Genomic DNA, 70,733 nt, shown 5'->3' with positions numbered 1-70,733 from the left:
TAGAGATCCGGTTAGGGTTACGATTGGGCCTAGGGTTAGGGTTATGTTGAGGGCTAGGGTTAGAGATCCAGTTAGGGTTACGACTGGACCTAGGGTTAGGGTTATGTTGAGGGATATGTTTAAAGAGACGGTTAGGGTACGATTGGACCTAGGGTTAGGGTTATGTTGAGGGCTAGGGTTAGAGTTCCAATTAGGGTTACGATTGTACCTAGGGTTAGGGTTTTGTTGGGTGCTAGGGTTAGAGATCCGGTTAGGGTTACGATTGGACCTAGGGTTAGGGTTATGTTGAGGACTAGGGTTAGAGATCCGGTTAGGGTTACGATTGGACCTAGGGTTAGGGTTATGTTGAGGGCTAGGGTTAGAGATCCAGTTAGCGTTACGATTGCACCTAGGGTTAGGGTTTTGTTGGGTGCTAGGGTTAGAGATCCGCTTAGGGTTACGATTGGACCTAGGGTTAGGGTTATGTTGAGGACTAGGTTTAGAGATCCGGTTAGGGTTACGATTGGACCTAGGGTTCGGGTTATGTTGAGGGCTAGGGTTAGAGATCCGGTTAGGGTTACGATTGGATCTAGGGTTAGGTTTATGTTGAGGGCTAGGGATAGAGGTCCGGTTAGGGTTACGATTGGACCTAGGGTTAGGGTTATGTTGAGGGCTAGTGTTAGAGATCCGGTTAGGGTTACGATTGGATCTACGGTTAGGTTTATGTTGAGGGCTAGGGATAGAGGTCCGGTTAGGGTTACGATTGGACCTAGGGTTAGGGTTATGTTGAGGGCTAGTGTTAGAGATCCGGTTAGGGTTACGACTGGACCTAGGGTTAGGGTTATGTTGAGGGCTATGTTTAGAGATCCGGTTAGGGTTACGATTGGACCTAGGGTTAGGGTTAGGTTGAGGGCTAGGGTTAGAGGTCCGGTTAGGGTTACGATTGGACCTAGGGTTAGGGTTATGTTGAGGGTAGGGTTAGAGGTCCGGTTAGGGTTACGATTGGACCTACGGTTAGGGTTATGTTGAGGACTAAGGTTAGAGATCCGTTTAGGGTTACGATTGGACCTAGGGTTAGGTTTATGTTGAGGGCTAGGGTTAGAGATCCGGTTACGGTTACGATTGGACCTAGGGTTAGGGTTATGTTGAGGGCTAGGGTTAGAGGTCCGGTTAGGGTTACGATTGGACCTAGGGTTAGGGATATGTTGAGGACTAGGTTTAGAGATCCGGTTAGGGTTACGATTGGACCTAGGGTTAGGGTTATGTTGAGGACTAGGGTTAGAGATCCGGTTAGGGTTACGATTGGACCTAGTGTTAGGGTTATGTTGAGGAGTAGGGTTAGAGATCTTGTTAGGGTTACGATTGGACCTAGGGTTAGGGTTAGGTTGAGGGTTAAGGTAGGAGATCCGGTTAGGGTTACGATTGGACCTAGGGTTAGGGTTATGTTGAGGGCTAGGGTTAGAGATCCGGTTACGGTTACGATTGGACCTAGGGTTAGGGTTATGTTGAGGCCTAGGGTTAGAGATCCGGTTAGGGTTACGATTGGACCTAGGGTTAGGGTTATGTTGAGGACTAGGGTTAGAGATCCGGTTAGGGTTACGATTGGACCTAGGGTTAGGGTTATGTTGAGGGCTAGGGTTAGAGATCCAGTTAGGGTTACGATTGTACCTAGGGTTAGGGTTTTGTTGGGTGCTAGGGTTAGAGATCCGGTTAGGGTTACGATTGGACCTAGGGTTAGGGTTATGTTGAGGACTAGGGTTAGAGATCCGGTTAGGGTTACGATTGGACCTAGGGTTAGGTTTATGTTGAGGGCTAGGGATAGAGGTCCGGTTAGGGTTACGATTGGACCTAGGGTTAGGGTTATGTTGAGGGCTAGTGTTAGAGATCCGGTTAGGGCTACGATTAGACCTAGGGTTAGGGTTATGTTGAGGGCTAGCGTTAGAGATCCGGTTACGGTTACGATTGGACCTAGGGTTAGGGTTATGTTGAGGGCTAGCGTTAGAGATCCGGTTACGGTTACGATTGGACCTAGGCTTAGGGTTATGTTGAGGCCTAGGGTTAGAGATCCGGTTAGGGTTACGATTGGACCTAGGGTTAGGGTTATGTTGAGGACTAGGGTTAGAGATCCGGTTAGGGTTACGATTGGACCTAGGGTTAGGGTTATGTTGAGGGCTAGGGTTAGAGATCCAGTTAGGGTTACGATTGTACCTAGGGTTAGGGTTTTGTTGGGTGCTAGGGTTAGAGATCCGGTTAGGGTTACGATTGGACCTAGGGTTAGGGTTATGTTGAGGACTAGGGTTATAGATCCGGTTAGGGTTACGATTGGACCTGGGGTTAGGGTTAGGTTGAGGACTAGGGTTAGAGATCCGGTTAGGGCTACGATTAGACCTAGGGTTAGGGTTATGTTGAGGGCTAGCGTTAGAGATCCGGTTACGGTTACGATTGGACCTAGGGTTAGGGTTATGTTGAGGGCTAGGGTTAGAGGTCCGGTTAGGGTTACGATTGGACCTAGGCTTAGGGTTATGTTGAGGCCTAGGTTTAGAGATCCGGTTAGGGTTACGATTGGACCTAGGGTTAGGGTTATGTTGAGGACTAGGGTTAGAGATCCGGTTAGGGTTACGATTGGACCTAGGGTTAGGGTTATGTTGAGGGCTAGGGTTAGAGATCCAGTTAGGGTTACGATTGTACCTAGGGTTAGGGTTTTGTTGGGTGCTAGGGTTAGAGATCCGGTTAGGGTTACGATTGGACCTAGGGTTAGGGTTATGTTGAGGACTAGGGTTAGAGATCCGGTTAGGGTTACGATTGGACCTATGGTTCGGGTTATGTTGAGGGCTACGGTTAGAGATCCGGTTAGGGTTACGATTGGATCTAGGGTTAGGTTTATGTTGAGGGCTAGGGATAGAGGTCCGGTTAGGGTTACGATTGGACCTAGGGTTAGGGTTATGTTGAGGGCTAGTGTTAGAGATCCGGTTAGGGTTACGATTGGATCTAGGGTTAGGGTTATGTTGAGGGCTAGGGTTAGAGATCCGGTTACGGTTACGATTGGACCTAGGGTTAGGGTTATGTTGAGGGCTAGGGTTAGAGGTCCGGTTAGGGTTACGATTGGACCTAGGGTTAGGGTTATGTAGAGGACTAGGTTTAGAGATCCGGTTAGGGTTACGATTGGACCTAGGGTTAGGGTTATGTTGAGGACTAGGGTTAGAGATCCGGTTAGGGTTACGATTGGACCTAGTGTTAGGGTTATGTTGAGGAGTAGGGTTAGAGATCTTGTTAGGGTTACGATTGGACCTAGGGTTAGGGTTAGGTTGAGGGTTAGGGTAGGAGATCCGGTTAGGGTTACGATTGGACCTAGGGTTAGGGTTATGTTGAGGACTAGGGTTAGAGATCCGGTTAGGTTTACGATTGGACCTAGGGTTCGGGTTATGTTGAGGGCTAGGGTTAGAGATCCAGTTAGGGTTACGATTGGACCTAGGGTTAGGGTTATGTTGAGGGCTAAGGTTAGAGATCCGGTTAGGGTTACGATTGGACCTAGGGTTAGGGTTATGTTGAGGACTAGGGGTAGAGATCCGGTTAGGGTTACGATTGGACCTAGGGTTAGGGTTAGGTTGAGGACTAGGGTTAGAGATCCGGTTAGGGCTACGATTAAACCTAGGGTTAGGGTTATGTTGAGGGCTAGCGTTAGAGATCCGGTTACGGTTACGATTGGACCTAGGGTTTGGGTTATGTTGAGGGTTAGGGTTAGAGGTCCGGTTAGGGTTACGATTGGACCTAGGCTTAGGGTTATGTTGAGGCCTAGGGTTAGAGATCCGGTTAGGGTTACGATTGGACCTAGGGTTAGGGTTATGTTGAGGACTAGGGTTAGAGATCCGGTTAGGGTTACGATTGGACCTAGGGTTAGGGTTATGTTGAGGGCTAGGGTTAGAGACCCAGTTAGGGTTACGATTGTACCTAGGGTTAGGGTTTTGTTGGGTGCTAGGGTTAGAGATCCGGTTAGGGTTACGATTGGACCTAGGGTTAGGGTTATGTTGAGGACTAGGGTTAGAGATCCGGTTAGGGTTACGATTCGACCTAGGGTTAGGGTTAGGTTGAGGACTAGGGTTAGAGATCCGGTTAGGGCTACGATTAGACCTAGGGTTAGGGTTATGTTGAGGGCTAGCGTTAGAGATCCGGTTACGGTTACGATTGGACCTAGGGTTAGGGTTATGTTGAGGGCTAGGGTTAGAGGTCCGGTTAGGGTTACGATTGGACCTAGGCTTAGGATTATGTTGAGGCCTAGGGTTAGAGATCCGGTTAGGGTTACGATTGGACCTAGGGTTAGGGTTATGTTGAGGACTAGGGTTAGAGATCCGGTTAGGGTTACGATTGGACCTAGGGTTAGGGTTATGTTGAGGGCTAGGGTTAGAGATCCAGTTAGGGTTACGATTGTACCTAGGGTTAGGGTTTTGTTGGGTGCTAGGGTTAGAGATCCGGTTAGGGTTACGATTGGACCTAGGGTTAGGGTTATGTTGAGGACTAGGGTTAGAGATCCGGTTAGGGTTACGATTCGACCTAGGGTTAGGGTTAGGTTGAGGACTAGGGTTAGAGATCCGGTTAGGGCTACGATTAGACCTAGGGTTAGGGTTATGTTGAGGGCTAGCGTTAGAGATCCGGTTACGGTTACGATTGGACCTAGGGTTAGGGTTATGTTGAGGGCTAGGGTTAGAGGTCCGGTTAGGGTTACGATTGGACCTAGGCTTAGGGTTATGTTGAGGCCTAGGGTTAGAGATCCGGTTAGGGTTACGATTGGACCTAGGGTTAGGGTTATGTTGAGGACTAGGGGTAGAGATCCGGTTAGGGTTACGATTGGACCTAGGGTTAGGGTTAGGTTGAGGACTAGGGTTAGAGATCCGGTTAGGGCTACGATTAAACCTAGGGTTAGGGTTATGTTGAGGGCTAGCGTTAGAGATCCGGTTACGGTTACGATTGGACCTAGGGTTTGGGTTATGTTGAGGGTTAGGGTTAGAGGTCCGGTTAGGGTTACGATTGGACCTAGGCTTAGGGTTATGTTGAGGCCTAGGGTTAGAGATCCGGTTAGGGTTACGATTGGACCTAGGGTTAGGGTTATGTTGAGGACTAGGGTTAGAGATCCGGTTAGGGTTACGATTGGACCTAGGGTTAGGGTTATGTTGAGGGCTAGGGTTAGAGACCCAGTTAGGGTTACGATTGTACCTAGGGTTAGGGTTTTGTTGGGTGCTAGGGTTAGAGATCCGGTTAGGGTTACGATTGGACCTAGGGTTAGGGTTATGTTGAGGACTAGGGTTAGAGATCCGGTTAGGGTTACGATTCGACCTAGGGTTAGGGTTAGGTTGAGGACTAGGGTTAGAGATCCGGTTAGGGCTACGATTAGACCTAGGGTTAGGGTTATGTTGAGGGCTAGCGTTAGAGATCCGGTTACGGTTACGATTGGACCTAGGGTTAGGGTTATGTTGAGGGCTAGGGTTAGAGGTCCGGTTAGGGTTACGATTGGACCTAGGCTTAGGATTATGTTGAGGCCTAGGGTTAGAGATCCGGTTAGGGTTACGATTGGACCTAGGGTTAGGGTTATGTTGAGGACTAGGGTTAGAGATCCGGTTAGGGTTACGATTGGACCTAGGGTTAGGGTTATGTTGAGGGCTAGGGTTAGAGATCCAGTTAGGGTTACGATTGTACCTAGGGTTAGGGTTTTGTTGGGTGCTAGGGTTAGAGATCCGGTTAGGGTTACGATTGGACCTAGGGTTAGGGTTATGTTGAGGACTAGGGTTAGAGATCCGGTTAGGGTTACGATTGGACCTAGGGTTAGGGTTAGGTTGAGGACTAGGGTTAGAGATCCGGTTAGGGCTACGATTAGACCTAGGGTTAGGGTTATGTTGAGGGCTAGCGTTAGAGATCCGGTTACGGTTACGATTGGACCTAGGGTTAGGGTTATGTTGAGGGCTAGGGTTAGAGGTCCGGTTAGGGTTACGATTGGACCTAGGCTTAGGGTTATGTTGAGGCCTAGGGTTAGAGATCCGGTTAGGGTTACGATTGGACCTAGGGTTAGGGTTATGTTGAGGACTAGGGTTAGAGATCCGGTTAGGGTTACGATTCGACCTAGGGTTAGGGTTATGTTGAGGGCTAGGGTTAGAGATCCAGTTAGGGTTACGATTGTACCTAGGGTTAGGGTTTTGTTGGGTGCTAGGGTTAGAGATCCGGTTAGGGTTACGATTGGACCTAGGGTTAGGGTTATGTTGAGGACTAGGGTTAGAGATCCGGTTAGGGTTACGATTGGACCTAGGGTTCGGGTTATGTTGAGGGCTAGGGTTAGAGATCCGGTTAGGGTTACGATTGGATCTAGGGTTAGGTTTATGTTGAGGGCTAGGGATAGAGGTCCGGTTAGGGTTACGATTGGACCTAGGGTTAGGGTTATGTTGAGGGCTAGTGTTAGAGATCCGGTTAGGGTTACGATTGGATCTAGGGTTAGGTTTATGTTGAGGGCTAGGAATAGAGGTCCGGTTAGGGTTACGATTGGACCTAGGGTTAGGGTTATGTTGAGGGCTAGTGTTAGAGATCCGGTTAGGGTTACGACTGGACCTAGGGTTAGGGTTATGTTGAGGGCTATGTTTAGAGATCCGGTTAGGGTTACGATTGGACCTAGGGTTAGGGTTATGTTGAGGCCTAGGGTTAGAGATCCGGTTAGGGTTACGATTGGACCTAGGGTTAGGGTTATGTTGAGGGTAGGGTTAGAGATCCGGTTAGGGTTACGATTGGACCTAGGGTTAGGGTTATGTTGAGGACTAAGGTTAGAGATCCGTTTAGGGTTACGATTGGACCTAGGGTTAGGGTTATGTTGAGGGCTAGGGTTAGAGATCCGGTTAGGGTTACGATTGGACCTAGGGTTCGGGTTATGTTGAGGGCTAGGGTTAGAGATCCGGTTAGGGTTACGATTGGATCTAGGGTTAGGTTTATGTTGAGGGCTAGGGATAGAGGTCCGGTTAGGGTTACGATTGGACCTAGGGTTAGGGTTATGTTGAGGACTAGGGTTAGAGATCCGGTTAGGGTTACGATTGGACCTAGGGTTAGGGTTATGTTGAGGACTAGGGTTAGAGATCCGGTTAGGGTTACGATTGTACCTAGGGTTAGGATTTTGTTGGGTGCTAGGGTTAGAGATCCGGTTAGGGTTACGATTGGACCTAGGGTTAGGGTTATGTTGAGGACTAGGGTTAGAGATCCGGTTAGGGTTACGATTGGACCTAGGGTTAGGGTTAGGTTGAGGACTAGGGTTAGAGATCCGGTTAGGGTACGATTAGACCTAGGGTTAGGGTTATGTTGAGGGCTAGCGTTAGAGATCCGGTTACGGTTACGATTGGACCTAGGGTTAGGGTTATGTTGAGGGCTAGGGTTAGAGGTCCGGTTAGGGTTACGATTGGACCTAGGCTTAGGGTTATGTTGAGGCCTAGGGTTAGAGATCCGGTTAGGGTTACGATTGGACCTAGGGTTAGGGTTATGTTGAGGACTAGGGTTAGAGATCCGGTTAGGGTTACGATTGGACCTAGGGTTAGGGTTATGTTGAGGGCTAGGGTTAGAGATCCAGTTAGGGTTACGATTGTACCTAGGGTTAGGGTTTTGTTGGGTGCTAGGGTTAGAGATCCGGTTAGGGTTACGATTGGACCTAGGGTTAGGGTTATGTTGAGGACTAGGGTTAGAGATCCGGTTAGAGTTACGATTGGACCTAGGGTTAGGGTTAGGTTGAGGACTAGGGTTAGAGATCCGGTTAGGGCTACGATTAGACCTAGGGTTAGGGTTATGTTGAGGGCTAGCGTTAGAGATCCGGTTACGGTTACGATTGGACCTAGGGTTAGGGTTATGTTGAGGGCTAGGGTTAGAGGTCCGGTTAGGGTTACGATTGGACCTAGGCTTAGGGTTATTTTGAGGCCTAGGGTTAGAGATCCGGTTAGGGTTACGATTGGACCTAGGGTTAGGGTTATGTTGAGGACTAGGGTTAGAGATCCGGTTAGGGTTACGATTCGACCTAGGGTTAGGGTTATGTTGAGGGCTAGGGTTAGAGATCCAGTTAGGGTTACGATTGTACCTAGGGTTAGGGTTTTGTTGGGTGCTAGGGTTAGAGATCCGGTTAGGGTTACGATTGGACCTAGGGTTAGGGTTATGTTGAGGACTAGGGTTAGAGATCCGGTTAGAGTTACGATTGGACCTAGGGTTCGGGTTATGTTGAGGGCTAGGGTTAGAGATCCGGTTAGGGTTACGATTGGATCTAGGGTTAGGTTTATGTTGAGGGCTAGGGATAGAGGTCCGGTTAGGGTTACGATTGGACCTAGGGTTAGGGTTATGTTGAGGGCTAGTGTTAGAGATCCGGTTAGGGTTACGATTGGATCTAGGGTTAGGTTTATGTTGAGGGCTAGGGATAGAGGTCCGGTTAGGGTTACGATTGGACCTAGGGTTAGGGTTATGTTGAGGGCTAGTGTTAGAGATCCGGTTAGGGTTACGACTGGACCTAGGGTTAGGGTTATGTTGAGGGCTATGTTTAGAGATCCGGTTAGGGTTACGATTGGACCTAGGGTTAGGGTTAGGTTGAGGGTAGGGTTAGAGATCCGGTTAGGGTTACGATTGTACCTAGGGTTAGGGTTTTGTTGGGTGCTAGGGTTAGAGATCCGGTTAGGGTTACGATTGGACCTAGGGTTAGGGTTATGTTGAGGACTAGGGTTAGAGATCCGGTTAGGGTTACGATTGGACCTAGGGTTAGGGTTAGGTTGAGGACTAGGGTTAGAGATCCGGTTAGGGCTACGATTAGACCTAGGGTTAGGGTTATGTTGAGGGCTAGCGTTAGAGATCCGGTTACGGTTACGATTGGACCTAGGGTTAGGGTTATGTTGAGGGCTAGGGTTAGAGGTCCGGTTAGGGTTACGATTGGACCTAGGCTTAGGGTTATGTTGAGGCCTAGGGTTAGAGATCCGGTTAGGGTTACGATTGGACCTAGGGTTAGGGTTATGTTGAGGACTAGGGTTAGAGATCCGGTTAGGGTTACGATTGGACCTAGGGTTAGGGTTATGTTGAGGGCTAGGGTTAGAGATCCAGTTAGGGTTACGATTGTACCTAGGGTCAGGGTTTTGTTGGGTGCTAGGGTTAGAGATCCGGTTAGGGTTACGATTGGACCTAGGGTTAGGGTTAAGTTGAGGACTAGGGTTAGAGATCCGGTTAGGGTTACGATTGGACCTAGGGTTAGGGTTAGGTTGAGGACTAGGGTTAGAGATCCGGTTAGGGCTACGATTAGACCTAGGGTTAGGGTTATGTTGAGGGCTAGCGTTAGAGATCCGGTTACGGTTACGATTGGACCTAGGGTTAGGGTTATGTTGAGGGCTAGGGTTAGAGGTCCGGTTAGGGTTACGATTGGACCTAGGCTTAGGGTTATGTTGAGGCCTAGGGTTAGAGATCCGGTTAGGGTTACGATTGGACCTAGGGTTAGGGTTATGTTGAGGACTAGGGTTAGAGATCCGGTTAGGGTTACGATTCGACCTAGGGTTAGGGTTATGTTGAGGGCTAGGGTTAGAGATCCAGTTAGGGTTACGATTGTACCTAGGGTTAGGGTTTTGTTGGGTGCTAGGGTTAGAGATCCGGTTAGGGTTACGATTGGACCTAGGGTTAGGGTTATGTTGAGGAGTAGGGTTAGAGATCCGGTTAGGGTTACGATTGGACCTAGGGTTCGGGTTATGTTGAGGGCTAGGGTTAGAGATCCGGTTAGGGTTACGATTGGATCTAGGGTTAGGTTTATGTTGAGGGCTAGGGATAGAGGTCCGGTTAGGGTTACGATTGGACCTAGGGTTAGGGTTATGTTGAGGGCTAGTGTTAGAGATCCGGTTAGGGTTACGATTGGATCTAGGGTTAGGTTTATGTTGAGGGCTAGGGATAGAGGTCCGGTTAGGGTTACGATTGGACCTAGGGTTAGGGTTATGTTGAGGGCTAGTGTTAGAGATCCGGTTAGGGTTACGACTGGACCTAGGGTTAGGGTTATGTTGAGGGCTATGTTTAGAGATCCGGTTAGGGTTACGATTGGACCTAGGGTTAGGGTTAGGTTGAGGGTAGGGTTAGAGATCCGGTTAGGGTTACGATTGTACCTAGGGTTAGGGTTTTGTTGGGTGCTAGGGTTAGAGATCCGGTTAGGGTTACGATTGGACCTAGGGTTAGGGTTATGTTGAGGACTAGGGTTAGAGATCCGGTTAGGGTTACGATTGGACCTAGGGTTAGGGTTAGGTTGAGGACTAGGGTTAGAGATCCGGTTAGGGCTACGATTAGACCTAGGGTTAGGGTTATGTTGAGGGCTAGCGTTAGAGATCCGGTTACGGTTACGATTGGACCTAGGGTTAGGGTTATGTTGAGGGCTAGGGTTAGAGGTCCGGTTAGGGTTACGATTGGACCTAGGCTTAGGGTTATGTTGAGGCCTAGGGTTAGAGATCCGGTTAGGGTTACGATTGGACCTAGGGTTAGGGTTATGTTGAGGACTAGGGTTAGAGATCCGGTTAGGGTTACGATTGGACCTAGGGTTAGGGTTATGTTGAGGGCTAGGGTTAGAGATCCAGTTAGGGTTACGATTGTACCTAGGGTTAGGGTTTTGTTGGGTGCTAGGGTTAGAGATCCGGTTAGGGTTGCGATTGGACCTAGGGTTAGGGTTATGTTGAGGACTAGGGTTAGAGATCCGGTTAGGGTTACGATTGGACCTAGGGTTAGGGTTAGGTTGAGGACTAGGGTTAGAGATCCGGTTAGGGCTACGATTAGACCTAGGGTTAGGGTTATGTTGAGGGCTAGCGTTAGAGATCCGGTTACGGTTACGATTGGACCTAGGGTTAGGGTTATGTTGAGGCCTAGGGTTAGAGGTCCGGTTAGGGTTACGATTGGACCTAGGCTTAGGGTTATGTTGAGGCCTAGGGTTAGAGATCCGGTTAGGGTTACGATTGGACCTAGGGTTAGGGTTATGTTGAGGACTAGGGTTAGAGATCCAGTTAGGGTTACGATTCGACCTAGGGTTAGGGTTATGTTGAGGGCTAGGGTTAGAGATCCAGTTAGGGTTACGATTGTACCTAGGGTTAGGGTTTTGTTGGGTGCTAGGGTTAGAGATCCGGTTAGGGTTACGATTGGACCTAGGGTTAGGGTTATGTTGAGGACTAGGGTTAGAGACCCGGTTAGGGTTACGATTGGACCTAGGGTTCGGGTTATGTTGAGGGCTAGGGTTAGAGATCCGGTTAGGGTTACGATTGGATCTAGGGTTAGGTTTATGTTGAGGGCTAGGGATAGAGGTCCGGTTAGGGTTACGATTGGACCTAGGGTTAGGGTTATGTTGAGGGCTAGTGTTAGAGATCCGGTTAGGGTTACGATTGGATCTAGGGTTAGGTTTATGTTGAGGGCTAGGGATAGAGGTCCGGTTAGGGTTACGATTGGACCTAGGGTTAGGGTTATGTTGAGGGCTAGTGTTAGAGATCCGGTTAGGGTTACGACTGGACCTAGGGTTAGGGTTATGTTGAGGACTATGTTTAGAGATCCGGTTAGGGTTACGATTGGACCTAGGGTTAGGGTTAGGTTGAGGGTAGGGTTAGAGATCCGGTTAGGGTTACGATTGTACCTAGGGTTAGGGTTTTGTTGGGTGCTAGGGTTAGAGATCCGGTTAGGGTTACGATTGGACCTAGGGTTAGGGTTATGTTGAGGACTAGGGTTAGAGATCCGGTTAGGGTTACGATTGGACCTAGGGTTAGGGTTAGGTTGAGGACTAGGGTTAGAGATCCGGTTAGGGCTACGATTAGACCTAGGGTTAGGGTTATGTTGAGGGCTAGCGTTAGAGATCCGGTTACGGTTACGATTGGACCTAGGGTTAGGGTTATGTTGAGGGCTAGGGTTAGAGGTCCGGTTAGGGTTACGATTGGACCTAGGCTTAGGGTTATGTTGAGGCCTAGGGTTAGAGATCCGGTTAGGGTTACGATTGGACCTAGGGTTAGGGTTATGTTGAGGGCTAGGGTTAGAGATCCAGTTAGGGTTACGATTGTACCTAGGGTTAGGGTTTTGTTGGGTGCTAGGGTTAGAGATCCGGTTAGGGTTACGATTGGACCTAGGGTTAGGGTTATGTTGAGGACTAGGGTTAGAGATCCGGTTAGGGTTACGATTGGACCTAGGGTTCGGGTTATGTTGAGGACTAGGGTTAGAGATCCGGTTAGGGTTACGATTGGATCTAGGGTTAGGTTTATGTTGAGGGCTAGGGATAGAGGTCCGGTTAGGGTTACGATTGGACCTAGGGTTAGGGTTATGTTGAGGGCTAGTGTTAGAGATCCGGTTAGGGTTACGATTGGATCTAGGGTTAGGTTTATGTTGAGGGCTAGGGATAGAGGTCCGGTTAGGGTTACAATTGGACCTAGGGTTAGGGTTATGTTGAGGGCTAGTGTTAGAGATCCGGTTAGGGTTACGACTGGACCTAGGGTTAGGGTTATGTTGAGGGCTATGTTTAGAGATCCGGTTAGGGTTACGATTGGACCTAGGGTTAGGGTTAGGTTGAGGGTAGGGTTAGAGATCCGGTTAGGGTTACGATTGTACCTAGGGTTAGGGTTTTGTTGGGTGCTAGGGTTAGAGATCCGGGTAGGGTTACGATTGGACCTAGGGTTAGGGTTATGTTGAGGGCTAGGGTTAGAGGTCCGGTTAGGGTTACGATTGGACCTAGGGTTAGGGTTATGTTGAGGACTAGGTTTAGAGATCCGGTTAGGGTTACGATTGGACCTAGGGTTAGGGTTATGTTGAGGACTAGGGTTAGAGAACCGGTTAGGGTTACGATTGGACCTAGTGTTAGGGTTATGTTGAGGAGTAGGGTTAGAGATCTTGTTAGGGTTACGATTGGACCTAGGGTTAGGGTTAGGTTGAGGGTTAGGGTAGGAGATCCGGTTAGGGTTACGATTGGACCTAGGGTTAGGGTTATGTTGAGGACTAGGGTTAGAGATCCGGTTAGGGTTACGATTGGACCTAGGGTTCGGGTTATGTTGAGAGCTAGGGTTAGAGATCCAGTTAGGGTTACGATTGGACCTAGGGTTAGGGTTATGTTGAGGGCTAAGGTTAGAGATCCGGTTAGGGTTACGATTGGACCTAGGGTTAGGGTTATGTTGAGGACTAGGGGTAGAGATCCGGTTAGGGTTACGATTGGACCTAGGGTTAGGGTTAGGTTGAGGACTAGGATTAGAGATCCGGTTAGGGCTACGATTAGACCTAGGGTTAGGGTTATGTTGAGGGCTAGCGTTAGAGATCCGGTTACGGTTACGATTGGACCTAGGGTTAGGGTTATGTTGAGGGCTAGGGTTAGAGGTCCGGTTAGGGTTACGATTCGACCTAGGCTTAGGGTTATGTTGAGGCCTAGGGTTAGAGATCCGGTTAGGGTTACGATTGGACCTAGGGTTAGTGTTATGTTGAGGACTAGGGTTAGAGATCCGGTTAGGGTTACGATTGGACCTAGGGTTAGGGTTATGTTGAGGGCTAGGGTTAGAGATCCAGTTAGGGTTACGATTGTACCTAGGGTTAGGGTTATGTTTAGGGCTAAGTTTAGAGAGACGGTTAGGGTTACGATTGGACCTAGGGTTTGGGTTATGTTGAGGGCTAGGTTTAGAGAGACGGTTAGGGTAAGATTGGACCTAGGGTTAGGGTTATGTTGTGGGCTATGGTTAGAGATCCGGTTAGGGTTACGATTGGACCTAGGGTTAGGGTTATGTTGAGGGCTAGGTTTAGAGATCCGGTTAGGGTTAAGATTGGACCTAGGGTTAGGGTTATGTTGAGGGCTAGGGTTAGAGATCCGGTTAGGTTACGATTGGACCTAGGGTTAGGTTTATGTTGAGGGCTAGGATTAGAGATCTGGTTAGGGTTACGATTCGACCTAGGTTTAGGGTTATGTTGAGGGCTAGGGTTAGAGATCCGGTTAGGGTTAAGATTGGACCTAGGGTTAGGGTTATGTTGAGGGCTAGGGTTAGAGGTCCGGTTAGGGTTACGATTGGACCTAGGGTTAGGGTTATGTTGAGGACTAGCGTTAGAAATCCGGTTAGGGTTACGATTGCACCTGGGTTAAGGTTATGTTGAGGGCTAGGGTTAGAGATCCGGTTAGGGTTACGATTGGACCTAGGGTTAGGGTTATGTTGAGGCCTAGAGTTAGAGATCCGGTTACGGTTACGATTGGACCTAGGGTTAGGGTTATGTTGAGGGCTTGGGTTAGAGATCCGGTTAGGGTTACGATTGTACCTAGGGATAGGGTTATGTTGAGGGCTAGGGTTAGACATCCGGTTAGGGCCACGATTGGACCTAGGGTTAGGGTTATGTTGAGGGCTAGGTTTAGAGATCCGGTTAGGGTTATGATTGGACCTAGGGTTAGGGTTATTTTGAGGGCTAGGTTTAGAGAGATGGTTAGGGTTACGATTAGACCTAGCGTTACGGTTATTTTGAGGGCTAGGTATAGAGAGACGGTTAGGGTTACGATTGGACCTAGGGTTAGCGTTATGTTAAGGGCTAGGTTTAGAGAGACGGTTAGGGTACGATTGGACCTAGGGTTAGGGTTATGTTGAGGGCTAGGGTTAGAGATCCGGTTAGGGTTACGATTCCACCTAGGGTTAGGGTTATGTTGAGGGCTAGGTTTAGAGGTCCGGTTAGGGTTACGATTGGACCTAGGGTTAGGGTTATGTTGAGGGCTATGGTTAGAGATCCGGTTAGGGTTACGATTGGACCTATGGTTAGGGTTATGTTGAGGGCTAGGGTTAGAGTTCCGGTTAGGGTTACGATTGGACATAGGGTTAGGTTTATGATGAGGGCTAGAGTTAGAGATCTGGTTAGGGTTACGATTGGACCCAGGGTTAGGGTTATGTTGAGGGCTTGGGTTAGAGATCTGGTTAGGGTTACGATTGGACCTAGGGTTAGGATTATGTTGAGGGCTAAGGTTAGAGGTCCGGTTATGGTTACGATTGGACCTAGGGTTAGGGTCATGTTGAGGGCTAGGGTTAGAGATCCGGTTAGGGTTACGATTGGACCTAGGGTTAGGGTTATGTTGAGGGCTAGGGTTAGAGATCCGGTTAGGGTTACAATTGGACCTAGGGTTAGGGTTATGTTGAGGGCTAGGTTTAGAGGTCCGTTTAGGGTTACGCTTGGACCTACGGTTAGGGTTATGTTGAGGGCTAGTGTTAGAGATCCGGTTAGGGTTAAGATTGGACCTAGATTTAGGGATATGTTGAGAGCTAGGGTTAGAGATCCGGTTAGGGTTAAGATTGGACCTAGGGTTAGGGTTATGTTGAGGGCTAGGGTTAGAGATCCGGTTAGAGTTACTATTGGACCTACGGTTAGGGTTATGTTGAGGGCTATGGTTAGAGATCCGGTAAGGGTTACGATTGGACCTAGGGTTAGGTTTGTGTTGAGGGCTAGGGTTAGAGATCCTGTTAGGGTTACGATTGGACCTAGGGTTAGGGTTATGTTGAGGGCTAGGTTTAGAGAGACGGTTAGGGTACGATTGGACCTAGGGTTAGGGTTATGTTTTGGGCTAGGGTTATAGATCCGGTTAGGGTTACGATTGGACCTAGGGTTAGGGATATGTTGAGGGCTAGGTTTAGAGAGACGGTTAGGGTACGATTGGACCTAGGGTTAGGGTTATGTTTTGGGCTAGGGTTATAGATCCGGTTAGGGTTACGATTGGACCTAGGGTTAGGGTTATGTTGAGGGCTAGGTTTAGAGATCTGGTTAGGATTACGATTGGACCTAGGGTTAGGGTTATGTTGAGGACTATGGTTAGAGATCCGGTTAGTGTTACGATTGGGCCTAGGGTTAGGGTTATGTTGAGGGCTATGGTTAGAGATCCGGTTAGGTTTAAGATTGGACCTATGGTTAGGGTTATGTTGAGGGCTAGGGTTAGAGATCCGGTTAGGTTACGATTGGACCTAGGGTTAGGTTTATGTTGAGGGCTAGGGTTAGAGATCTGGTTAGGCTTACGATTGGACCTAGGTTTAGGGTTATGTTGAGGGCTAGTGTTAGAAATCCGGTTAGGGTTACGATTGGACCTAGGGTTAGGGTTATGTTGAGGACTAGGGTTAGAGATCCGGTTAGGGTTACGATTGCACCTCGGTTAAGGTTATGTTGAGGGCTAGGGTTAGAGATCCTGTTGGGATTACGATTGGACCTAGGGTTAGTGTTATGTTGAGGGCTAGGTTTAGAGATCCGGTTAGGGTTACGATTGGACCTAGGGTTAGGGTTATGTTGAGGGCTAGGGTTAGAGATCCGGTTAGCGTTACGATTGGACCTAGGGTTAGGGTTATGTTGAGGCCTAGCATTAGAGATCCGGTTAGGGTTACTATTGGACCTAGGATTATGGTTTTGTTGAGGGCTAGGGTTAGAGATCCGGTTAGGGTTATGATTGGACCTAGGGTTAGGGTTATGTTGAGGGCTAGGTTTGGACATCCGGTTAGGGCTACGATTGGACCTAGGGTTAGGGTTATGTTGAGGGTTAGGGCTAGAGATCCGGTTAGGGTTACGATTGGACCTAGGGTTAGGGTTATGTTGAGGGCTAGGGTTAGAGTTCCGTTTAGGGTTACGATTGGACCTAGGGTTAGTGTTATGTTGAGGGCTAGGGTTAGACATCTGGATAGGGTTACGATTGGACCTAGGGTTAGGGTTATTTTGAGGGCTAGGTTTAGAGAGATGGTTAGGGTTACGATTAGACCTAGGGTTATGGTTATTTTGAGGGCTAGGTATAGAGAGACAGTTAGGGTTACGATTGGACCTAGGGTTAGCGTTATGTTGAGGGCTAGGTTTAGAGAGACGGTTAGGGTACGATTGGACCTAGGGTTAGGGTTATGTTGAGGGCTAGGGTTAGAGATCCGGTTAGGGTTACGATTCCACCTAGGGTTAGGGTTATGTTGAGGGCTAGGTTTAGAGGTCCGGTTAGGGTTACGATTGGACCTAGGGTTAGGGTTATGTTGAGGGCTATGGTTAGAGATCCGGTTAGGGTTACGATTGGACCTATGGTTAGGGTTATGTTGAGGGCTAGGGTTAGAGTTCCGGTTAGGGTTACGATTGGACAAAGCGTTAGGTTTATGATGAGGGCTAGAGTTAGAGATCTGGTTAGGGTTACGATTGGACCCAGGGTTAGGGTTATGTTGAGGGCTTGGGTTAGAGATCTGGTTAGGGTTACGATTGGACCTAGGGTTAGGATTATGTTGAGGGCTAAGGTTAGAGGTCCGGTTATGGTTACGATTGGACCTAGGGTTAGGGTCATGTTGAGGGCTAGGGTTAGAGATCCGGTTAGGGTTACGATTGGACCTAGGGTTAGGGTTATGTTGAGGGCTAGGGTTAGAGATCCGGTTAGGGTTACAATTGGACCTAGGGTTAGGGTTATGTTGAGGGCTAGGTTTAGAGGTCCGTTTAGGGTTACGCTTGGACCTACGGTTAGGGTTATGTTGAGGGCTAGTGTTAGAGATCCGGTTAGGGTTAAGATTGGACCTAGATTTAGGGTTATGTTGAGAGCTAGGGTTAGAGATCCGGTTAGCGTTACGATTGGACCTAGGGTTAGGGTTATGTTGAGGGCTAGGGTTAGAGATCCGGTTAGAGTTACTATTGGACCTACGGTTAGGGTTATGTTGAGGGCTATGGTTAGAGATCCGGTAAGGGTTACGATTGGACCTAGGGTTAGGTTTGTGTTGAGGGCTAGGGTTAGAGATCCTGTTAGGGTTACGATTGGACCTAGGGTTAGGGTTATGTTGAGGGCTAGGGTTAGAGATCCAGTTAGGGTTACGATTGTAGCTAGGGTTAGGGTTATGTTGGGGGCTAGGGTTAGAGATCCGGTTAGGGTTACGATTAGACCTAGGGTTAGGGTTATGTTGAGGACTATGGTTAGAGATCCGGTTAGGGTTACGATTGGACCTAGGGTAGGGGTTATGTTGAGGGCTAGGTTTCGAGAGACGGTTAGGGTACGATTGGACCTAGGTTTAGGGTTATGTTGACTGCTAGGGTTAGAGATCTGCTTAGGATAACGATTGGACCTAGGGTTAGGGTTATGTTGAGGGCTAGGTTTAGAGATCCGGTTAGGGTTACGATTGGACCTAGGGTTAGGGTTATGTTGAGGGCTAGGGTTAGATCCGGTTAGGGTTACGATTGGACCTAGGGTTATAGTTATGTTGAGGGCTAGGGTTAGAAATCCGGTTAGGGTTACGATTGGACCTAGGGTTAGGGTTATGTTGAGGGCTAGGGTTAGAGGTCCGGTTAGGGTTACGATTGGACCTAGGGTTAGGGTTATGTGGAGGACTAGGGTTAGAGATCCGGTTAGGGTTACGATTGGACCTAGGGTTAGGGTTATGTTGAGGGCTAGGGTTAGAGGTCCGGTTAGGGTTACGATTGCACCTGGGTTAAGGTTATGTTGAGGGCTAGGGTTAGAGATCCGGTTGGGGTTACGATTGGACCTAGGGTTAGTGTTCTGTTGAGGGCTAGGTTTAGAGATCCGGTTAGGGTTACGATTGGACCTAGGGTTAGGGTTATGTTGAGGGCTACGGTTAGAGATCCGGTTAGGGTTACGATTGGACCTAGGGTTAGGGTTATGTTGAGGCCTAAATTAGAGATCCGGTTAGGGTTACTATTGGACCTAGGATTAGGGTTATGTTGAGGGCTAGGGTTAGAGATCCGGTTAGGGTTATGATTGGACCTAGGGTTAGGGTTATGTTGAGGGCTAGGGTTGGACATCCGGTTAGGGCTACGATTGGACCTAGGGTTAGGGTTATGTTGAGGGTTCGGGCTAGAGATCCGGTTAGGGTTACGATTGGACCTAGGGTTAGGGTTATGTTGAGTGCTAGGATTAGAGATCTGGTTAGGGTTATGATTGGACCTAGGGTTAGTGTTATGTTGAGTGCTAGGGTTAGACATCTGGATAGTGTTACGATTGGACCTAGGGTTAGGGTTATTTTGAGGGCTAGGTTTAGAGAGATGGTTAGGGTTACGATTAGACCTAGGGTTATGGTTATTTTGAGGGCTAGGTATAGAGAGACGGTTAGGGTTACGATTGGACCTAGGGTTAGCGTGATGTTGAGGGCTAGGTTTAGAGAGACGGTTAGGGTACGATTGGACCTAGGGTTAGGGTTATGTTGAGGGCTATGGTTAGAGATCCGGTTAGGGTTACGATTGGACCTATGGTTAGGGTTATGTTGAGGGCTAGGGTTAGAGTTCCGGTTAGGGTTACGATTGGACATAGGGTTAGGTTTATGATGAGGGCTAGAGTTAGAGATCTGGTTAGGGTTACGATTGGACCCAGGGTTAGGGTTATGTTGAGGGCTTGGGTTAGAGATCTGGTTAGGGTTACGATTGTACCTAGGGTTAGGGTTATGTTGAGGGCTAAGGTTAGAGGTCCGGTTAGGGTTACGATTGGACCTAGGGTTAGGGTTATGTTGAGGGCTAGGGTTAGAGATCCGGTTAGGGTTACGATTGGACCTAGGGTTAGGGTTATGTTGAGGGCTAGGGTTAGAGATCCGGTTAGGGTTACAATTGGACCTAGGGTTAGGGTTATGTTGAGGGCTAGGGTTAGAGATCCGGTTAGGTTACGATTGGACCTAGTGTTAGGTTTATGTTGAGGGCTAGGGTTAGAGATCTGGTTAGGATTACGATTGGACCTAGGGTTAGGGTTATGTTGAGGACTATGGTTAGAGATCCGGTTAGTGTTACGATTGGGCCTAGGGTTAGGGTTATGTTGAGGGCTATGGTTAGAGATCCGGTTAGGGTTAAGATTGGACCTATGGTTAGGGTTATGTTGAGGGCTAGGGTTAGAGATCCGGTTAGGTTACGATTGGACCTAGGGTTAGGTTTATGTTGAGGGCTAGGGTTAGAGATCCGGTTAGGCTTACGATTGGACCTAGGTTTAGGGTTATGTTGAGGGATAGGGTTAGAGATCCGGTTAGGGTTACGCTTGGACCTAGGGTTAGGGTTATGTTGAGGACTAGGGTTAGAGATCCGGTTAGGGTTACGATTGCACCTGGGTTAAGGTTATGTTAAGGGCTAGGATTAGAGATCCGGTTGGGGTTACGATTGGACCAAGGGTTAGTGTTATGTTGAGGGCTAGGTTTAGAGATCCGGTTAGGGTTACGATTGGACCTAGGGTTAGGGTTATGTTGAGGGCTAGGGTTAGAGATCCGGTTAGGGTTACGATTGGACCTAGGGTTAGGGTTATGTGGAGGCCTAGCATTAGAGATCCGGTTAGGGTTACTATTGGACCTAGGATTAGGGTTATGTTGAGGGCTAGGGTTAGAGATCCGGTTAGGGTTATGATTGGACCTAGGGTTAGGGTTATGTTGAGGGCTAGGGTTGGACATCCGGTTAGGGCTACGATTGGACCTAGGGTTAGGGTTATGTTGAGGACTATGGTTAGATATCCGGTTAGGGTTACGATTGGACCTAGGGTAGGGGTTATGTTGAGGGCTAGGTTTCGAGAGACGGTTAGGGTACCATTGGACCTAGGGTTAGGGTTATGTTGACTGCTAGGGTTAGAGATCTGCTTAGGATAACGATTGGACCTAGGGTTAGGGTTATGTTGAGGGCTAGGTTTAGAGATCCGGTTAGGGTTACGATTGGACCTAGGGTTAGGGTTATGTTGACGGCTAGGGTTAGATCCGGTTAGGGTTACGATTGGACCTAGGGTTATAGTTATGTTGAGGGCTAGGGTTAGAAATCCGGTTAGGGTTACGATTGGACCTAGGGTTAGGGTTATGTTGAGGGCTAGGGTTGGACATCCGGTTAGGGTTACTATTGGACCTAGGATTAGGGTTATGTTGAGGGCTAGGGTTAGAGATCCGGTTAGGGTTATGATTGGACCTAGGGTTAGGGTTATGTTGAGGGCTAGGGTTGGACATCCGGTTAGGGCTACGATTGGACCTAGGGTTAGGGTTATGTTGAGGGTTAGGGCTACAGATCCGGTTAGGGTTACGATTGGACCTAGGGTTAGGGTTATGTTGAGTGCTAGGGTTAGAGATCTGGTTAGGGTTACGATTGGACCTAGGGTTAGTGTTATGTTGAGTGCTAGGGTTAGACATCTGGATAGTGTTACGATTGGACCTAGGGTTAGGGTTATTTTGAGGGCTAGGTTTAAAGAGATGGTTAGGGTTACGATTAGACCTAGGGTTATGGTTATTTTGAGGGCTAGGTATAGAGAGACGGTTAGGGTTACGATTGGACCTAGGGTTAGCGTTATGTTGAGGGCTAGGTTTAGAGAGACGGTTAGGGTACGATTGGACCTAGGGTTAGGGTTATGTTGAGGGCTATGGTTAGAGATCCGGTTAGGGTTACGATTGGACCTATGGTTAGGGTTATGTTGAGGGCTAGGGTTAGAGTTCCGGTTAGGGTTACGATTCCACCTAGGGTTAGGGTTATGTTGAGGGCTAGGTTTAGAGGTCCGGTTAGGGTTACGATTGGACCTAGGGTTAGGGTTATGTTGAGGGCTATGGTTAGAGATCCGGTTAGGGTTACGATTGGACCTATGGTTAGGGTTATGTTGAGGGCTAGGGTTAGAGATCCGGTTAGGGTTACGATTGGACATAGGGTTAGGTTTATGATGAGGGCTAGAGTTAGAGATCTGGTTAGGGTTACGATTGGACCCAGGGTTAGGGTTATGTTGAGGGCTTGGGTTAGAGATCTGGTTAGGGTTACGATTGTACCTAGGGTTAGGGTTATGTTGAGGGCTAAGGTTAGAGGTCCGGTTAGGGTTACGATTGGACCTAGGGTTAGGGTTATGTTGAGGGCTAGGGTTAGAGATCCAGTTAGGGTTACGATTGGACCTAGGGTTAGGGTTATGTTGAGGGCTAGGGTTAGAGATCCGGTTAGGGTTACAATTGGACCTAGGGTTAGGGTTATGTTGAGGGCTAGGTTTAGAGGTCCGTTTAGGGTTACGCTTGGAACTACGGTTAGGGTTATGTTGAGGGCTAGTGTTCGAGATCCGGTTAGGGTTAAGATTGGACCTAGGGTTAGGGTTATGTTGAGAGCTAGTGTTAGAGGTCCGGTTAGCGTTACGATTGGACCTAGGTTTAGGGTTATGTTGAGGGGTAGGGTTAGAGATCCGGTTAGGGTTACAATTGGACCTACGGTTAGGGTTATGTTGAGGGCTATGGTTAGAGATCCGGTAAGGGTTACGATTGGACCTAGGGTTAGGTTTGTGTTGAGGGCTAGGGTTAGAGATCCTGTTAGGGTTACGATTGGACCTAGGGTTAGGGTTATGTTGAGGGCTAGGGTTAGAGATCCAGTTAGGGTTACGATTGTAGCTAGGGTTAGGGTTATGTTGGGGGCTAGGGTTAGAGATCTGGTTAGGATTACGATTGGACCTAGGGTTAGGGTTATGTTGAGGGCTAGGTTTAGAGATCTGGTTAGGATTACGATTGGACTTAGGGTTAGAGTTATGTTGAGGACTATGGTTAGAGATCCGGTTAGTGTTACGATTGGGCCTAGGGTTAGGGTTATGTTGAGGGCTATGGTTAGAGATCCGGTTAGGGTTAAGATTGGACCTATGGTTAGGGTTATGTTGAGGGCTAGGGTTAGAGATCCGGTTAGGTTACGATTGGACCTAGGGTTAGGTTTATGTTGAGGGCTAGGGTTAGAGATCTGGTTAGGCTTACGATTGGACCTAGGTTTAGGGTTATGTTGAGGGCTAGGGTTAGAGATCCGGTTAGGGTTACGCTTGGACCTAGGGTTAGGGTTATGTTGAGGACTAGGGTTAGAGATCCGGTTAGGGTTACTATTGCACCTGGGTTAAGGTTATGTTAAGGGCTAGGATTAGAGATCCGGTTGGGGTTACGATTGGACCAAGGGTTAGTGTTATGTTGAGGGCTAGGTTTAGAGATCCGGTTAGGGTTACGATTGGACCTAGGGTTAGGGTTATGTTGAGGGCTAGGGTTAGAGATCCGGTTAGGGTTACGATTGGACCTAGGGTTAGGGTTATGTGGAGGCCTAGCATTAGAGATCCGGTTAGGGTTACTATTGGACCTAGGATTAGGGTTATGTTGAGGGCTAGGGTTAGAAATCCGGTTAGGGTTACGATTGGACCTAGGGTTAGGGTTATGTTGAGGGCTAGGGTTAGAGGTCCGGTTAGGGTTACGATTGGACCTAGGGTTAGGGTTATGTTGAGGGCTAGGGTTAGAGGTCCGGTTAGGGTTACGATTGCACCTGGGTTAAGGTTATGTTGAGGGCTAGGGTTAGAGATCCGGTTGGGGTTACGATTGGACCTAGGGTTAGTGTTCTGTTGAGGGCTAGGTTTAGAGATCCGGTTAGGGTTACGATTGGACCTAGGGTTAGTGTTATGTTGAGGCCTAGCATTAGAGATCCGGTTAGGGTTACTATTGGACCTAGGATTAGGGTTATGTTGAGGGCTAGGGTTAGAGATCCGGTTAGGGTTATGATTGGACCTAGGGTTAGGGTTATGTTGAGGGCTAGGGTTGGACATCCGGTTAGGGCTACGATTGGACCTAGGGTTAGGGTTATGTTGAGGGTTAGGGCTAGAGATCCGGTTAGGGTTACGATTGGACCTAGGGTTAGGGTTATGTTGAGTGCTAGGGTTAGAGATCTGGTTAGGGTTACGATTGGACCTAGGGTTAGTGTTATGTTGAGTGCTAGGGTTAGACATCTGGATAGTGTTACGATTGGACCTAGGGTTAGGGTTATTTTGAGGGCTAGGTTTAGAGAGATGGTTAGGGTTACGATTAGACCTAGGGTTATGGTTATTTTGAGGGCTAGGTATAGAGAGACGGTTAAGGTTACGATTGGACCTAGGGTTAGCGTTATGTTGAGGGCTAGGTTTAGAGAGACGGTTAAAGTACGATTGGACCTAGGGTTAGGGTTATGTTGAGGGCTATGGTTAGAGATCCGGTTAGGGTTACGATTGGACCTATGGTTAGGGTTATGTTGAGGGCTAGGATTAGAGTTCCGGTTAGGGTTACGATTCCACCTAGGGTTAGGGTTATGTTGAGGGCTAGGTTTAGAGGTCCGGTTAGGGTTACGATTGGACCTAGGGTTAGGGTTATGTTGAGGGCTATGGTTAGAGATCCGGTTAGGGTTACGATTGGACCTATGGTTAGGGTTATGTTGAGGGCTAGGGTTAGAGTTCCGGTTAGGGTTACGATTGGACATAGGGTTAGGTTTATGATGAGGGCTAGAGTTAGAGATCTGGTTAGGGTTACGATTGGACCCAGGGTTATGGTTATGTTGAGGGCTTGGGTTAGAGATCTGGTTAGGGTTACGATTGTACCTAGGGTTAGGGTTATGTTGAGGGCTAAGGTTAGAGGTCCGGTTAGGGTTACGATTGGACCTAGGGTTAGGGTTATGTTGAGGGCTAGGGTTAGAGATCCGGTTAGGGTTACGATTGGACCTAGGGTTAGGGTTATGTTGAGGGCTAGGGTTAGAGATCCGGTTAGGGTTACAATTGGACCTAGGGTTAGGGTTATGTTGAGGGCTAGGTTTAGAGGTCCGTTTAGGGTTACGCTTGGACCTACGGTTAGGGTTATGTTGAGGGCTAGTGTTCGAGATCCGGTTAGGGTTAAGATTGGACCTAGGGTTAGGGTTATGTTGAGAGCTAGTGTTAGAGATCCGGTTAGGGTTACGATTCCACCTAGGGTTAGGGTTATGTTGAGGGCTAGGTTTAGAGGTCCGGTTAGGGTTACGATTGGACCTAGGGTTAGGGTTATGTTGAGGGCTATGGTTAGAGATCCGGTTAGGGTTACGATTGGACCTATGGTTAGGGTTATGTTGAGGGCTAGGGTTAGAGATCTGGTTAGGATTACGATTGGACCTAGGGTTAGGGTTATGTTGAGGGCTAGGTTTAGAGATCTGGTTAGGATTACGATTGGACTTAGGGTTAGAGTTATGTTGAGGACTATGGTTAGAGATCCGGTTAGTGTTATGATTGGGCCTAGGGTTAGGGTTATGTTGAGGGCTATGGTTAGAGATCCGGTTAGGGTTAAGATTGGACCTATGGTTAGGGTTATGTTGAGGGCTAGGGTTAGAGATCCGGTTAGGTTACGATTGGACTTAGGGTTAGGTTTATGTTGAGGGCTAGGGTTAGAGATCTGGTTAGGCTTACGATTGGACCTAGGTTTAGGGTTATGTTGAGGGCTAGGGTTAGAGATCCGGTTAGGGTTACGCTTGGACCTAGGGTTAGGGTTATGTTGAGGACTAGGGTTAGAGATCCGGTTAGGGTTACTATTGCACCTGGGTTAAGGTTATGTTAAGGGCTAGGATTAGAGATCCGGTTGGGGTTACGATTGGACCAAGGGTTAGTGTTATGTTGAGGGCTAGGTTTAGAGATCCGATTAGGGTTACGATTGGACCTAGGGTTAGGGTTATGTTGAGGGCTAGGGTTAGAGATCCGGTTAGGGTTACGATTGGACCTAGGGTTAGGGTTATGTGGAGGCCTAGCATTAGAGATCCGGTTAGGGTTACTATTGGACCTAGGATTAGGGTTATGTTGAGGGCTAGGGTTAGAAATCCGGTTAGGGTTACGATTGGACCTAGGGTTAGGGTTATGTTGAGGGCTAGGGTTAGAGGTCCGGTTAGGGTTACGATTGGACCTAGGGTTAGGGTTATGTTGAGGGCTAGGGTTAGAGGTCCGGTTAGGGTTACGATTGCACCTGGGTTAAGGTTATGTTGAGGGCTAGGGTTAGAGATCCGGTTGGGGTTACGATTGGACCTAGGGTTAGTGTTCTGTTGAGGGCTAGGTTTAGAGATCCGGTTAGGGTTACGATTGGACCTAGGGTTAGTGTTATGTTGAGGCCTAGCATTAGAGATCCGGTTAGGGTTACTATTGGACCTAGGATTAGGGTTATGTTGAGGGCTAGGGTTAGAGATCCGGTTAGGGTTATGATTGGACCAAGGGTTAGGGTTATGTTGAGGGCTAGGGTTGGACATCCGGTTAGGGCTACGATTGGACCTAGGGTTAGGGTTATGTTGAGGGTTAGGGCTAGAGATCCGGTTAGGGTTACGATTGGACCTAGGGTTAGGGTTATGTTGAGTGCTAGGGTTAGAGATCTGGTTAGGGTTACGATTGGACCTAGGGTTAGTGTTATGTTGAGTGCTAGGGTTAGACATCTGGATAGTGTTACGATTGGACCTAGGGTTAGGGTTATGTTGAGGGGTATGGTTAGAGATCCGGTTAGGGTTACGATTGGACCTAGGGTTAGGGTTATGTTGAGGGTTAGGGCTAGAGATCCGGTTAGGGTTACGATTGGACCTAGGGTTAGGGTTATGTTGAGGGCTAGGGTTAGAGTTCCGTTTAGGGTTACGATTGGACCTAGGGTTAGTGTTATGTTGAGGGCTAGGGTTAGACATCTGGATAGGGTTACGATTGGACCTAGGGTTAGGGTTATTTTGAGGGCTAGGTTTAGAGAGATGGTTAGGGTTACGATTAGACCTAGGGTTATGGTTATTTTGAGGGCTAGGTATAGAGAGACAGTTAGGGTTACGATTGGACCTAGGGTTAGCGTTATGTTGAGGGCTAGGTTTAGAGAGACGGTTAGGGTACGATTGGACCTAGGGTTAGGGTTATGTTGAGGGCTAGGGTTAGAGATCCGGTTAGGGTTACGATTCCACCTAGGGTTAGGGTTATGTTGAGGGCTAGGTTTAGAGGTCCGGTTAGGGTTACGATTGGACCTAGGGTTAGGGTTATGTTGAGGGCTATGGTTAGAGATCCGGTTAGGGTTACGATTGGACCTATGGTTAGGGTTATGTTGAGGGCTAGGGTTAGAGTTCCGGTTAGGGTTACGATTGGACAAAGGGTTAGGTTTATGATGAGGGCTAGAGTTAGAGATCTGGTTAGGGTTACGATTGGACCCAGGGTTAGGGTTATGTTGAGGGCTTGGGTTAGAGATCTGGTTAGGGTTACGATTGGACCTAGGGTTAGGATTATGTTGAGGGCTAAGGTTAGAGGTCCGGTTATGGTTACGATTGGACCTAGGGTTAGGGTCATGTTGAGGGCTAGGGTTAGAGATCCGGTTAGGGTTACGATTGGACCTAGGGTTAGGGTTATGTTGAGTGCTAGGGTTAGAGATCCGGTTAGGGTTACAATTGGACCTAGGGTTAGGGTTATGTTGAGGGCTAGGTTTAGAGGTCCGTTTAGGGTTACGCTTGGACCTACGGTTAGGGTTATGTTGAGGGCTAGTGTTAGAGATCCGGTTAGGGTTAAGATTGGACCTAGATTTAGGGTTATGTTGAGAGCTAGGGTTAGAGATCCGGTTAGCGTTACGATTGGACCTAGGGTTAGGGTTATGTTGAGGGCTAGGGTTAGAGATCCGGTTAGAGTTACTATTGGACCTACGGTTAGGGTTATGTTGAGGGCTATGGTTAGAGATCCGGTAAGGGTTACGATTGGACCTAGGGTTAGGTTTGTGTTGAGGGCTAGGGTTAGAGATCCTGTTAGGGTTACGATTGGACCTAGGGTTAGGGTTATGTTGAGGGCTAGGGTTAGAGATCCAGTTAGGGTTACGATTGTAGCTAGGGTTAGGGTTATGTTGGGGGCTAGGGTTAGAGATCCGGTTAGGGTTACGATTAGACCTAGGGTTAGGGTTATGTTGAGGACTATGGTTAGAGATCCGGTTAGGGTTACGATTGGACCTAGGGTAGGGGTTATGTTGAGGGCTAGGTTTCGAGAGACGGTTAGGGTACGATTGGACCTAGGTTTAGGGTTATGTTGACTGCTAGGGTTAGAGATCTGCTTAGGATAACGATTGGACCTAGGGTTAGGGTTATGTTGAGGGCTAGGTTTAGAGATCCGGTTAGGGTTACGATTGGACCTAGGGTTAGGGTTATGTTGAGGGCTAGGGTTAGATCCGGTTAGGGTTACGATTGGACCTAGGGTTATAGTTATGTTGAGGGCTAGGGTTAGAAATCCGGTTAGGGTTACGATTGGACCTATGGTTAGGGTTATGTTGAGGGCTAGGGTTAGAGGTCCGGTTAGGGTTACGATTGGACCTAGGGTTAGGGTTATGTGGAGGACTAGGGTTAGAGATCCGGTTAGGGTTACGATTGGACCTAGGGTTAGGGTTATGTTGAGGGCTAGGGTTAGAGGTCCGGTTAGGGTTACGATTGCACCTGGGTTAAGGTTATGTTGAGGGCTAGGGTTAGAGATCCGGTTGGGGTTACGATTGGACCTAGGGTTAGTGTTCTGTTGAGGGCTAGGTTTAGAGATCCGGTTAGGGTTACGATTGGACCTAGGGTTAGGGTTATGTTGAGGGCTACGGTTAGAGATCCGGTTAGGGTTACGATTGGAACTAGGGTTAGGGTTATGTTGAGGCCTAAATTAGAGATCCGGTTAGGGTTACTATTGGACCTAGGATTAGGGTTATGTTGAGGGCTAGGGTTAGAGATCCGGTTAGGGTTATGATTGGACCTAGGGTTAGGGTTATGTTGAGGGCTAGGGTTGGACATCCGGTTAGGGCTACGATTGGACCTAGGGTTAGGGTTATGTTGAGGGTTAGGGCTAGAGATCCGGTTAGGGTTACGATTGGACCTAGGGTTAGGGTTATGTTGAGTGCTAGGATTAGAGATCTGGTTAGGGTTATGATTGGACCTAGGGTTAGTGTTATGTTGAGTGCTAGGGTTAGACATCTGGATAGTGTTACGATTGGACCTAGGGTTAGGGTTATTTTGAGGGCTAGGTTTAGAGAGATGGTTAGGGTTACGATTAGACCTAGGGTTATGGTTATTTTGAGGGCTAGGTATAGAGAGACGGTTAGGGTTACGATTGGACCTAGGGTTAGCGTGATGTTGAGGGCTAGGTTTAGAGATACGGTTAGGGTACGATTGGACCTAGGGTTAGGGTTATGTTGAGGGCTATGGTTAGAGATCCGGTTAGGGTTACGATTGGACCTATGGTTAGGGTTATGTTGAGGGCTAGGGTTAGAGTTCCGGTTAGGGTTACGATTGGACATAGGGTTAGGTTTATGATGAGGGCTAGAGTTAGAGATCTGGTTAGGGTTACGATTGGACCCAGGGTTAGGGTTATGTTGAGGGCTTGGGTTAGAGATCTGGTTAGGGTTACGATTGTACCTAGGGTTAGGGTTATGTTGAGGGCTAAGGTTAGAGGTCCGGTTAGGGTTACGATTGGACCTAGGGTTAGGGTTATGTTGAGGGCTAGGGTTAGAGATCCGGTTAGGGTTACGATTGGACCTAGGGTTAGGGTTATGTTGAGGGCTAGGGTTAGAGATCCGGTTAGGGTTACAATTGGACCTAGGGTTAGGGTTATGTTGAGGGCTAGGGTTAGAGATCCGGTTAGGTTACGATTGGACCTAGTGTTAGGTTTATGTTGAGGGCTAGGGTTAGAGATCTGATTAGGATTACGATTGGACCTAGGGTTAGGGTTATGTTGAGGACTATGGTTAGAGATCCGGTTAGTGTTACGATTGGGCCTAGGGTTAGGGTTATGTTGAGGGCTATGGTTAGAGATCCGGTTAGGGTTAAGATTGGACCTATGGTTAGGGTTATGTTGAGGGCTAGGGTTAGAGATCCGGTTAGGTTACGATTGGACCTAGGGTTAGGTTTATGTTGAGGGCTAGGGTTAGAGATCCGGTTAGGCTTACGATTGGACCTAGGTTTAGGGTTATGTTGAGGGATAGGGTTAGAGATCCGGTTAGGGTTACGCTTGGACCTAGGGTTAGGGTTATGTTGAGGACTAGGGTTAGAGATCCGGTTAGGGTTACGATTGCACCTGGGTTAAGGTTATGTTAAGGGCTAGGATTAGAGATCCGGTTGGGGTTACGATTGGACCAAGGGTTAGTGTTATGTTGAGGGCTAGGTTTAGAGATCCGGTTAGGGTTACGATTGGACCTAGGGTTAGGGTTATGTTGAGGGCTAGGGTTAGAGATCCGGTTAGGGTTACGATTGGACCTAGGGTTAGGGTTATGTGGAGGCCTAGCATTAGAGATCCGGTTAGGGTTACTATTGGACCTAGGATTAGGGTTATGTTGAGGGCTAGGGTTAGAGATCCGGTTAGGGTTATGATTGGACCTAGGGTTAGGGTTATGTTGAGGGCTAGGGTTGGACATCCGGTTAGGGCTACGATTGGACCTAGGGTTAGGGTTATGTTGAGGACTATGGTTAGATATCCGGTTAGGGTTACGATTGGACCTAGGGTAGGGGTTATGTTGAGGGCTAGGTTTCGAGAGACGGTTAGGGTACCATTGGACCTAGGGTTAGGGTTATGTTGACTGCTAGGGTTAGAGATCTGCTTAGGATAACGATTGGACCTAGGGTTAGGGTTATGTTGAGGGCTAGGTTTAGAGATCCGGTTAGGGTTACGATTGGACCTAGGGTTAGGGTTATGTTGAGGGCTAGGGTTAGATCCGGTTAGGGTTACGATTGGACCTAGGGTTATAGTTATGTTGAGGGCTAGGGTTAGAAATCCGGTTAGGGTTACGATTGGACCTAGGGTTAGGGTTATGTTGAGGGCTAGGGTTGGACATCCGGTTAGGGTTACTATTGGACCTAGGATTAGGGTTATGTTGAGGGCTAGGGTTAGAGATCCGGTTAGGGTTATGATTGGACCTAGGGTTAGGGTTATGTTGAGGGCTAGGGTTGGACATCCGGTTAGGGCTACGATTGGACCTAGGGTTAGGGTTATGTTGAGGGTTAGGGCTACAGATCCGGTTAGGGTTACGATTGGACCTAGGGTTAGGGTTATGTTGAGTGCTAGGGTTAGAGATCTGGTTAGGGTTACGATTGGACCTAGGGTTAGTGTTATGTTGAGTGCTAGGGTTAGACATCTGGATAGTGTTACGATTGGACCTAGGGTTAGGGTTATTTTGAGGGCTAGGTTTAAAGAGATGGTTAGGGTTACGATTAGACCTAGGGTCATGGTTATTTTGAGGGCTAGGTATAGAGAGACGGTTAGGGTTACGATTGGACCTAGGGTTAGCGTTATGTTGAGGGCTAGGTTTAGAGAGACGGTTAGGGTACGATTGGACCTAGGGTTAGGGTTATGTTGAGGGCTATGGTTAGAGATCCGGTTAGGGTTACGATTGGACCTATGGTTAGGGTTATGTTGAGGGCTAGGGTTAGAGTTCCGGTTAGGGTTACGATTCCACCTAGGGTTAGGGTTATGTTGAGGGCTAGGTTTAGAGGTCCGGTTAGGGTTACGATTGGACCTAGGGTTAGGGTTATGTTGAGGGCTATGGTTAGAGATCCGGTTAGGGTTACGATTGGACCTATGGTTAGGGTTATGTTGAGGGCTAGGGTTAGAGTTCCGGTTAGGGATACGATTGGACATAGGGTTAGGTTTATGATGAGGGCTAGAGTTAGAGATCTGGTTAGGGTTACGATTGGACCCAGGGTTAGGGTTATGTTGAGGGCTTGGGTTAGAGATCTGGTTAGGGTTACGATTGTACCTAGGGTTAGGGTTATGTTGAGGGCTAAGGTTAGAGGTCCGGTTAGGGTTACGATTGGACCTAGGGTTAGGGTTATGTTGAGGGCTAGGGTTAGAGATCCAGTTAGGGTTACGATTGGACCTAGGGTTAGGGTTATGTTGAGGGCTAGGGTTAGAGATCCGGTTAGGGTTACAATTGGACCTAGGGTTAGGGTTATGTTGAGGGCTAGGTTTAGAGGTCCGTTTAGGGTTACGCTTGGAACTACGGTTAGGGTTATGTTGAGGGCTAGTGTTCGAGATCCGGTTAGGGTTAAGATTGGACCTAGGGTTAGGGTTATGTTGAGAGCTAGTATTAGAGGTCCGGTTAGCGTTACGATTGGACCTAGGTTTAGGGTTATGTTGAGGGGTAGGGTTAGAGATCCGGTTAGGGTTACAATTGGACCTACGGTTAGGGTTATGTTGAGGGCTATGGTTAGAGATCCGGTAAGGGTTACGATTGGACCTAGGGTTAGGTTTGTGTTGAGGGCTAGGGTTAGAGATCCTGTTAGGGTTACGATTGGACCTAGGGTTAGGGTTATGTTGAGGGCTAGGGTTAGAGATCCAGTTAGGGTTACGATTGTAGCTAGGGTTAGGGTTATGTTGGGGGCTAGGGTTAGAGATCTGGTTAGGATTACGATTGGACCTAGGGTTAGGGTTATGTTGAGGGCTAGGTTTAGAGATCTGGTTAGGATTACGATTGGACTTAGGGTTAGAGTTATGTTGAGGACTATGGTTAGAGATCCGGTTAGTGTTACGATTGGGCCTAGGGTTAGGGTTATGTTGAGGGCTATGGTTAGAGATCCGGTTAGGGTTAAGATTGGACCTATGGTTAGGGTTATGTTGAGGGCTAGGGTTAGAGATCCGGTTAGGTTACGATTGGACCTAGGGTTAGGTTTATGTTGAGGGCTAGGGTTAGAGATCTGGTTAGGCTTACGATTGGACCTAGGTTTAGGGTTATGTTGAGGGCTAGGGTTAGAGATCCGGTTAGGGTTACGCTTGGACCTAGGGTTAGTGTTATGTTGAGGACTAGGGTTAGAGATCCGGTTAGGGTTACTATTGCACCTGGGTTAAGGTTATGTTAAGGGCTAGGATTAGAGATCCGGTTGGGGTTACGATTGGACCAAGGGTTAGTGTTATGTTGAGGGCTAGGTTTAGAGATCCGGTTAGGGTTACGATTGGACCTAGGGTTAGGGTTATGTTGAGGGCTAGGGTTAGAGATCCGGTTAGGGTTACGATTGGACCTAGGGTTAGGGTTATGTGGAGGCCTAGCATTAGAGATCCGGTTAGGGTTACTATTGGACCTAGGATTAGGGTTATGTTGAGGGCTAGGGTTAGAGATCCGGTTAGGGTTACGATTGGACCTAGGGTTAGGGTTATGTTGAGGGCTAGGGTTAGAGGTCCGGTTAGGGTTACGATTGGACCTAGGGTTAGGGTTATGTTGAGGGCTAGGGTTAGAGGTCCGGTTAGGGTTACGATTGCACCTGGGTTAAGGTTATGTTGAGGGCTAGGGTTAGAGATCCGGTTGGGGTTACGATTGGACCTAGGGTTAGTGTTCTGTTGAGGGCTAGGTTTAGAGATCCGGTTAGGGTTACGATTGGACCTAGGGTTAGTGTTATGTTGAGGCCTAGCATTAGAGATCCGGTTAGGGTTACTATTGGACCTAGGATTAGGGTTATGTTGAGGGCTAGGGTTAGAGATCCGGTTAGGGTTATGATTGGACCTAGGGTTAGGGTTATGTTGAGGGCTAGGGTTGGACATCCGGTTAGGGCTACGATTGGACCTAGGGTTAGGGTTATGTTGAGGGTTAGGGCTAGAGATCCGGTTAGGGTTACGATTGGACCTAGGGTTAGGGTTATGTTGAGTGCTAGGGTTAGAGATCTGGTTAGGGTTACGATTGGACCTAGGGTTAGTGTTATGTTGAGTGCTAGGGTTAGACATCTGGATAGTGTTACGATTGGACCTAGGGTTAGGGTTATTTTGAGGGCTAGGTTTAGAGAGATGGTTAGGGTTACGATTAGACCTAGGGTTATGGTTATTTTGAGGGCTAGGTATAGAGAGACGGTTAGGGTTACGATTGGACCTAGGGTTAGCGTTATGTTGAGGGCTAGGTTTAGAGAGACGGTTAGGGTACGATTGGACCTAGGGTTAGGGTTATGTTGAGGGCTATGGTTAGAGATCCGGTTAGGGTTACGATTGGACCTATGGTTAGGGTTATGTTGAGGGCTAGGGTTAGAGTTCCGGTTAGGGTTACGATTCCACCTAGGGTTAGGGTTATGTTGAGGGCTAGGTTTAGAGGTCCGGTTAGGGTTACGATTGGACCTAGGGTTAGGGTTATGTTGAGGGCTATGGTTAGAGATCCGGTTAGGGTTACGATTGGACCTATGGTTAGGGTTATGTTGAGGGCTAGGGTTAGAGTTCCGGTTAGGGTTACGATTGGACATAGGGTTAGGTTTATGATGAGGGCTAGAGTTAGAGATCTGGTTAGGGTTACGATTGGACCCAGGGTTAGGGTTATGTTGAGGGCTTGGGTTAGAGATCTGGTTAGGGTTACGATTGTACCTAGGGTTAGGGTTATGTTGAGGGCTAAGGTTAGAGGTCCGGTTAGGGTTACGATTGGACCTAGGGTTAGGGTTATGTTGAGGGCTAGGGTTAGAGATCCGGTTAGGGTTACGATTGGACCTAGGGTTAGGGTTATGTTGAGGGCTAGGGTTAGAGATCCGGTTAGGGTTACAATTGGACCTAGGGTTAGGGTTATGTTGAGGGCTAGGTTTAGAGGTCCGTTTAGGGTTACGCTTGGACCTACGGTTAGGGTTATGTTGAGGGCTAGTGTTCGAGATCCGGTTAGGGTTAAGATTGGACCTAGGGTTAGGGTTATGTTGAGAGCTAGTGTTAGAGATCCGGTTAGGGTTACGATTCCACCTAGGGTTAGGGTTATGTTGAGGGCTAGGTTTAGAGGTCCGGTTAGGGTTACGATTGGACCTAGGGTTAGGGTTATGTTGAGGGCTATGGTTAGAGATCCGGTTAGGGTTACGATTGGACCTATGGTTAGGGTTATGTTGAGGGCTAGGGTTAGAGATCTGGTTAGGATTACGATTGGACCTAGGGTTAGGGTTATGTTGAGGGCTAGGGTTAGAGATCCAGTTAGGGTTACGATTGTAGCTAGGGTTAGGGTTATGTTGGGGGCTAGGGTTAGAGATCTGGTTAGGATTACGATTGGACCTAGGGTTAGGGTTATGTTGAGGGCTAGGTTTAGAGATCTGGTTAGGATTACGATTGGACCTAGGGTTAGGGTTATGTTGAGGACTATGGTTAGAGATCAGGTTAGTGTTACGATTGGGCCTAGGGTTAGGGTTATGTTGAGGGCTATGGTTAGAGATCCGGTTAGGGTTAAGATTGGACCTATGGTTAGGGTTATGTTGAGGGCTAGGGTTAGAGATCCGGTTAGGTTACGATTGGACCTAGGGTTAGGTTTATGTTGAGGGCTAGGGTTAGAGATCTGGTTAGGCTTACGATTGGACCTAGGTTTAGGGTTATGTTGAGGGCTAGGGTTAGAGATCCGGTTAGGGTTACGCTTGGACCTAGGGTTAGGGTTATGTTGAGGACTAGGGTTAGAGATCCGGTTAGGGTTACGATTGCACCTGGGTTAAGGTTATGTTAAGGGCTAGGATTAGAGATCCGGTTGGGGTTACGATTGGACCAAGGGTTAGTGTTATGTTGAGGGCTAGGTTTAGAGATCCGGTTAGGGTTACGATTGGACCTAGGGTTAGGGTTATGTTGAGGGCTAGGGTTAGAGATCCGGTTAGGGTTACGATTGGACCTAGGGTTAGGGTTATGTGGAGGCCTAGCATTAGAGATCCGGTTAGGGTTACTATTGGACCTAGGATTAGGGTTATGTTGAGGGCTAGGGTTAGAGATCCGGTTAGGGTTATGATTGGACCTAGGGTTAGGGTTATGTTGAGGGCTAGGGTTGGACATCCGGTTAGGGCTACGATTGGACCTAGGGTTAGGGTTATGTTGAGGACTATGGTTAGATATCCGGTTAGGGTTACGATTGGACCTAGGGTAGGGGTTATGTTGAGGGCTAGGTTTCGAGAGACGGTTAGGGTACCATTGGACCTAGGGTTAGGGTTATGTTGACTGCTAGGGTTAGAGATCTGCTTAGGATAACGATTGGACCTAGGGTTAGGGTTATGTTGAGGGCTAGGTTTAGAGATCCGGTTAGGGTTACGATTGGACCTAGGGTTAGGGTTATGTTGAGGGCTAGGGTTAGATCCGGTTAGGGTTACGATTGGACCTAGGGTTATAGTTATGTTGAGGGCTAGGGTTAGAAATCCGGTTAGGGTTACGATTGGACCTAGGGTTAGGGTTATGTTGAGGGCTAGGGTTGGACATCCGGTTAGGGTTACTATTGGACCTAGGATTAGGGTTATGTTGAGGGCTAGGGTTAGAGATCCGGTTAGGGTTATGATTGGACCTAGGGTTAGGGTTATGTTGAGGGCTAGGGTTGGACATCCGGTTAGGGCTACGATTGGACCTAGGGTTAGGGTTATGTTGAGGGTTAGGGCTACAGATCCGGTTAGGGTTACGATTGGACCTAGGGTTAGGGTTATGTTGAGTGCTAGGGTTAGAGATCTGGTTAGGGTTACGATTGGACCTAGGGTTAGTGTTATGTTGAGTGCTAGGGTTAGACATCTGGATAGTGTTACGATTGGACCTAGGGTTAGGGTTATTTTGAGGGCTAGGTTTAAAGAGATGGTTAGGGTTACGATTAGACCTAGGGTTATGGTTATTTTGAGGGCTAGGTATAGAGAGACGGTTAGGGTTACGATTGGACCTAGGGTTAGCGTTATGTTGAGGGCTAGGTTTAGAGAGACGGTTAGGGTACGATTGGACCTAGGGTTAGGGTTATGTTGAGGGCTATGGTTAGAGATCCGGTTAGGGTTACGATTGGACCTATGGTTAGGGTTATGTTGAGGGCTAGGGTTAGAGTTCCGGTTAGGGTTACGATTCCACCTAGGGTTAGGGTTATGTTGAGGGCTAGGTTTAGAGGTCCGGTTAGGGTTACGATTGGACCTAGGGTTAGGGTTATGTTGAGGGCTATGGTTAGAGATCCGGTTAGGGTTACGATTGGACCTATGGTTAGGGTTATGTTGAGGGCTAGGGTTAGAGTTCCGGTTAGGGTTACGATTGGACATAGGGTTAGGTTTATGATGAGGGCTAGAGTTAGAGATCTGGTTAGGGTTACGATTGGACCCAGGGTTAGGGTTATGTTGAGGGCTTGGGTTAGAGATCTGGTTAGGGTTACGATTGTACCTAGGGTTAGGGTTATGTTGAGGGCTAAGGTTAGAGGTCCGGTTAGGGTTACGATTGGACCTAGGGTTAGGGTTATGTTGAGGGCTAGGGTTAGAGATCCAGTTAGGGTTACGATTGGACCTAGGGTTAGGGTTATGTTGAGGGCTAGGGTTAGAGATCCGGTTAGGGTTACAATTGGACCTAGGGTTAGGGTTATGTTGAGGGCTAGGTTTAGAGGTCCGTTTAGGGTTACGCTTGGAACTACGGTTAGGGTTATGTTGAGGGCTAGTGTTCGAGATCCGGTTAGGGTTAAGATTGGACCTAGGGTTAGGGTTATGTTGAGAGCTAGTATTAGAGGTCCGGTTAGCGTTACGATTGGACCTAGGTTTAGGGTTATGTTGAGGGGTAGGGTTAGAGATCCGGTTAGGGTTACAATTGGACCTACGGTTAGGGTTATGTTGAGGGCTATGGTTAGAGATCCGGTAAGGGTTACGATTGGACCTAGGGTTAGGTTTGTGTTGAGGGCTAGGGTTAGAGATCCTGTTAGGGTTACGATTGGACCTAGGGTTAGGGTTATGTTGAGGGCTAGGTTTAGAGATCCAGTTAGGGTTACGATTGTAGCTAGGGTTAGGGTTATGTTGGGGGCTAGGGTTAGAGATCTGGTTAGGATTACGATTGGACCTAGGGTTAGGGTTATGTTGAGGGCTAGGTTTAGAGATCTGGTTAGGATTACGATTGGACTTAGGGTTAGAGTTATGTTGAGGACTATGGTTAGAGATCCGGTTAGTGTTACGATTGGGCCTAGGGTTAGGGTTATGTTGAGGGCTATGGTTAGAGATCCGGTTAGGGTTAAGATTGGACCTATGGTTAGGGTTATGTTGAGGGCTAGGGTTAGAGATCCGGTTAGGTTACGATTGGACCTAGGGTTAGGTTTATGTTGAGGGCTAGGGTTAGAGATCTGGTTAGGCTTACGATTGGACCTAGGTTTAGGGTTATGTTGAGGGCTAGGGTTAGAGATCCGGTTAGGGTTACGCTTGGACCTAGGGTTAGTGTTATGTTGAGGACTAGGGTTAGAGATCCGGTTAGGGTTACTATTGCACCTGGGTTAAGGTTATGTTAAGGGCTAGGATTAGAGATCCGGTTGGGGTTACGATTGGACCAAGGGTTAGTGTTATGTTGAGGGCTAGGTTTAGAGATCCGGTTAGGGTTACGATTGGACCTAGGGTTAGGGTTATGTTGAGGGCTAGGGTTAGAGATCCGGTTAGGGTTACGATTGGACCTAGGGTTAGGGTTATGTGGAGGCCTAGCATTAGAGATCCGGTTAGGGTTACTATTGGACCTAGGATTAGGGTTATGTTGAGGGCTAGGGTTAGAAATCCGGTTAGGGTTACGATTGGACCTAGGGTTAGGGTTATGTTGAGGGCTAGGGTTAGAGGTCCGGTTAGGGTTACGATTGGACCTAGGGTTAGGGTTATGTTGAGGGCTAGGGTTAGAGGTCCGGTTAGGGTTACGATTGCACCTGGGTTAAGGTTATGTTGAGGGCTAGGGTTAGAGATCCGGTTGGGGTTACGATTGGACCTAGGGTTAGTGTTCTGTTGAGGGCTAGGTTTAGAGATCCGGTTAGGGTTACGATTGGACCTAGGGTTAGTGTTATGTTGAGGCCTAGCATTAGAGATCCGGTTAGGGTTACTATTGGACCTAGGATTAGGGTTATGTTGAGGGCTAGGGTTAGAGATCCGGTTAGGGTTATGATTGGACCTAGGGTTAGGGTTATGTTGAGGGCTAGGGTTGGACATCCGGTTAGGGCTACGATTGGTCCTAGGGTTAGGGTTATGTTGAGGGTTAGGGCTAGAGATCCGGTTAGGGTTACGATTGGACCTAGGGTTAGGGTTATGTTGAGTGCTAGGGTTAGAGATCTGGTTAGGGTTACGATTGGACCTAGGGTTAGTGTTATGTTGAGTGCTAGGGTTAGACATCTGGATAGTGTTACGATTGGACCTAGGGTTAGGGTTATTTTGAGGGCTAGGTTTAGAGAGATGGTTAGGGTTACGATTAGACCTAGGGTTATGGTTATTTTGAGGGCTAGGTATAGAGAGACGGTTAGGGTTACGATTGGACCTAGGGTTAGCGTTATGTTGAGGGCTAGGTTTAGAGAGACGGTTAGGGTACGATTGGACCTAGGGTTAGGGTTATGTTGAGGGCTATGGTTAGAGATCCGGTTAGGGTTACGATTGGACCTATGGTTAGGGTTATGTTGAGGGCTAGGGTTAGAGTTCCGGTTAGGGTTACGATTCCACCTAGGGTTAGGGTTATGTTGAGGGCTAGGTTTAGAGGTCCGGTTAGGGTTACGATTGGACCTAGGGTTAGGGTTATGTTGAGGGCTATGGTTAGAGATCCGGTTAGGGTTACGATTGGACCTATGGTTAGGGTTATGTTGAGGGCTAGGGTTAGAGTTCCGGTTAGGGTTACGATTGGACATAGGGTTAGGTTTATGATGAGGGCTAGAGTTAGAGATCTGGTTAGGGTTACGATTGGACCCAGGGTTAGGGTTATGTTGAGGGCTTGGGTTAGAGATCTGGTTAGGGTTACGATTGTACCTAGGGTTAGGGTTATGTTGAGGGCTAAGGTTAGAGGTCCGGTTAGGGTTACGATTGGACCTAGGGTTAGGGTTATGTTGAGGGCTAGGGTTAGAGATCCGGTTAGGGTTACGATTGGACCTAGGGTTAGGGTTATGTTGAGGGCTAGGGTTAGAGATCCGGTTAGGGTTACAATTGGACCTAGGGTTAGGGTTATGTTGAGGGCTAGGTTTAGAGGTCCGTTTAGGGTTACGCTTGGACCTACGGTTAGGGTTATGTTGAGGGCTAGTGTTCGAGATCCGGTTAGGGTTAAGATTGGACCTAGGGTTAGGGTTATGTTGAGAGCTAGTGTTAGAGATCCGGTTAGGGTTACGATTCCACCTAGGGTTAGGGTTATGTTGAGGGCTAGGTTTAGAGGTCCGGTTAGGGTTACGATTGGACCTAGGGTTAGGGTTATGTTGAGGGCTATGGTTAGAGATCCGGTTAGGGTTACGATTGGACCTATGGTTAGGGTTATGTTGAGGGCTAGGGTTAGAGATCTGGTTAGGATTACGATTGGACCTAGGGTTAGGGTTATGTTGAGGGCTAGGGTTAGAGATCCAGTTAGGGTTACGATTGTAGCTAGGGTTAGGGTTATGTTGGGGGCTAGGGTTAGAGATCTGGTTAGGATTACGATTGGACCTAGGGTTAGGGTTATGTTGAGGGCTAGGTTTAGAGATCTGGTTAGGATTACGATTGGACCTAGGGTTAGGGTTATGTTGAGGACTATGGTTAGAGATCAGGTTAGTGTTACGATTGGGCCTAGGGTTAGGGTTATGTTGAGGGCTATGGTTAGAGATCCGGTTAGGGTTAAGATTGGACCTATGGTTAGGGTTATGTTGAGGGCTAGGGTTAGAGATCCGGTTAGGTTACGATTGGACCTAGGGTTAGGTTTATGTTGAGGGCTAGGGTTAGAGATCTGGTTAGGCTTACGATTGGACCTAGGTTTAGGGTTATGTTGAGGGCTAGGGTTAGAGATCCGGTTAGGGTTACGCTTGGACCTAGGGTTAGGGTTATGTTGAGGACTAGGGTTAGAAATCCGGTTAGGCTTACGATTGCACCTGGGTTAAGGTTATGTTGAGGGCTAGGATTAGAGATCCGGTTGGGGTTACGATTGGACCAAGGGTTAGTGTTATGTTGAGGGCTAGGTTTAGAGATCCGGTTAGGGTTACGATTGGACCTAGGGTTAGGGTTATGTTGAGGGCTAGGGTTAGAGATCCGGTTAGGGTTACGATTGGACCTAGGGTTAGGGTTATGTGGAGGCCTAGCATTAGAGATCCGGTTAGGGTTCCTATTGGACCTAGGATTAGGGTTATGTTGAGGGCTAGGGTTAGAGATCCGGTTATGGTTATGATTGGACCTAGGGTTAGGGTTATGTTGAGGGCTAGGGCTGGACATCCGGTTAGGGCTACTATTGGACCTAGGGTTAGGGTTATGTTGAGGGTTAGGGCTAGAGATCCGGTTAGGGTTACGATTGGACCTAGGGTTAGGGTTATGTTGAGGGTTAGGGTTAGAGATCCGGTTAGGGTTACGATTGGACCTAGGGTTAGTGTTATGTTGAGGGCTAGGGTTAGACATCTGGATAGGGTTACGATTGGACCTAGGGTTAGGGTTATGTTGAGGGCTATGGTTAGAGATGCGGTTAGGGTTACGATTGGACCTATGGTTAGGCTTATGTTGAGGGCTAGGGTTAGAGTTCCGGTTAGGGTTACGATTGGACATAAGGTTAGGTTTATGATGAGGGCTAGAGTTAGAGATCTGGTTAGGGTTACGATTGAACCCAGGGTTAGGGTTATGTTGAGGGCTTGGGTTAGAGATCCGGTTAGGGTTACGATTGGACCTAGGGTTAGGGTTATGTTGAGGGCTAAGGTTAGAGGTCCGGTTAGGGTTACGATTGGACCTAGGGTTAGGGTTATGTTGAGGGCTAGGGTTAGAGATCCGGTTAGGGTTACGCTTGGACCTAGGGTTAGGGTTATGTTGAGGGCTAGGGTTAGAGATCCGGTTAGGGTTACAATTGGACCTAGGGTTAGGGTTATGTTGATGGCTAGGTTTAGAGGTCCGTTTAGGGTTACGCTTGGACCTACGGTTAGGGTTATGTTGAGGGCTAGGGTTAGAGATCCGGTTAGGGTTAAGATTGGACCTAGGGTTAGGGTTATGTTGAGAGCTAGGGTTAGAGATCCGGTTAGCGTTACGATTGGACCTAGGGTTAGGGTTATGTTGAGGGCTAGGGTTAGAGATCCGGTTAGGGTTACTATTGGACCTACGGTTAGGGTTATGTTGAGGGCTATGGTTAGAGATCCGGTAAGGGTTACGATTGGACCTAGGGTTAGGTTTGTGTTGAGGGCTAGGGTTAGAGATCCTGTTAGGGTTACGATTGGACCTAGGGTTAGGGTTATGTTGAGGGCTAGGGTTAGAGATCAAGTTAGGGTTACGATTGTAGCTAGGGTTAGGGTTATGTTGGGGGCTAGGGTTAGAGATCCGGTTAGGGTTACGATTAGACCTAGGGTTAGGGTTATGTTGAGGACTATGTTTAGAGATCCGGTTAGGGTTACGATTGGACCTAGGGTAGGGGTTATGTTGAGGGCTAGGTTTCGAGAGACGGTTAGCGTACGATTGGACCTAGGGTTAGGGTTATGTTGACTGCTAGGGTTAGAGATCTGCTTAGGATAACGATTGGACCTAGGGTTAGGGTTATGTTGAGGGCTATGTTTAGAGATCCGGTTAGGGTTACGATTTGACCTAGGGTTAGGTTTATGTTGAGGGCTAGGGCTAGAGATCCGGTTATGGTTACGATTGGACCTAGGGTTAAGGTTATGTTGAGGGCTAGGGTTAGAGATCCGGTTACGGTTACGATTGGACCTAGGGTTAGGGTTATGTTTAGGGCTAGGGTTAGAGGTCCGGTTAGGGTTACGATTGGACCTAGGGTTAGGGTTATGTGGAGGGCTAGGGTTAGAGATCCGGTTATGGTTACAATTGGACCTAGGGTTAGGGTTATGTTGAGGCCTAGGTTTAGAGGTCCGTTTAGGGTTACGCTTGGACCTACGGTTAGGGTAATGTTGAGGGCTAGTGTTAGAGATCCGGTTAGGGTTACGATTGGACCTAGGGTTAGGGTTATGTTGAGAGCTAGGGTTAGAGATCCGGTTAGCGTTACGATTGGACCTAGGGTTAGGGTTATGTTTAGGGCTAGGGTTAGAGATCCGGTTAGGGTTACTATTGGACCTACGGTTAGGGTTATGTTGAGGGCTATGGTTAGAGATCCGGTTAGGGTTACGATTGGACCTAGGGTTAGGTTTGTGTTGAGGGCTAGGGTTAGAGATCCGGTTAGGGTTACGATTGGACCTAGGGTTAGGGTTATGTTGAGGGCTAGGGTTAGAGATCCAGTTAGGGTTACGATTGTACCTAGGGTTAGGGTTTTGTTGGGTGCTAGGGTTAGAGATCCGGTTAGGGTTACGATTGGACCTAGGGTTAGGGTTATGTTGAGGACTATGGTTAGAGATCCGGTTAGGGTTACGATTGGACCTAGGGTAGGGGTTATGTTGAGGGCTAGGTTTCGAGAGTCGGTTAGGGTAATATTGGACCTAGGGTTAGGGTTATGTTGACGGCTAGGGTTAGAGATCTGCTTAGGATAACGATTGGACCTAGGGTTAGGATTATGTTGAGGGCTAGGTTTAGAGATCCGGTTAGGGTTACGATTGGACCTAGGGTTAGGGTTATGTTGAGGGCTAGGGTTAGATCCGGTTAGCGTTACGATTGGACCTAGGGTTATAGTTATGTTGAGGGCTAGGGTTAGAAATCCGGTTAGGGTTACGATTGGACCTAGGGTTTGGGTTATGTTGAGGGCTAGGGTTAGAGGTCCGGTTAGGGTTACGATTGGACCTAGGGTTAGGGTTATGTTGAGGGCTAGTGTTAGAGATCCGGTTAGGGTTACGATTGGACCTAGGGTTAGGGTTATGTTGAGGGCTAGGGTTAGAGATCCGGTTAGGGTTACGATTGGACCTAGGGTTAGGGTTATGTTTAGGGCTAGGTTTAGAGAGAAGGTTACGGTTACGATTGGACCTAGGGTTTGGGTTATGTTGAGGGCTAGGTTTAGAGAGACGGTTAGGGTACGATTGGACCTAGGGTTAGGGTTATGTTGTGGGCTAGGGTTATAGATCCGGTTAGGGTTACGATTGGACCTAGGGTTAGGGTTATGTTGAGGGCTAGGTTTAGAGATCTGGTTAGGATTACGATTGGACCTAGGGTTAGGGTTATGTTGAGGACTATGGTTAGAGATCCGGTTAGTGTTACGATTGGGCCTAGGGTTAGGGTTATGTTGAGGGCTATGGTTAGAGATCCGGTTAGGGTTAAGATTGGACCTATGGTTAGGGTTATGTTGAGGGCTAGGGTTAGAGATCCGGTTAGGTTACGATTGGACCTAGGGTTAGGTTTATGTTGAGGGCTAGGGTTAGAGATCTGCTTAGGCTTACGATTGGACCTAGGTTTAGGGTTATGTTGAGGGCTAGGGTTAGAGATCCGGTTAGGGTTACGATTGGACCTAGGGTTAGGGTTATGTTGAGGACTAGGGTTAGAGATCCGGTTAGGGTTACGAGTGCACCTCGGTTAAGGTTATGTTGAGGGCTAGGGTTAGAGATCCGGTTGGGGTTACGATTGGACCTAGGGTTAGTGTTATGTTGAGGGCTAGCTTTAGAGATCCGGTTAGGGTTACGATTGGACCTAGGGTTAGGGTTATGTTGAGGGCTAGGGTTAGAGATCCGGTTAGCGTTACGATTGGACCTAGGGTTAGGGTTATGTTGAGGCCTAGCATTAGAGATCCGGTTAGGGTTACTATTGGACCTAGGATTAGGGTTTTGTTGAGGGCTAGGGTTAGAGATCCGGTTAGGGTTATGATTGGACCTAGGGTTAGGGTTATGTTGAGGGCTAGGGTTGGACATCCGGTTAGGGCTACGATTGGACCTAGGGTTAGGGTTATGTTGAGGGTTAGGGCTAGAGATCCGGTTAGGGTTACGATTGGACCTAGGGTTAGGGTTATGTTGAGGGCTAGGGTTAGAGATCCGGTTAGGGTTACGATTGGAACTAGGGTTAGTGTTATGTTGAGGGCTAGGGTTAGACATCAGGATAGGGTTACGATTGGACCTAGGGTTAGGGTTATTTTGAGGGCTAGGTTTAGAGAGATGGTTAGGGTTACGATTAGACCTAGGGTTATGGTTATTTTGAGGGCTAGGTATAGAGAGACGGTTAGGGTTACGATTGGACCTAGGGTTAGCGTTATGTTGAGGGCTAGGTTTAGAGAGACGGTTAGGGTACGATTGGACCTAGGGTTAGGGTTATGTTGAGGGCTAGGGTTAGAGATCCGGTTAGGGTTACGATTCCACCTAGGGTTAGGGTTATGTTGAGGGCTAGGTTTAGAGGTCCGGTTAGGGTTACGATTGGACCTAGGGTTAGGATTATGTTGAGGGCTATGGTTAGAGATACGGTTAGGGTTACGATTGGACCTATGGTTAGGGTTATGTTGAGGGCTAGGGTTAGAGTTCCGGTTAGGGTTACGATTGGACATAGGGTTAGGTTTTTGATGAGGGCTAGAGTTAGAGATCTGGTTAGGGTTACGATTGGACCCAGGGTTAGGGTTATGTTGAGGGCTTGGGTTAGAGATCTGGTTAGGGTTACGATTGGACCTAGGGTTAGGGTTATGTTGAGGGCTAAGGTTAGAGGTCCGGTTAGGGTTACGATTGGACCTAGTGTTAGGGTTATGTTGAGGGCTAGGGTTAGAGATCCGGTTAGGGTTACGATTGGACCTAGGGTTAGGGTTATGTTGAGGGCTAGGGTTAGAGATCCGGTTAGGGTTACAATTGGACCTAGGGTTAGGGTTTTGTTGAGGGCTAGGTTTAGAGGTCCGTTTAGGGTTACGCTTGGACCTACGGTTAGGGTTATGTTGAGGGCTAGTGTTAGAGATCCGGTTAGGGTTAAGATTGGACCTAGGGTTAGGGTTATGTTGAGAGCTAGGGTTAGAGATCCGGTTAGCGTTACGATTGGACCTAGGGTTAGGGTTATGTTGAGGGCTAGGATTAGAGATCCGGTTAGGGTTACTATTGGACCTACGGTTAGGGTTATGTTGAGGGCTATGGTTAGAGATCCGGTAAGGGTTACGATTGGACCTAGGGTTAGGTTTGTGTTGAGGGCTAGGGTTAGAGATCCAGTTAGGGTTACGATTGTAGCTAGGGTTAGGGTTATGTTGGGGGCTAGGGTTAGAGATCCGGTTAGGGTTACGATTAGACCTAGGGTTAGGGTTATGTTGAGGACTATGGTTAGAGATCCGATTAGGGTTACGATTGGACCTAGGGTAGGGGTTATGTTGAGGGCTAGGTTTCGAGAGACGGTTAGGGTACGATTGGACCTAGGGTTAGGGTTATATTGACTGCTAGGGTTAGAGATCTGCTTAGGATAACGATTGGACCTAGGGTTAGGGTTATGTTGAGGGCTAGGTTTAGAGATCCGGTTAGGATTACGATTGGACCTAGGGTTAGGGTTATGTTGAGGGCTAGGGTTAGATCCGGTTAGGGTTACGATTGGACCTAGGGTTATAGTTATGTTGAGGGCTAGGGTTAGAAATCCGGTTAGGGTTACGATTGGACCTATGGTTAGGGTTATGTTGAGGGCTAGGGTTAGAGGTCCGGTTAGGGTTACGATTGGACCTAGGGTTAGGGTTATGTGGAGGACTAGGGTTAGAGATCCGGTTAGGGTTACGATTGGACCTAGGGTTAGGGTTATGTTGAGGGCTAGGGTTAGAGGTCCGATTAGGGTTACAATTGCACCTGGGTTAAGGTTATGTTGAGGGCTAGGGTTAGAGATCCGGTTGGGGTTACGATTGGACCTAGGGTTAGTGTTCTGTTGAGGGCTAGGTTTAGAGATCCGGTTAGGGTTACGATTGGACCTAGGGTTAGGGTTATGTTGAGGGCTAGGGTTAGAGATCCGGTTAGGGTTACTATTGGACCTAGGGTTAGGGTTATGTTGAGGCCTAGCATTAGAGATCCGATTAGGGTTACTATTGGACCTAGGATTAGGGTTATGTTGAGGGCTAGGGTTAGAGTTCCGGTTAGGGTTACGATTGGACATAGGGTTAGGTTTATGATGAGGGCTAGAGTTAGAGATCTGGTTAGGGTTACGATTGGACCCAGGGTTAGGGTTATGTTGAGGGCTTGGGTTAGAGATCTGGTTAGGGTTACGATTGTACCTAGGGGTAGGGTTATGTTGAGGGCTAAGGTTAGAGGTCCGGTTAGGGTTACGATTGGACCTAGGGTTAGGGTTATGTTGAGGGCTACGGTTAGAGATCCGGTTAGGGTTACGATTGGACCTATGGTTAGGGTTATGTTGAGGGCTAGGGTTAGAGTTCCGGTTAGGGTTACGATTCCACCTAGGGTTAGAGTTATGTTGAGGTCTAGGTTTAGAGGTCCGGTTAGGGTTACGATTGGACCTAGGGTTAGGGTTATGTTGAGGGCTATGGTTAGAGATCCGGTTAGGGTTACGATTGGACCTATGGTTAGGGTTATGTTGAGGGCTAGGGTTAGAGTTCCGGTTAGGGTTACGATTGGACATAGGGTTAGGTTTATGATGAGGGCTAGAGTTAGAGATCTGGTTAGGGTTACGATTGGACCCAGGGTTAGGGTTATGTTGAGGGCTTGGGTTAGAGATCTGGTTAGGGTTACGATTGTACCTAGGGGTAGGGTTATGTTGAGGGCTAAGGTTAGAGGTCCGGTTAGGGTTACGATTGGACCTAGGGTTAGGGTTATGTTGAGGGCTAGGGTTAGAGATCCGGTTAGGGTTACGATTGGACCTAGGGTTAGGGTTATGTTGAGGGCTAGGGTTAGAGATCCGGTTAGGGTTACAATTGGACCTAGGGTTAGGGTTATGTTGAGGGCTAGGTTTAGAGGTCCGTTTAGGGTTACGCTTGGACCTACGGTTAGGGTTATGTTGAGGGCTAGTGTTCGAGATCCGGTTAGGGTTAAGATTGGACCTAGGGGTAGGGTTATGTTGAGAGCTAGTGTTAGAGATCCGGTTAGCGTTACGATTGGACCTAGGGTTAGGGTTATGTTGAGGGCTAGGGTTAGAGATCCGGTTAGGGTTACTATTGGACCTACGGTTAGGGTTATGTTGAGGGCTATGGTTAGAGATCCGGTAAGGGTTACGATTGGACCTAGGGTTAGGTTTGTGTTGAGGGCTAGGGTTAGAGATCCTGTTAGGGTTACGATTGGACCTAGGGTTAGGGTTATGTTGAGGGCTAGGGTTAGAGATCCAGTTAGGGTTACGATTGTAGCTAGGGTTAGGGTTATGTTGGGGGCTAGGGTTAGAGATCTGGTTAGGATTACGATTGGACCTAGGGTTAGGGTTATGTTGAGGGCTAGGTTTAGAGATCTGGTTAGGATTACGATTGGACCTAGGGTTAGGGTTATGTTGAGGACTATGGTTAGAGATCAGGTTAGTGTTACGATTGGGCCTAGGGTTAGGGTTATGTTGAGGGCTATGGTTAGAGATCCGGTTAGGGTTAAGATTGGACCTATGGTTAGGGTTATGTTGAGGGCTAGGGTTAGAGATCCGGTTAGGTTACGATTGGACCTAGGGTTAGGTTTATGTTGAGGGCTAGGGTTAGAGATCTGGTTAGGCTTACGATTGGACCTAGGTTTAGGGTTATGTTGAGGGCTAGGGTTAGAGATCCGGTTAGGGTTACGCTTGGACCTAGGGTTAGGGTTATGTTGAGGACTAGGGTTAGAAATCCGGTTAGGCTTACGATTGCACCTGGGTTAAGGTTATGTTGAGGGCTAGGATTAGAGATCCGGTTGGGGTTACGATTGGACCAAGGGTTAGTGTTATGTTGAGGGCTAGGTTTAGAGATCCGGTTAGGGTTACGATTGGACCTAGGGTTAGGGTTATGTTGAGGGCTAGGGTTAGAGATCCGGTTAGGGTTACGATTGGACCTAGGGTTAGGGTTATGTGGAGGCCTAGCATTAGAGATCCGGTTAGGGTTACTATTGGACCTAGGATTAGGGTTATGTTGAGGGCTAGGGTTAGAGATCCGGTTATGGTTATGATTGGACCTAGGGTTAGGGTTATGTTGAGGGCTAGGGCTGGACATCCGGTTAGGGCTACTATTGGACCTAGGGTTAGGGTTATGTTGAGGGTTAGGGCTAGAGATCCGGTTAGGGTTACGATTGGACCTAGGGTTAGGGTTATGTTGAGGGCTAGGGTTAGAGATCCGGTTAGGGTTACGATTGGACCTAGGGTTAGTGTTATGTTGAGGGCTAGGGTTAGACATCTGGATAGGGTTACGATTGGACCTAGGGTTAGGGTTATGTTGAGGGCTATGGTTAGAGATGCGGTTAGGGTTACGATTGGACCTATGGTTAGGGTTATGTTGAGGGCTAGGGTTAGAGTTCCGGTTAGGGTTACGATTGGACATAAGGTTAGGTTTATGATGAGGGCTAGAGTTAGAGATCTGGTTAGGGTTACGATTGAACCCAGGGTTAGGGTTATGTTGAGGGCTTGGGTTAGAGATCCGGTTAGGGTTACGATTGGACCTAGGGTTAGGGTTATGTTGAGGGCTAAGGTTAGAGGTCCGGTTAGGGTTACGATTGGACCTAGGGTTAGGGTTATGTTGAGGGCTAGGGTTAGAGATCCGGTTAGGGTTACGATTGGACCTAGGGTTAGGGTTATGTTGAGGGCTAGGGTTAGAGATCCGGTTAGGGTTACAATTGGACCTAGGGTTAGGGTTATGTTGAGGGCTAGGTTTAGAGGTCCGTTTAGGGTTACGCTTGGACCTACGGTTAGGGTTATGTTGAGGGCTAGGGTTAGAGATCCGGTTAGGGTTACGATTGGACCTAGGGTAGGGGTTATGTTGAGGGCTAGGTTTCGAGAGACGGTTAGCGTACGATTGGACCTAGGGTTAGGGTTATGTTGACTGCTAGGGTTAGAGATCTGCTTAGGATAACGATTGGACCTAGGGTTAGGGTTATGTTGAGGGCTAGTGTTAGAGATCCGGTTGGGGTTACGATTGGACCTAGGGTTAGGGTTATGTTGAGGGCTATGTTTAGAGATCCGGTTAGGGTTACGATTTGACCTAGGGTTAGGTTTATGTTGAGGGCTAGGGCTAGAGATCCGGTTATGGTTACGATTGGACCTAGGGTTAAGGTTATGTTGAGGGCTAGGGTTAGAGATCCGGTTAGGGTTACGATTGGACCTAGGGTTAGGGTTATGTTTAGGGCTAGGGTTAGAGGTCCGGTTAGGGTTACGATTGGACCTAGGGTTAGGGTTATGTGGAGGGCTAGGGTTAGAGATCCGGTTATGGTTACAATTGGACCTAGGGTTAGGGTTATGTTGAGGCCTAGGTTTAGAGGTCCGTTTAGGGTTACGCTTGGACCTACGGTTAGGGTAATGTTGAGGGCTAGTGTTAGAGATCCGGTTAGGGTTACGATTGGACCTAGGGTAGGGGTTATGTTGAGGGCTAGGTTTCGAGAGTCGGTTAGGGTAATATTGGACCTAGGGTTAGGGTTATGTTGACGGCTAGGGTTAGAGATCTGCTTAGGATAACGATTGGACCTAGGGTTAGGATTATGTTGAGGGCTAGGTTTAGAGATCCGGTTAGGGTTACGATTGGACCTAGGGTTAGGGTTATGTTGAGGGCTAGGGTTAGATCCGGTTAGCGTTACGATTGGACCTAGGGTTATAGTTATGTTGAGGGCTAGGGTTAGAAATCCGGTTAGGGTTACGATTGGACCTAGGGTTTGGGTTATGTTGAGGGCTAGGGTTAGAGGTCCGGTTAGGGTTACGATTGGACCTAGGGTTAGGGTTATGTTGAGGGCTAGTGTTAGAGATCCGGTTAGGGTTACGATTGGACCTAGGGTTAGGGTTATGTTGAGGGCTAGGGTTAGAGATCCGGTTAGGGTTACGATTGGACCTAGGGTTAGGGTTATGTTTAGGGCTAGGTTTAGAGAGAAGGTTACGGTTACGATTGGACCTAGGGTTTGGGTTATGTTGAGGGCTAGGTTTAGAGAGACGGTTAGGGTACGATTGGACCTAGGGTTAGGGTTATGTTGTGGGCTAGGGTTATAGATCCGGTTAGGGTTACGATTGGACCTAGGGTTAGGGTTATGTTGAGGGCTAGGTTTAGAGATCTGGTTAGGATTACGATTGGACCTAGGGTTAGGGTTATGTTGAGGACTATGGTTAGAGATCCGGTTAGTGTTACGATTGGGCCTAGGGTTAGGGTTATGTTGAGGGCTATGGTTAGAGATCCGGTTAGGGTTAAGATTGGACCTATGGTTAGGGTTATGTTGAGGGCTAGGGTTAGAGATCCGGTTAGGTTACGATTGGACCTAGGGTTAGGTTTATGTTGAGGGCTAGGGTTAGAGATCTGCTTAGGCTTACGATTGGACCTAGGTTTAGGGTTATGTTGAGGGCTAGGGTTAGAGATCCGGTTAGGGTTACGATTGGACCTAGGGTTAGGGTTATGTTGAGGACTAGGGTTAGAGATCCGGTTAGGGTTACGAGTGCACCTCGGTTAAGGTTATGTTGAGGGCTAGGGTTAGAGATCCGGTTGGGGTTACGATTGGACCTAGGGTTAGTGTTATGTTGAGGGCTAGCTTTAGAGATCCGGTTAGGGTTACGATTGGACCTAGGGTTAGGGTTATGTTGAGGGCTAGGGTTAGAGTTCCGGTTAGCGTTACGATTGGACCTAGGGTTAGGGTTATGTTGAGGCCTAGCATTAGAGATCCGGTTAGGGTTACTATTGGACCTAGGATTAGGATTTTGTTGAGGGCTAGGGTTAGAGATCCGGTTAGGGTTATGATTGGACCTAGGGTTAGGGTTATGTTGAGGGCTAGGGTTGGACATCCGGTTAGGGCTACGATTGGACCTAGGGTTAGGGTTATGTTGAGGGTTAGGGCTAGAGATCCGGTTAGGGTTACGATTGGACCTAGGGTTAGGGTTATGTTGAGGGCTAGGGTTAGAGATCCGGTTAGGGTTACGATTGGAACTAGGGTTAGTGTTATGTTGAGGGCTAGGGTTAGACATCAGGATAGGGTTACGATTGGACCTAGGGTTAGGGTTATTTTGAGGGCTAGGTTTAGAGAGATGGTTAGGGTTACGATTAGACCTAGGGTTATGGTTATTTTGAGGGCTAGGTATAGAGAGACGGTTAGGGTTACGATTGGACCTAGGGTTAGCGTTATGTTGAGGGCTAGGTTTAGAGAGACGGTTAGGGTACGATTGGACCTAGGGTTAGGGTTATGTTGAGGGCTAGGGTTAGAGATCCGGTTAGGGTTACGATTCCACCTAGGGTTAGGGTTATGTTGAGGGCTAGGTTTAGAGGTCCGGTTAGGGTTACGATTGGACCTAGGGTTAGGATTATGTTGAGGGCTATGGTTAGAGATACGGTTAGGGTTACGATTGGACCTATGGTTAGGGTTATGTTGAGGGCTAGGGTTAGAGTTCCGGTTAGGGTTACGATTGGACATAGGGTTAGGTTTTTGATGAGGGCTAGAGTTAGAGATCTGGTTAGGGTTACGATTGGACCCAGGGTTAGGGTTATGTTGAGGGCTTGGGTTAGAGATCTGGTTAGGGTTACGATTGGACCTAGGGTTAGGGTTATGTTGAGGGCTAAGGTTAGAGGTCCGGTTAGGGTTACGATTGGACCTAGGGTTAGGGTTATATTGAGGGCTAGGGTTAGAGATCCGGTTAGGGTTACGATTGGACCTAGGGTTAGGGTTATGTTGAGGGCTAGGGTTAGAGATCCAGTTAGGGTTACGATTGTAGCTAGGGTTAGGGTTATGTTGGGGGCTAGGGTTAGAGATCCGGTTAGGGTTACGATTAGACCTAGGGTTAGGGTTATGTTGAGGACTATGGTTAGAGATCCGATTAGGGTTACGATTGGACCTAGGGTAGGGGTTATGTTGAGGGCTAGGTTTCGAGAGACGGTTAGGGTACGATTGGACCTAGGGTTAGGGTTTGTTGACTGCTAGGGTTAGAGATCTGCTTAGGATAACGATTGGACCTAGGGTTAGGGTTATGTTGAGGGCTAGGTTTAGAGATCCGGTTAGGATTACGATTGGACCTAGGGTTAGGGTTATGTTGAGGGCTAGGGTTAGATCCGGTTAGGGTTACGATTGGACCTAGGGTTATAGTTATGTTGAGGGCTAGGGTTAGAAATCCGGTTAGGGTTACGATTGGACCTATGGTTAGGGTTATGTTGAGGGCTAGGGTTAGAGGTCCGGTTAGGGTTACGATTGGACCTAGGGTTAGGGTTATGTGGAGGACTAGGGTTAGAGATCCGGTTAGGGTTACGATTGGACCTAGGGTTAGGGTTATGTTGAGGGCTAGGGTTAGAGGTCCGATTAGGGTTACAATTGCACCTGGGTTAAGGTTATGTTGAGGGCTAGGGTTAGAGATCCGGTTGGGGTTACGATTGGACCTAGGGTTAGTGTTCTGTTGAGGGCTAGGTTTAGAGATCCGGTTAGGGTTACGATTGGACTTAGGGTTAGGGTTATGTTGAGGGCTAGGGTTAGAGATCCGGTTAGGGTTACTATTGGACCTAGGGTTAGGGTTATGTTGAGGCCTAGCATTAGAGATCCGATTAGGGTTACTATTGGACCTAGGATTAGGGTTATGTTGAGGGCTAGGGTTAGAGATCCGGTTAGGGTTATGATTGGACCTAGGGTTAGGGTTATGTTGAGGGCTAAGGTTAGAGGTCCGGTTAGGGTTACGATTGGACCTAGGGTTAGGGTTATGTTGAGGGCTAGGGTTAGAGATCCGGTTAGGGTTACGATTGGACCTAGGGTTAGGGTTATGTTGAGGGCTAGGGTTAGAGATCCGGTTAGGGTTACAATTGGACCTAGGGTTAGGGTTATGTTGAGGGCTAGGTTTAGAGGTCCGTTTAGGGTTACGCTTGGACCTACGGTTAGGGTTATGTTGAGGGCTAGGGTTAGAGATCCGGTTAGGGTTACGATTGGACCTAGGGTAGGGGTTATGTTGAGGGCTAGGTTTCGAGAGACGGTTAGCGTACGATTGGACCTAGGGTTAGGGTTATGTTGACTGCTAGGGTTAGAGATCTGCTTAGGATAACGATTGGACCTAGGGTTAGGGTTATGTTGAGGGCTAGTGTTAGAGATCCGGTTGGGGTTACGATTGGACCTAGGGTTAGGGTTATGTTGAGGGCTATGTTTAGAGATCCGGTTAGGGTTACGATTTGACCTAGGGTTAGGTTTATGTTGAGGGCTAGGGCTAGAGATCCGGTTATGGTTACGATTGGACCTAGGGTTAAGGTTATGTTGAGGGCTAGGGTTAGAGATCCGGTTAGGGTTACGATTGGACCTAGGGTTAGGGTTATGTTTAGGGCTAGGGTTAGAGGTCCGGTTAGGGTTACGATTGGACCTAGGGTTAGGGTTATGTGGAGGGCTAGGGTTAGAGATCCGGTTATGGTTACAATTGGACCTAGGGTTAGGGTTATGTTGAGGCCTAGGTTTAGAGGTCCGTTTAGGGTTACGCTTGGACCTACGGTTAGGGTAATGTTGAGGGCTAGTGTTAGAGATCCGGTTAGGGTTACGATTGGACCTAGGGTAGGGGTTATGTTGAGGGCTAGGTTTCGAGAGTCGGTTAGGGTAATATTGGACCTAGGGTTAGGGTTATGTTGACGGCTAGGGTTAGAGATCTGCTTAGGATAACGATTGGACCTAGGGTTAGGATTATGTTGAGGGCTAGGTTTAGAGATCCGGTTAGGGTTACGATTGGACCTAGGGTTAGAGTTATGTTGAGGGCTAGGGTTAGATCCGGTTAGCGTTACGATTGGACCTAGGGTTATAGTTATGTTGAGGGCTAGGGTTAGAAATCCGGTTAGGGTTACGATTGGACCTAGGGTTTGGGTTATGTTGAGGGCTAGGGTTAGAGGTCCGGTTAGGGTTACGATTGGACCTAGGGTTAGGGTTATGTTGAGGGCTAGTGTTAGAGATCCGGTTAGGGTTACGATTGGACCTAGGGTTAGGGTTATGTTGAGGGCTAGGTTTAGAGATCCGGTTAGGGTTACGATTGGACCTAGGGTTAGGGTTATGTTTAGGGCTAGGTTTAGAGAGAAGGTTACGGTTACGATTGGACCTAGGGTTTGGGTTATGTTGAGGGCTAGGTTTAGAGAGACGGTTAGGGTACGATTGGACCTAGGGTTAGGGTTATGTTGTGGGCTAGGGTTATAGATCCGGTTAGGGTTACGATTGGACCTAGGGTTAGGGTTATGTTGAGGGCTAGGTTTAGAGATCTGGTTAGGATTACGATTGGACCTAGGGTTAGGGTTATGTTGAGGACTATGGTTAGAGATCCGGTTAGTGTTACGATTGGGCCTAGGGTTAGGGTTATGTTGAGGGCTATGGTTAGAGATCCGGTTAGGGTTAAGATTGGACCTATGGTTAGGGTTATGTTGAGGGCTAGGGTTAGAGATCCGGTTAGGTTACGATTGGACCTAGGGTTAGGTTTATGTTGAGGGCTAGGGTTAGAGATCTGCTTAGGCTTACGATTGGACCTAGGTTTAGGGTTATGTTGAGGGCTAGGGTTAGAGATCCGGTTAGGGTTACGATTGGACCTAGGGTTAGGGTTATGTTGAGGACTAGGGTTAGAGATCCGGTTAGGGTTACGAGTGCACCTCGGTTAAGGTTATGTTGAGGGCTAGGGTTAGAGATCCGGTTGGGGTTACGATTGGACCTAGGGTTAGTGTTATGTTGAGGGCTAGCTTTAGAGATCCGGTTAGGGTTACGATTGGACCTAGGGTTAGGGTTATGTTGAGGGCTAGGGTTAGAGATCCGGTTAGCGTTACGATTGGACCTAGGGTTAGGGTTATGTTGAGGCCTAGCATTAGAGATCCGGTTAGGGTTACTATTGGACCTAGGATTAGGGTTTTGTTGAGGGCTAGGGTTAGAGATCCGGTTAGGGTTATGATTGGACCTAGGGTTAGGGTTATGTTGAGGGCTAGGGTTGGACATCCGGTTAGGGCTACGATTGGACCTAGGGTTAGGGTTATGTTGAGGGTTAGGGCTAGAGATCCGGTTAGGGTTACGATTGGACCTAGGGTTAGGGTTATGTTGAGGGCTAGGGTTAGAGATCCGGTTAGGGTTACGATTGGAACTAGGGTTAGTGTTATGTTGAGGGCTAGGGTTAGACATCAGGATAGGGTTACGATTGGACCTAGGGTTAGGGTTATTTTGAGGGCTAGGTTTAGAGAGATGGTTAGGGTTACGATTAGACCTAGGGTTATGGTTATTTTGAGGGCTAGGTATAGAGAGACGGTTAGGGTTACGATTGGACCTAGGGTTAGCATTATGTTGAGGGCTAGGTTGAGAGAGACGGTTAGGGTACGATTGGACCTAGGGTTAGGGTTATGTTGAGGGCTAGGGTTAGAGATCCGGTTAGGGTTACGATTCCACCTAGGGTTAGGGTTATGTTGAGGGCTAGGTTTAGAGGTCCGGTTAGGGTTACGATTGGACCTAGGGTTAGGATTATGTTGAGGGCTATGGTTAGAGATACGGTTAGGGTTACGATTGGACCTATGGTTAGGGTTATGTTGAGGGCTAGGGTTAGAGTTCCGGTTAGGGTTACGATTGGACATAGGGTTAGGTTTTTGATGAGGGCTAGAGTTAGAGATCTGGTTAGGGTTACGATTGGACCCAGGGTTAGGGTTATGTTGAGGGCTTGGGTTAGAGATCTGGTTAGGGTTACGATTGGACCTAGGGTTAGGGTTATGTTGAGGGCTAAGGTTAGAGGTCCGGTTAGGGTTACGATTGGACCTAGGGTTAGGGTTATATTGAGGGCTAGGGTTAGAGATCCGGTTAGGGTTACGATTGGACCTAGGGTTAGGGTTATGTTGAGGGCTAGGGTTAGAGATCCGGTTAGGGTTACAATTGGACCTAGGGTTAGGGTTATGTTGAGGGCTAGGTTTAGAGGTCCGTTTAGGGTTACGCTTGGACCTACGGTTAGGGTTATGTTGAGGGCTAGTGTTAGAGATCCGGTTAGGGTTAAGATTGGACCTAGGGTTAGGGTTATGTTGAGAGCTAGGGTTAGAGATCCGGTTAGCGTTACGATTGGACCTAGGGTTAGGGTTATGTTGAGGGCTAGGATTAGAGATCCGGTTAGGGTTACTATTGGACCTACGGTTAGGGTTATGTTGAGGGCTATGGTTAGAGATCCGGTAAGGGTTACGATTGGACCTAGGGTTAGGTTTGTGTTGAGGGCTAGGGTTAGAGATCCAGTTAGGGTTACGATTGTAGCTAGGGTTAGGGTTATGTTGGGGGCTAGGGTTAGAGATCCGGTTAGGGTTACGATTAGACCTAGGGTTAGGGTTATGTTGAGGACTATGGTTAGAGATCCGATTAGGGTTACGATTGGACCTAGGGTAGGGGTTATGTTGAGGGCTAGGTTTCGAGAGACGGTTAGGGTACGATTGGACCTAGGGTTAGGGTTATGTTGACTGCTAGGGTTAGAGATCTGCTTAGGATAACGATTGGACCTAGGGTTAGGGTTATGTTGAGGGCTAGGTTTAGAGATCCGGTTAGGATTACGATTGGACCTAGGGTTAGGGTTATGTTGAGGGCTAGGGTTAGATCCGGTTAGGGTTACGATTGGACCTAGGGTTATAGTTATGTTGAGGGCTAGGGTTAGAAATCCGGTTAGGGTTACGATTGGACCTATGGTTAGGGTTATGTTGAGGGCTAGGGTTAGAGGTCCGGTTAGGGTTACGATTGGACCTAGGGTTAGGGTTATGTGGAGGACTAGGGTTAGAGATCCGGTTAGGGTTACGATTGGACCTAGGGTTAGGGTTATGTTGAGGGCTAGGGTTAGAGGTCCGATTAGGGTTACAATTGCACCTGGGTTAAGGTTATGTTGAGGGCTAGGGTTAGAGATCCGGTTGGGGTTACGATTGGACCTAGGGTTAGTGTTCTGTTGAGGGCTAGGTTTAGAGATCCGGTTAGGGTTACGATTGGACCTAGGGTTAGGGTTATGTTGAGGGCTAGGGTTAGAGATCCGGTTAGGGTTACTATTGGACCTAGGGTTAGGGTTATGTTGAGGCCTAGCATTAGAGATCCGATTAGGGTTACTATTGGACCTAGGATTAGGGTTATGTTGAGGGCTAGGGTTAGAGATCCGGTTAGGGTTATGATTGGACCTAGGGTTAGGGTTATGTTGAGGGCTAGGGTTGGACATCCGGTTAGGGCTACGATTGGACCTAGGGTTAGGGTTATGTTGAGGGTTAGGGCTAGAGATCCGGTTAGGGTTACAATTGGACCTAGGGTTAGGGTTATGTTGAGGGCTAGGGTTAGAGATTCGGTTAGGGTTACGATTGGAACTAGGGTTAGTGTTATGTTGAGTGCTAGGGTTAGACATCTGGATAGGGTTACGATTGGACCTAGGGTTAGGGTTATTTTGAGGGCTAGGTTTAGAGAGATGGTTAGGGTTACGATTAGACCTAGGGTTATGGTTATTTTGAGGGCTAGGTATAGAGAGACGGTTAGGGTTACGATTGGACCTAGGGTTAGCGTTATGTTGAGGGCTAGGTTTAGAGAGACGGTTAGGGTACAATTGGACCTAGGGTTAGGGTTATGTTGATGGCTAGGGTTAGAGATCCGGTTAGGGTTACGATTCCACCTAGGGTTAGGGTTATGTTGAGGGCTAGGTTTAGAGGTCCGGTTAGGGTTACGATTGGACCTAGGGTTAGGGTTATGTTGAGGGCTATGGTTAGAGATCCGGTTAGGGTTACGATTGGACCTATGGTTAGGGTTATGTTGAGGGCTAGGGTTAGAGTTCCGGTTAGGGTTACGATTGGACATAGGGTTAGGTTTATGATGAGGGCTAGAGTTAGAGATCTGGTTAGGGTTACGATTGGACCCAGGGTTAGGGTTATGTTGAGGGCTTGGGTTAGAGATCTGGTTAGGGTTACGATTGGACCTAGGGTTAGGGTTATGTTGAGGGATAAGGTTAGAGGTCCGGTTAGGGTTACGATTGGACCTAGGGATAGAGTTATGTTGAGGGATAGGGTTAGAGATCCGGTTAGGGTTACGATTGGACCTAGGGTTAGGGTTATGTTTAGGGCTAGGGTTAGAGATCCGGTTAGGGTTACAATTGGACCTAGGGTTAGGGTTATGTTGAGGGCTAGGTTTAGAGGTCCGTTTAGGTTACGCTTGGACCTACGGTTAGGGTTATGTTGAGGGCTAGTGTTCGAGATCCGGTTAGGGTTAAGATTGGACCTAGGGTTAGGGTTATGTTGAGAGCTAGTGTTAGAGATCCGGTTAGCGTTACGATTGGACCTAGGGTTAGGGTTATGTTGAGGGCTAGGGTTAGAGATCCGGTTAGGGTTACTATTGGACCTACGGTTAGGGTTATGTTGAGGACTATGGTTAGATATCCGGTTAGGGTTACGATTGGACCTAGGGTAGGGGTTATGTTGAGGGCTAGGTTTCGAGAGACGGTTAGGGTACTATTGGACCTAGGGTTAGGGTTATGTTGACTGCTAGGGTTAGAGATCTGCTTAGGATAACGATTGGACCTAGGGTTAGAGTTATGTTGAGGGCTAGGTTTAGAGATCCGGTTAGGGTTACGATTGGACCTAGGGTTAGGGTTATGTTGAGGGCTAGGGTTAGATCCGGTTAGGGTTACGATTGGACCTAGGGTTAGGGTTATGTTGAGGGCTAGGGTTAGAGGTCCGGTTAGGGATACGATTGGACCTAGGGTTAGGGTTATGTGGAGGACTAGGGTTAGAGATCCGGTTAGGGTTACGATTGGACCTAGGGTTAGGGTTATGTTGAGGGCTAGGGTTAGAGATCCGGTTAGGGTTACGATTGGACCTAGGGTTAGGGTTATGTTGAGAGCTAGGGTTAGAGATCCAATTAGGGTTACGATTGGACCTAGGATTAGGTTTATGTTGAGGGCTAGGGTTAGAGATCTGGTTAGGGTTACGATTGTACCTAGGGTTAGGGTTATGTTGAGGGCTAGGGTTAGAGATCCGGTTAGGGTTACGATTGGACCTAGGGTTAGGGTTATGATGAGGGCTAGAGTTAGAGATCCGGTTAGGGTTACGATTGGACCTAGGGTTAGGGTTATGTTTGGGGCTAGGGTTAGAGATCCAGTTAGGGTTACGATTGGACCTAGGGTTAGGGTTATGTTGAGGGATATGTTTAAAGAGACGGTTAGGGTACGATTGGACCTGGGGTTAGGGTTATGTTGAGGGCTAGGGTTAGAGATCCAATTAGGGTTACGATTGTACCTAGGGTTAGGGTTATGTTGGGCGCTAGGGTTAGAGATCCTGTTAGGGTTACGATTGGACCTAGGGTTAGGGTTATGTTGAGGGCTAGGTTTAGAGAGACGGTTAGGGTACGATTGGACCTAGGGTTAGGGTTATGTTGAGGGCTAGGGTTAGACATCCGGTTAGGGCTACGATTGGACCTAGGGTTAGCGTTATGTTGAGGGCTAGGTTTAGAGATCCGGTTAGGGTTACGATTGGACCTATGGTTAGGGTTATGTTGAGGGCTAGGGTTAGAGTTCCGGTTAGGGTTACGATTGGACATAGGGTTAGGTTTATGATGAGGGCTAGAGTTAGAGATCTGGTTAGGGTTACGATTGGACCCAGGGTTAGGGTTATGTTGAGGGCTAGGTTTAGAGAGACGGTTAGGGTTACGATTGGACCTAGGGTTAGCGTTATGTTGAGGGCTAGGTTTAGAGAGACGGTTAGGGTACAATTGGACCTAGGGTTAGGGTTATGTTGAGGGCTAGGGTTGGAGATCCGGTTAGGGTTACGATTCCACCTAGGGTTAGGGTTATGTTGAGGGCTAGGTTTAGAGGTCCGGTTAGGGTTACGATTGGACCTAGGGTTAGGGTTATGTTGAGGGCTAAGGTTAGAGGTCCGGTTAGGGTTACGATTGGACCTAGGGATAGAGTTATGTTGAGGGATAGGGTTAGAGATCCGGTTAGGGTTACGATTGGACCTAGGGTTAGGGTTATGTTGAGGGCTAGAGTTAGAGATCCGGTTAGGGTTACAATTGGACCTAGGGTTAGGGTTATGTTGAGGGCTAGGTTTAGAGGTCCGTTTAGGGTTACGCTTGGACCTACGGTTAGGGTTATGTTGAGGGCTAGTGTTCGAGATCCGGTTAGGGTTAAGATTGGACCTAGGGTTAGGGTTATGTTGAGAGCTAGTGTTAGAGATCCGGTTAGCGTTACGATTGGACCTAGGGTTAGGGTTATGTTGAGGGCTAGGGTTAGAGATCCGGTTAGGGTTACTATTGGACCTACGGTTAGGGTTATGTTGAGGGCTATGGTTAGAGATCCGGTAAGGGTTACGATTGGACCTAGGGTTAGGTTTCTGTTGAGGGCTAGGGTTAGAGATCCTGTTAGGGTTACGATTGGACCTAGGGTTAGGGTTATGTTGAGGGCTAGGGTTAGAGATCCAGTTAGGGTTACGATTGTAGCTAGGGATAGGGTTATGTTGGGGGCTAGGGTTAGAGATCCGGTTAGGGTTACGATTAGACAGAGGGTTAGGGTTATGTTGAGGACTATGGTTAGAGATCCGGTTAGGGTTACGATTGGACCTAGGGTAGGGGTTAGGTTGAGGGCTAGGTTTCGAGAGACGGTTTGGGTACGATTGGACCTAGGGTTAGGGTTATGTTGACTGCTAGGCTTAGAGATCTGCTTAGGATAACGATTGGACCTAGGGTTAGGGTTATGTTGAGGGCTAGGTTTAGAGATCCGGTTAGGGTTACGATTGGACCTAGGGTTAGGGTTATGTTGAGGGCTAGGGTTAGATCCGGTTAGGGTTACGATTGGACCTAGGGTTAGGGTTATGTTGAGGGCTAGGGTTAGAGGTCCGGTTAGGGTTACGATTGGACCTAGGGTTAGGGTTATGTGGAGGACTAGGGTTAGAGATCCGGTTAGGGTTACGATTGGACCTAGGGTTAGGGTTATGTTGAGGGCTAGGGTTAGAGATCCGGTTAGGGTTACGATTGGACCTAGGGTTAGTGTTATGTTGAGAGCTAGGGTTAGAGATCCAATTAGGGTTACGATTGGACCTAGGGTTAGGTTTATGTTGAGGGCTAGGGTTAGAGATCTGGTTAGGGTTACGATTGGACCTAGGGTTAGTGTTATGTTGAGGGCTAGGGTTAGAGATCCGGTTAGGGTTACGATTGGACCTAGGGTTAGGGTTATGATGAGGGCTAGAGTTAGAGATCCGGTTAGGGTTACGATTGGACCTAGGGTTAGGGTTATGTTGAGGGCTAGGGTTAGAGATCCAGTTAGGGTTACGATTGGACCTAGGGTTAGGGTTATGTTGAGGGATATGTTTAAAGAGACGGTTAGGGTACGATTGGACCTAGGGTTAGGGTTATGTTGAGGGCTAGGGTTAGAGATCCAATTAGGGTTACGATTGTACCTAGGGTTAGGGTTTTGTTGGGTGCTAGGGTTAGAGATCCGGTTAGGGTTACGATTGGACCTAGGGTTAGGGTTATGTTGAGGACTAGGGTTAGAGATCCGGTTAGGGTTACGATTGGACCTAGGGTTCGGGTTATGTTGAGGGCTAGGGTTAGAGATCCGGTTAGGGTTACGATTGGATCTAGGGTTAGGTTTATGTTGAGGGCTAGGGATAGAGGTCCGGTTAGGGTTACGATTGGACCTAGGGTTAGGGTTATGTTGAGGGCTAGTGTTAGAGATCCGGTTAGGGTTACGATTGGATCTACGGTTAGGTTTATGTTGAGGGCTAGGGATAGAGGTCCGGTTAGGGTTACGATTGGACCTAGGGTTAGGGTTATGTTGAGGGCTAGTGTTAGAGATCCGGTTAGGGTTACGACTGGACCTAGGGTTAGGGTTATGTTGAGGGCTATGTTTAGAGATCCGGTTAGGGTTACGATTGGACCTAGGGTTAGGGTTAGGTTGAGGGCTAGGGTTAGAGATCCGGTAAGGGTTACGATTGGACCTAGGGTTAGGTTTGTGTTGAGGGCTAGGGTTAGAGATCCTGTTAGGGTTACGATTGGACCTAGGGTTAGGGTTATGTTGAGGGCTAGGGTTAGAGATCCAGTTAGGGTTACGATTGTAGCTAGGGATAGGGTTATGTTGGGGGCTAGGGTTAGAGATCCGGTTAGGGTTACGATTAGACAGAGGGTTAGGGTTATGTTGAGGACTATGGTTAGAGATCCGGTTAGGGTTACGATTGGACCTAGGGTAGGGGTTAGGTTGAGGGCTAGGTTTCGAGAGACGGTTAGGGTACGATTGGACCTAGGGTTAGGGTTATGTTGACTGCTAGGCTTAGAGATCTGCTTAGGATAACGATTGGACCTAGGGTTAGGGTTATGTTGAGGGCTAGGTTTAGAGATCCGGTTAGGGTTACGATTGGACCTAGGGTTAGGGTTATGTTGAGGGCTAGGGTTAGATCCGGTTAGGGTTACGATTGGACCTAGGGTTAGGGTTATGTTGAGGGCTAGGGTTAGAGGTCCGGTTAGGGTTACGATTGGACCTAGGGTTAGGGTTATGTGGAGGACTAGGGTTAGAGATCCGGTTAGGGTTACGATTGGACCTAGGGTTAGGGTTATGTTGAGGGCTAGGGTTAGAGATCCGGTTAGGGTTACGATTGGACCTAGGGTTAGTGTTATGTTGAGAGCTAGGGTTAGAGATCCAATTAGGGTTACGATTGGACCTAGGGTTAGGTTTATGTTGAGGGCTAGGGTTAGAGATCTGGTTAGGGTTACGATTGGACCTAGGGTTAGTGTTATGTTGAGGGCTAGGGTTAGAGATCCGGTTAGGGTTACGATTGGACCTAGGGTTAGGGTTATGATGAGGGCTAGAGTTAGAGATCCGGTTAGGGTTACGATTGGGCCTAGGGTTAGGGTTATGTTGAGGGCTAGGGTTAGAGATCCAGTTAGGGTTACGACTGGACCTAGGGTTAGGGTTATGTTGAGGGATATGTTTAAAGAGACGGTTAGGGTACGATTGGACCTAGGGTTAGGGTTATGTTGAGGGCTAGGGTTAGAGTTCCAATTAGGGTTACGATTGTACCTAGGGTTAGGGTTTTGTTGGGTGCTAGGGTTAGAGATCCGGTTAGGGTTACGATTGGACCTAGGGTTAGGGTTATGTTGAGGACTAGGGTTAGAGATCCGGTTAGGGTTACGATTGGACCTAGGGTTAGGGTTATGTTGAGGGCTAGGGTTAGAGATCCAGTTAGCGTTACGATTGCACCTAGGGTTAGGGTTTTGTTGGGTGCTAGGGTTAGAGATCCGCTTAGGGTTACGATTGGACCTAGGGTTAGGGTTATGTTGAGGACTAGGTTTAGAGATCCGGTTAGGGTTACGATTGGACCTAGGGTTCGGGTTATGTTGAGGGCTAGGGTTAGAGATCCGGTTAGGGTTACGATTGGATCTAGGGTTAGGTTTATGTTGAGGGCTAGGGATAGAGGTCCGGTTAGGGTTACGATTGGACCTAGGGTTAGGGTTATGTTGAGGGCTAGTGTTAGAGATCCGGTTAGGGTTACGATTGGATCTACGGTTAGGTTTATGTTGAGGGCTAGGGATAGAGGTCCGGTTAGGGTTACGATTGGACCTAGGGTTAGGGTTATGTTGAGGGCTAGTGTTAGAGATCCGGTTAGGGTTACGACTGGACCTAGGGTTAGGGTTATGTTGAGGGCTATGTTTAGAGATCCGGTTAGGGTTACGATTGGACCTAGGGTTAGGGTTAGGTTGAGGGCTAGGGTTAGAGGTCCGGTTAGGGTTACGATTGGACCTAGGGTTAGGGTTATGTTGAGGGTAGGGTTAGAGGTCCGGTTAGGGTTACGATTGGACCTACGGTTAGGGTTATGTTGAGGACTAAGGTTAGAGATCCGTTTAGGGTTACGATTGGACCTAGGGTTAGGTTTATGTTGAGGGCTAGGGTTAGAGATCCGGTTACGGTTACGATTGGACCTAGGGTTAGGGTTATGTTGAGGGCTAGGGTTAGAGGTCCGGTTAGGGTTACGATTGGACCTAGGGTTAGGGATATGTTGAGGACTAGGTTTAGAGATCCGGTTAGGGTTACGATTGGACCTAGGGTTAGGGTTATGTTGAGGACTAGGGTTAGAGATCCGGTTAGGGTTACGATTGGACCTAGTGTTAGGGTTATGTTGAGGAGTAGGGTTAGAGATCTTGTTAGGGTTACGATTGGACCTAGGGTTAGGGTTAGGTTGAGGGTTAAGGTAGGAGATCCGGTTAGGGTTACGATTGGACCTAGGGTTAGGGTTATGTTGAGGGCTAGGGTTAGAGATCCGGTTACGGTTACGATTGGACCTAGGGTTAGGGTTATGTTGAGGGCTAGGGTTAGAGATCCGGTTAGGGTTACGATTGGACCCAGGGTTAGGGTTATGTTGAGGGTTACGGTTAGAGATCCGGTTAGGGTTACGATTGGACCTAGGGTTAGTGTTATGTTGAGGGCTAGGTTTAGAGATCCGGTTAGGGTTACGATTGGACCTAGGGTTAGGGTTATGTTGAGGGCTAGGGTTAGAGATCCGGTTAGGGTTACGATTGGACCTAGGGTTAGGGTTATGTGGAGGCCTAGCATTAGAGATCCGGTTAGGGTTACTATTGGACCTAGGATTAGGGTTATGTTGAGGGCTAGGGTTAGAGATCCGGTTATGGTTATGATTGGACCTAGGGTTAGGGTTATGTTGAGGGCTAGGGCTGGACATCCGGTTAGGGCTACTATTGGACCTAGGGTTAGGGTTATGTTGAGGGTTAGGGCTAGAGATCCGGTTAGGGTTACGATTGGACCTAGGGTTAGGGTTATGTTGAGGGCTAGGGTTAGAGATCCGGTTAGGGTTACGATTGGACCTAGGGTTAGTGTTATGTTGAGGGCTAGGGTTAGACATCTGGATAGGGTTACGATTGGACCTAGGGTTAGGGTTATGTTGAGGGCTATGGTTAGAGATGCGGTTAGGGTTACGATTGGACCTATGGTTAGGGTTATGTTGAGGGCTAGGGTTAGAGTTCCGGTTAGGGTTACGATTGGACATAAGGTTAGGTTTATGATGAGGGCTAGAGTTAGAGATCTGGTTAGGGTTACGATTGAACCCAGGGTTAGGGTTATGTTGAGGGCTTGGGTTAGAGATCCGGTTAGGGTTACGATTGGACCTAGGGTTAGGGTTATGTTGAGGGCTAAGGTTAGAGGTCCGGTTAGGGTTACGATTGGACCTAGGGTTAGGGTTATGTTGAGGGCTAGGGTTAGAGATCCGGTTAGGGTTACGATTGGACCTAGGGTTAGGGTTATGTTGAGGGCTAGGGTTAGAGATCCGGTTAGGGTTACAATTGGACCTAGGGTTAGGGTTATGTTGAGGGCTAGGTTTAGAGGTCCGTTTAGGGTTACGCTTGGACCTACGGTTAGGGTTATGTTGAGGGCTAGGGTTAGAGATCCGGTTAGGGTTACGATTGGACCTAGGGTAGGGGTTATGTTGAGGGCTAGGTTTCGAGAGACGGTTAGCGTACGATTGGACCTAGGGTTAGGGTTATGTTGACTGCTAGGGTTAGAGATCTGCTTAGGATAACGATTGGACCTAGGGTTAGGGTTATGTTGAGGGCTAGTGTTAGAGATCCGGTTGGGGTTACGATTGGACCTAGGGTTAGGGTTATGTTGAGGGCTATGTTTAGAGATCCGGTTAGGGTTACGATTTGACCTAGGGTTAGGTTTATGTTGAGGGCTAGGGCTAGAGATCCGGTTATGGTTACGATTGGACCTAGGGTTAAGGTTATGTTGAGGGCTAGGGTTAGAGATCCGGTTAGGGTTACGATTGGACCTAGGGTTAGGGTTATGTTTAGGGCTAGGGTTAGAGGTCCGGTTAGGGTTACGATTGGACCTAGGGTTAGGGTTATGTGGAGGGCTAGGGTTAGAGATCCGGTTATGGTTACAATTGGACCTAGGGTTAGGGTTATGTTGAGGCCTAGGTTTAGAGGTCCGTTTAGGGTTACGCTTGGACCTACGGTTAGGGTAATGTTGAGGGCTAGTGTTAGAGATCCGGTTAGGGTTACGATTGGACCTAGGGTAGGGGTTATGTTGAGGGCTAGGTTTCGAGAGTCGGTTAGGGTAATATTGGACCTAGGGTTAGGGTTATGTTGACGGCTAGGGTTAGAGATCTGCTTAGGATAACGATTGGACCTAGGGTTAGGATTATGTTGAGGGCTAGGTTTAGAGATCCGGTTAGGGTTACGATTGGACCTAGGGTTAGGGTTATGTTGAGGGCTAGGGTTAGATCCGGTTAGCGTTACGATTGGACCTAGGGTTATAGTTATGTTGAGGGCTAGGGTTAGAAATCCGGTTAGGGTTACGATTGGACCTAGGGTTTGGGTTATGTTGAGGGCTAGGGTTAGAGATCCGGTTAGGGTTACGATTGGACCTAGGGTTAGGGTTATGTTGAGGGCTAGTGTTAGAGATCCGGTTAGGGTTACGATTGGACCTAGGGTTAGGGTTATGTTGAGGGCTAGGGTTAGAGATCCGGTTAGGGTTACGATTGGACCTAGGGTTAGGGTTATGTTTAGGGCTAGGTTTAGAGAGAAGGTTACGGTTACGATTGGACCTAGGGTTTGGGTTATGTTGAGGGCTAGGTTTAGAGAGACGGTTAGGGTACGATTGGACCTAGGGTTAGGGTTATGTTGTGGGCTAGGGTTATAGATCCGGTTAGGGTTACGATTGGACCTAGGGTTAGGGTTATGTTGAGGGCTAGGTTTAGAGATCTGGTTAGGATTACGATTGGACCTAGGGTTAGGGTTATGTTGAGGACTATGGTTAGAGATCCGGTTAGTGTTACGATTGGGCCTAGGGTTAGGGTTATGTTGAGGGCTATGGTTAGAGATCCGGTTAGGGTTAAGATTGGACCTATGGTTAGGGTTATGTTGAGGGCTAGGGTTAGAGATCCGGTTAGGTTACGATTGGACCTAGGGTTAGGTTTATGTTGAGGGCTAGGGTTAGAGATCTGCTTAGGCTTACGATTGGACCTAGGTTTAGGGTTATGTTGAGGGCTAGGGTTAGAGATCCGGTTAGGGTTACGATTGGACCTAGGGTTAGGGTTATGTTGAGGACTAGGGTTAGAGATCCGGTTAGGGTTACGAGTGCACCTCGGTTAAGGTTATGTTGAGGGCTAGGGTTAGAGATCCGGTTGGGGTTACGATTGGACCTAGGGTTAGTGTTATGTTGAGGGCTAGCTTTAGAGATCCGGTTAGGGTTACGATTGGACCTAGGGTTAGGGTTATGTTGAGGGCTAGGGTTAGAGTTCCGGTTAGCGTTACGATTGGACCTAGGGTTAGGGTTATGTTGAGGCCTAGCATTAGAGATCCGGTTAGGGTTACTATTGGACCTAGGATTAGGGTTTTGTTGAGGGCTAGGGTTAGAGATCCGGTTAGGGTTATGATTGGACCTAGGGTTAGGGTTATGTTGAGGGCTAGGGTTGGACATCCGGTTAGGGCTACGATTGGACCTAGGGTTAGGGTTATGTTGAGGGTTAGGGCTAGAGATCCGGTTAGGGTTACGATTGGACCTAGGGTTAGGGTTATGTTGAGGGCTAGGGTTAGAGATCCGGTTAGGGTTACGATTGGAACTAGGGTTAGTGTTATGTTGAGGGCTAGGGTTAGACATCAGGATAGGGTTACGATTGGACCTAGGGTTAGGGTTATTTTGAGGGCTAGGTTTAGAGAGATGGTTAGGGTTACGATTAGACCTAGGGTTATGGTTATTTTGAGGGCTAGGTATAGAGAGACGGTTAGGGTTACGATTGGACCTAGGGTTAGCGTTATGTTGAGGGCTAGGTTTAGAGAGACGGTTAGGGTACGATTGGACCTAGGGTTAGGGTTATGTTGAGGGCTAGGGTTAGAGATCCGGTTAGGGTTACGATTCCACCTAGGGTTAGGGTTATGTTGAGGGCTAGGTTTAGAGGTCCGGTTAGGGTTACGATTGGACCTAGGGTTAGGATTATGTTGAGGGCTATGGTTAGAGATACGGTTAGGGTTACGATTGGACCTATGGTTAGGGTTATGTTGAGGGCTAGGGTTAGAGTTCCGGTTAGGGTTACGATTGGACATAGGGTTAGGTTTTTGATGAGGGCTAGAGTTAGAGATCTGGTTAGGGTTACGATTGGACCCAGGGTTAGGGTTATGTTGAGGGCTTGGGTTAGAGATCTGGTTAGGGTTACGATTGGACCTAGGGTTAGGGTTATGTTGAGGGCTAAGGTTAGAGGTCCGGTTAGGGTTACGATTGGACCTAGGGTTAGGGTTATATTGAGGGCTAGGGTTAGAGATCCGGTTAGGGTTACGATTGGACCTAGGGTTAGGGTTATGTTGAGGGCTAGGGTTAGAGATCCGGTTAGGGTTACAATTGGACCTAGGGTTAGGGTTATGTTGAGGGGTAGGTTTAGAGGTCCGTTTAGGGTTACGCTTGGACCTACGGTTAGGGTTATGTTGAGGGCTAGTGTTAGAGATCCGGTTAGGATTAAGATTGGACCTAGGGTTAGGGTTATGTTGAGAGCTAGGGTTAGAGATCCGGTTAGCGTTACGATTGGACCTAGGGTTAGGGTTATGTTGAGGGCTAGGATTAGAGATCCGGTTAGGGTTACTATTGGACCTACGGTTAGGGTTATGTTGAGGGCTATGGTTAGAGATCCGGTAAGGGTTACGATTGGACCTAGGGTTAGGTTTGTGTTGAGGGCTAGGGTTAGAGATCCAGTTAGGGTTACGATTGTAGCTAGGGTTAGGGTTATGTTGGGGGCTAGGGTTAGAGATCCGGTTAGGGTTACGATTAGACCTAGGGTTAGGGTTATGTTGAGGACTATGGTTAGAGATCCGATTAGGGTTACGATTGGACCTAGGGTAGGGGTTATGTTGAGGGCTAGGTTTCGAGAGACGGTTAGGGTACGATTGGACCTAGGGTTAGGGTTATGTTGACTGCTAGGGTTAGAGATCTGCTTAGGATAACGATTGGACCTAGGGTTAGGGTTATGTTGAGGGCTAGGTTTAGAGATCCGGTTAGGATTACGATTGGACCTAGGGTTAGGGTTATGTTGAGGGCTAGGGTTAGATCCGGTTAGGGTTACGATTGGACCTAGGGTTATAGTTATGTTGAGGGCTAGGGTTAGAAATCCGGTTAGGGTTACGATTGGACCTATGGTTAGGGTTATGTTGAGGGCTAGGGTTAGAGGTCCGGTTAGGGTTACGATTGGACCTAGGGTTAGGGTTATGTGGAGGACTAGGGTTAGAGATCCGGTTAGGGTTACGATTGGACCTAGGGTTAGGGTTATGTTGAGGGCTAGGGTTAGAGGTCCGATTAGGGTTACAATTGCACCTGGGTTAAGGTTATGTTGAGGGCTAGGGTTAGAGATCCGGTTGGGGTTACGATTGGACCTAGGGTTAGTGTTCTGTTGAGGGCTAGGTTTAGAGATCCGGTTAGGGTTACGATTGGACTTAGGGTTAGGGTTATGTTGAGGGCTAGGGTTAGAGATCCGGTTAGGGTTACTATTGGACCTAGGGTTAGGGTTATGTTGAGGCCTAGCATTAGAGATCCGATTAGGGTTACTATTGGACCTAGGATTAGGGTTATGTTGAGGGCTAGGGTTAGAGATCCGGTTAGGGTTATGATTGGACCTAGGGTTAGGGTTATGTTGAGGGCTAAGGTTAGAGGTCCGGTTAGGGTTACGATTGGACCTAGGGTTAGGGTTATGTTGAGGGCTAGGGTTAGAGATCCGGTTAGGGTTACGATTGGACCTAGGGTTAGGGTTATGTTGAGGGCTAGGGTTAGAGATCCGGTTAGGGTTACAATTGGACCTAGGGTTAGGGTTATGTTGAGGGCTAGGTTTAGAGGTCCGTTTAGGGTTACGCTTGGACCTACGGTTAGGGTTATGTTGAGGGCTAGGGTTAGAGATCCGGTTAGGGTTACGATTGGACCTAGGGTAGGGGTTATGTTGAGGGCTAGGTTTCGAGAGACGGTTAGCGTACGATTGGACCTAGGGTTAGGGTTATGTTGACTGCTAGGGTTAGAGATCTGCTTAGGATAACGATTGGACCTAGGGTTAGGGTTATGTTGAGGGCTAGTGTTAGAGATCCGGTTGGGGTTACGATTGGACCTAGGGTTAGGGTTATGTTGAGGGCTATGTTTAGAGATCCGGTTAGGGTTACGATTTGACCTAGGGTTAGGTTTATGTTGAGGGCTAGGGCTAGAGATCCGGTTATGGTTACGATTGGACCTAGGGTTAAGGTTATGTTGAGGGCTAGGGTTAGAGATCCGGTTAGGGTTACGATTGGACCTAGGGTTAGGGTTATGTTTAGGGCTAGGGTTAGAGGTCCGGTTAGGGTTACGATTGGACCTAGGGTTAGGGTTATGTGGAGGGCTAGGGTTAGAGATCCGGTTATGGTTACAATTGGACCTAGGGTTAGGGTTATGTTGAGGCCTAGGTTTAGAGGTCC

Source organism: Miniopterus natalensis, chromosome 2 (genome assembly GCF_054644295.1).
Source record: "Miniopterus natalensis isolate mMinNat1 chromosome 2, mMinNat1.hap1, whole genome shotgun sequence".
NCBI classification, from domain to species: Eukaryota; Metazoa; Chordata; class Mammalia; order Chiroptera; family Miniopteridae; genus Miniopterus; species Miniopterus natalensis.
Note: the sequence above shows the minus strand (reverse complement) of the source record.